Genomic DNA, 72,089 nt, shown 5'->3' with positions numbered 1-72,089 from the left:
AATATTTAAAAAATAACAAACAATCAAAATTAAATATCCAAAACAAAAATGCGTCACGTCTGTCACACGATTTCTAGGGTAGTATCTATCCTGAATGGGAGATAGGAATTCCACTCCGTATTCTCTTATCTTGATACCTATCTCTTCGTCGGAAACGTGTGCAGGTAGGCGACGTATTTATACAATAATAGTGTCAGAATATGAGGAAGTACAGTCATAGTTATCACTGCCAATTCCACTTTAGATTATACTCTTTATTTGGCAACGTAACCTCATACAAATTTGAAACTTTCGGCACAACTACATAGAAAGACATTTTGTTTTTTCGTTGACTGATTGGATCGTGAAAGTTGTTATGTCCTAAGCATAGGTAGGGCGTATTTCTAAAGCTAGTCACATGATCACATCTATTCATTCCGCGCTGACGTAGATTTCTTGTGACCAGAGATTCATACTCCAAAACTCTCTTCAGTCAGTTTGTCTTTCGATGTCAATGCGTCTCACAAATAACTGAATGTCCAATTTGCCGTAATTATAGACAGGGTAGCTTGAATCGAACAACACATTGCAGATAGCTCTCGATCGGATTATGCAAAGTCACATATTGTTTCATTGAGAAAGACACATTTCCTTGTTTAAAATAATCCGATATCGAGTAGTAGAAAATAATTGATACATCTTATTTATGACAATGATATATGGGCGTGTTTGGGATTTAAGGCAGTCATAAAGTCTAGTACACCCCGGTAAAACATTTTATGGAAACAACAACACTAACCTCTTAGCTGCATTAGTTGACTACCTAATCAATTGTTTATAATGAACGTTCTAGTTCCATTAGTTGCCTCCCTTGGTTCGACAAAAGAAAAACGATTGACCCCCTCCTGCAACAATTGAATAAATGGCGAATCCGAAAGGAGGATTGCGTTTTACTAAGGAGCATATATCAGATGGGACTTTCACAACCAAATGTGCCATTCTTCTTAATTTATTATTATTATTATTATTATTATTATTATTATTATTCTTATACCCTTGATAACTGTTTATCTACTGTTCTAAATATGAAGTTGAAAGGGACTTATTTTTCATGTCCTTAAATAAGCAGCACTTAAATGTCCTCCATATGTTTCACAGACAAATGTTTTTGTGCATGGGAACACATTTGATATAATGTCAACATGAATATCGATGTTTCTGGCTGTATTTGAACAACCTCTCATTTTAAATTCTGATAATTCATGTGGTTGGAAAATATTCATGTTCACATAACTTATAAAGGCAGGAATTGTTTGTGTTTAGGACGTTGTTTGTGAATCAAATCCTGAGATCAAAGCGAAAAATACAGAAAACTTACAATTGTATAATAGAAAGTATACCTTTAGAATGACACAAAAGAATCAAACCCCACCGTGACCAATTGAAGAAATACTATGTATCCCAAAATTGATAGCAAATTGTATGACCTCTATTCATATACACCACAATTATTTTACAGGCTCATCTAAAGTTTAATTTTCGAGAACCAGCCTCCGTTTCCTTCCGGAGCAGGATATCAAGTTTGGAAACATGTAATCACTGGAAATGTGTAAATTTGCCTTTTAAGAGCACATATTGTACGGATTAACGAAAAATTGAAACAAAATAAATTCCATTTTTAATATGGCAATGTCATGTCAGAGGTCAAAACTTTTCGGCACTTTTGGGTGGGATCGCAGGGGTGGTTCAGTATGTATTTTTCACAGGGAGCGCAAAGAAGACCGCAAGCTGACTGTGGGATTTAGCAGCTAGTGAGGGCCAGGGAGACAAACACTCATTTTTGTCTGGGGGTGGGGAAGGGTGATGCCGGCGGTGGGGTGGGAAACACGGGGAGGCTTGTCCACCTGATCACTGTCGAACGTTCCAATGCTATATCATTACATGCCACATTGTTTTTCTTTTGCTTGTATCATGTCCTTGACAAATTGTTTTCTGTACCTTTAAATTCTCTACAATAATTGATACAGTGCCAAAGAAAAGAACTTAATATTTTACATGCATGTATCAACTTCTATATAGGATCTCAACAAAATACATGGCTTAAGGGTGAAAGTAATGTTACCTTGACCTTTTGTTATATTTCACTTTAGCTGCATGTACATTTGACATTTTATTATTGCTAGAACGGTGTAGAAGGTCCAAATTCGCACCAAAAAAGCCGTCATTGAAGCGTGAAAAGTAAATTACATTGACCCACATTTTATATATGAAATCAGATACATATTTACTGAATGTGCCTTTTATTTATATTTTTGTGCCTGAAGATAAATGATAATTTGATGTTATGAATTTAAAATTAAAAACAAAAAACAAAAACCAAATAAAAGTGATTAGCAGAGCGTGGTTTCGATCCACGGACCTCTGGGTTATGGGCCCAGCACGCTTCCACTGCGCCACTCTGCTGTTAGTTGTTATTGTTGTTGTTATAGGGTTTAACGCCATTTTTCAGCACAAGATAGGCTATACATGGCGGCCAGTATTAATGGTGGAGGAAGAACCCGGGAAAACCCCGGAAAGAACCACCGACCCACGAGAAGCTACCGGCAAGCTTTCTCACATGTCCACATTGGCCGAGCCCGAGACTCGAACCCACGCAGACAGAGGTGAGATGGCAGTGATCCGTGACGGAGAGCGCTTTAGACCACTCGGCCACTCGGCTCTGCTGTTAGAAAACATTGATTTTTATAACTTTAAAAAAAAATGGAACTGATATTCACTTATCTGATGTAATACTTACCGAAGTGATGAATACAACGAATGTTCGTACGAGTTTTTTCCCTTGCCTAACAATCCATTGATATGAACATGCTTGCTCACTAAGGGACCGACCATGTATTTGTTTCTGTTTATTGGGTGGGTAGGTGGGTAATGTTGAGTTTTCTCCCAGCCAGGAGAATTGTTTTAATTTACCTGAAGATATATATTTCTTCTTTTAAAGAATATCATGCACTAGGTTCTTTATGTGCACATCAGTTAGAGCTAGGATGGTTCGACGGTTAGAATTTTTTTCTGTCTGAAAAAGACATATATTGAATCGTGAATATCAGACAAAAGTTGTGTGTGGTTTAGGCCAGGTAGCTATAGATCACTCCCTACATAAATAGTGTACTCATCAAAATACACCGGACGAGGTGGCCGAGTGGTTAAGGCGATGGACTGCTAATCCATTGGGGTCTCCCCGCGTGGGTTCGAATCCCATCTTCGTCGATATACATTTTATCTGATGTGTAGAACTTTTAGTTATGACTACAAACCGTATTCATCAATATTGTAATGTGATATCGTCACGTCAGAAAGAAAACACGCCTAATGATGTCTCCATGATTTTTTTTGGTGGTTTGTGTCTTGAATGGACTGACGTTTTGTGCATGTTTGTGACAGGTTTGTGTATTGACCTGTTCCGGCTGCATCTTTATAATCGAGTTGTACTTTTTGTGCGTGTGGAACATTTTATCTCCCACAGGAGAAAAAAAAAACAACAACATTTCTTGGCATTGAAATAAAGTCCCAGTAGTGCTAACATGCATGCGGGAAGTGTAGCCAAATATCAATGCCGCGAATCGGCCGATTAGCAGAAACATTTAGGGTTGCGAGCAAGGCAAAAGGGATCAAGTTAAGGTTTGGGAGGGTAAGGGGTGAGTTGTTTCCAAAATTCCAAAACGGCACCAAAGCACACGCGTATGTGTCTGTTTACTAGAAGTGTGTGTAATACCCATTAAAACGATGGTCAAATTTTAAGTAACAGGAGACTGTACGTTTGTATACTCGGATAGTCTTGGACAACAATCTACAATTGCGGTTAATGTTAAGAAGGTCAAAGAAACTGATGTTATCAGAAGTGTAGAAGAAATGACGGGGAAAATGTTCGTTTATGTAGCTGTCCTTTCACCTGTTCATACTTTAAGTACCTGTGTACCAAACTGATTAAAATCAGATCTCCGCTGTTACCAAATGAAGATCTGACAGCGATCGCTTAGAAGGCATATTCTGGTACCTATGCTATTACCATAATTGCTAATTTTATCAACCAGTCAGATGAGGTCTAATATCTTTGCGTTTTGAGAAAGAGCACCGTGGGTGAAAAGGATGAATGTGTATCGAACGATTTGATTCACTTTCAGATTTTTTGAAAGTTGCATTTCCATTGGCTAATTTAATGGTCACCTGAATGTCATTCTTCAGTGGTCGTCGTCACATCTTCACGTAGGACAGCGGAGATCTGATTTTATCAGATTGGTGTCTATGTTGACCGGGGTATAGATATTCCTCTTCATATTCTTTCTAATTTCTACTTATTTCTTCTTCTAAAAGGTACACAGGTACATAAAGTATGAACATGTGAACGTAATACCTTCCAGATGTATAGCGCACAAGCAATGGACTCTCTCCAGTTCACTTATATTCTGAGGGCTAGGGTTAAATTAAGTTTCACAATAATACAACGTTCATGGAATCGCGGTAGTTTCATGGAAAATATAATTTGTGAGCCGACTAATTCCATACCTGTGTACTCCAATATTAATAAAACCAATAACGTACTTGCAAGTTTATCTTTAACCTCTTTAAGTTTTGTATATAATCTGCTATACTTAGACACGTTAACACCAAAATGTCTACATAACTGTTGTTTCTGGAGCACTCTCAAAATCCAAGAACCATTTTCACTTGTTTCGTTTGTAGTCAGACGACTTTTCGGTGAACACAACGATCTTAGGTTTCTAGAAGTTATATCCAAATGCCGACTTTATGGAGTGCACGTTGCATATAAAACAGTATCTGATCCACTAATACCGTGTGCAACAATTGTGGAGACCAATACGAGTTATAGCACTACCTTGGTAGGTAGTTACAATAGCTGCAATTGATCAACATAACAAACACATACGTATCGATGATATTGCTATTCGAGAGCTTCATAATTACAGTTGATAGCAATATTTACGATCTTTGGAGATCAAGAGAGAATGGTACTATGCGAACTATGGCAGTGCAGGATGGATTATATCTTAAATTCCTCCAAATTATATATTGGTATGCAAAATATTTTGTTATGCATGTACATCATTATGAGATCGATCCTAAAATAACTACATGCAACGAAGAAATTAGGCACTTACTTAAATTAGATAATGTTTGTAATGATGAATAGGTATGTAGAGTGAAATCTATTATTATTGAGGGAAAGAGTAAAATATTTTAGTGAACAACTCACTTAGTGGATAATGCAAAATATAAAAGTAAGAATTCTCGCTCCTATACAGTACGAAGAGAAAGAAAGAAAGTTTCCAAGAATTGTATAGATGTCAAGACAAAATGATTCTATTTTCTGTAAAATTTACCGCTAAAGATTCATTTGATATCAATACATAGGAAGAACTCGAACAACAATGAAGTGACTAAGAAATAAAATTGTTTTGAGGTGTTATACCGAGATTTTAATCCAGTTTGGTGATTGAAAGTGACGCAAATAGCAAATACTTTCCAAATCCTGAAAAATATCAACAAAAGCGAAATGTTATTAATGAATCCATTGATGACTTTGGCTCACTTGTTTCAAATGAAAATCAAATATTAAAATGCATTTATAAGTTTTATTGTATTTTGTAATTATCGAACACAGTTGATGAGAGTTGTAAAGAATCAGTTTTAATCTTGGTAAATTCATCCGTACCTGCTGATGATACGTATTTGAGTAGGGTCATACAAGGGTTGATAAAATACATGCAGCTATAAATATAATGTCTAAAATTAGATATTTTGGTCTGGTTAAATCGATAAAGTAGTTGTATTTTACAACGTTTTAAATTATGAATATGATAACCTGTTAGAGATTTTTCCTTCTTCAGATCGTTAACAAGGAATCAATTACGTCATGGGCAGTGAGATTTGATACAATATCATTTTTTACAACACCAAGAGCGACTAAAGAAGCTGGAAATATTGGCGACCTATGAGACTATTTAATGTAGATGATACTATTTTGACGAGGGTTATGGCTCATGGTTTGAAATGGGTATTACCCAAAATTATGCCTCTAATTCAGACATGCTCTATAATTTGAAGGGATATTGCTGATACAGCATTCACTGTAGGAGATGTCATTGCTATGACCTAGAGGGACAACATCGAGGGATATACCTTAAAAATTGATAAAAGCAACGTTTTTGACAGAGTCAAAAGTTTGTCTCATTCACATAAATTTTGGATTTGGTCAAATTTTTATTCAGCCGATATTAAAGACAGTGTTAAATGCAGTGTGCATCTAACACCATTCTTTCCGATTAAAACTTCTCTCTGATAAGGCTGTTCTCTATCGGTAATGCTATATATAATACCAGTTGAACGTTAAGGGTGATACTAGAGTGGCAAATGTATTTTTTCTAGTGAGTAAATGTTTCCAAAACAAAATACCCTACTCCAAAAGGAAACAGCGGCTGGTTTACGGACAATCAAGCTACTTAAAAGCGAGTAAAACATTTGTGCTATACATGAACAGAAGTCATACAATTTAGTATCACCTCTGTGTAATAAGTTTTAATTTTAGACAAAGTGTTATTCTAACTGAGCTCCAGCACTAGTTCCCAAAATTAAGATAACGTGATCACAATGTTGAAATTGGAGCTGTCTGCAGAATTCAACAGAGACTGCCTGATGAATTAAATAAAAGTTCCGTTTGTTTTCTTTATTCCCTTTTGAACCAGATCCTTTACAATATAAACCAAGTACAATAAATGATTGATTAATAGATTCTTTCTTTGCTAATGTCATGGTTGTACCATCGGCATGTTGAAAGACTTTACTTGTACTGCTAGACAATAGAAATAGAGCAACATTGACATAATAATTTATAATTATAGCGAGCCCTAAATGTTCCGCTTCAAATAAATATAGTATAGTTAGTATAGGGCAACTTTGGAGGACTGAATGTTTAATTGAAAAGGCTTTCATTAAATGCATTTAACACTGTTTCTAATTTCAATATAAAATATTTGTATCCATTAAATAAAACTGTCACCAAACCCGAATTGTCGTAAAAGAGATACCAGTATGAATGGTTGACTCTGTGAAAAGCTTTTTCTTGATCAGTTTCATCACCTCTTTCTTCACCATCTGCACCCTGTATTACTTCATCAACCTCGTGTTCATCATCTTCTACAACTTGAATCCCCAATCTATCTTCCTTTGTGGCAACGTCAGCAATTCGGTAATTAATTTCTTCAATTTAATCATTTAGCATGTAACATCTTTAGGCAGTTGTATTTCTTAAGTCATATTTCCCACATGAACACAAATAAAGAAAATTTCCACAATTGTCAGAGCTTGGCCTTTTGTACTTCCTAGGAACATGACGCTGTTTCCAACACTTGTGGCACACGAAATCTGTGCAATCTGTCATCATGCGACCCGGGTCAAGACAAAAAGAGCGCACCTTTACTTGATTATCATGCAATAACTTAACGAACTAATGGTCACTTACAGTTTGATGCTTCCGACTGTAGGGCTAAGATTTTATCTCTTTTGGAAAACTGTATTTTACATAATATTACAAATCTATGTTCTTAACCTAAGTAATAGAAAAGATGTAAAACCAGCAAGTATTGTAAAATGTAACAAATAATTTCTCTAGAATACGAAATAAAACATGAAATAACAAATAATAAATATTTAAAAAATAACAAACAATCAAAATTAAATATCCAAAACAAAAATGCGTCACGTCTGTCACACGATTTCTAGGGTAGTATCTATCCTGAATGGGAGATAGGAATTCCACTCCGTATTCTCTTATCTTGATACCTATCTCTTCGTCGGAAACGTGTGCAGGTAGGCGACGTATTTATACAATAATAGTGTCAGAATATGAGGAAGTACAGTCATAGTTATCACTGCCAATTCCACTTTAGATTATACTCTTTATTTGGCAACGTAACCTCATACAAATTTGAAACTTTCGGCACAACTACATAGAAAGACATTTTGTTTTTTCGTTGACTGATTGGATCGTGAAAGTTGTTATGTCCTAAGCATAGGTAGGGCGTATTTCTAAAGCTAGTCACATGATCACATCTATTCATTCCGCGCTGACGTAGATTTCTTGTGACCAGAGATTCATACTCCAAAACTCTCTTCAGTCAGTTTGTCTTTCGATGTCAATGCGTCTCACAAATAACTGAATGTCCAATTTGCCGTAATTATAGACAGGGTAGCTTGAATCGAACAACACATTGCAGATAGCTCTCGATCGGATTATGCAAAGTCACATATTGTTTCATTGAGAAAGACACATTTCCTTGTTTAAAATAATCCGATATCGAGTAGTAGAAAATAATTGATACATCTTATTTATGACAATGATATATGGGCGTGTTTGGGATTTAAGGCAGTCATAAAGTCTAGTACACCCCGGTAAAACATTTTATGGAAACAACAACACTAACCTCTTAGCTGCATTAGTTGACTACCTAATCAATTGTTTATAATGAACGTTCTAGTTCCATTAGTTGCCTCCCTTGGTTCGACAAAAGAAAAACGATTGACCCCCTCCTGCAACAATTGAATAAATGGCGAATCCGAAAGGAGGATTGCGTTTTACTAAGGAGCATATATCAGATGGGACTTTCACAACCAAATGTGCCATTCTTCTTAATTTATTATTATTATTATTATTATTATTATTATTATTATACCCTTGATAACTGTTTATCTACTGTTCTAAATATGAAGTTGAAAGGGACTTATTTTTCATGTCCTTAAATAAGCAGCACTTAAATGTCCTCCATATGTTTCACAGACAAATGTTTTTGTGCATGGGAACACATTTGATATAATGTCAACATGAATATCGATGTTTCTGGCTGTATTTGAACAACCTCTCATTTTAAATTCTGATAATTCATGTGGTTGGAAAATATTCATGTTCACATAACTTATAAAGGCAGGAATTGTTTGTGTTTAGGACGTTGTTTGTGAATCAAATCCTGAGATCAAAGCGAAAAATACAGAAAACTTACAATTGTATAATAGAAAGTATACCTTTAGAATGACACAAAAGAATCAAACCCCACCGTGACCAATTGAAGAAATACTATGTATCCCAAAATTGATAGCAAATTGTATGACCTCTATTCATATACACCACAATTATTTTACAGGCTCATCTAAAGTTTAATTTTCGAGAACCAGCCTCCGTTTCCTTCCGGAGCAGGATATCAAGTTTGGAAACATGTAATCACTGGAAATGTGTAAATTTGCCTTTTAAGAGCACATATTGTACGGATTAACGAAAAATTGAAACAAAATAAATTCCATTTTTAATATGGCAATGTCATGTCAGAGGTCAAAACTTTTCGGCACTTTTGGGTGGGATCGCAGGGGTGGTTCAGTATGTATTTTTCACAGGGAGCGCAAAGAAGACCGCAAGCTGACTGTGGGATTTAGCAGCTAGTGAGGGCCAGGGAGACAAACACTCATTTTTGTCTGGGGGTGGGGAAGGGTGATGCCGGCGGTGGGGTGGGAAACACGGGGAGGCTTGTCCACCTGATCACTGTCGAACGTTCCAATGCTATATCATTACATGCCACATTGTTTTTCTTTTGCTTGTATCATGTCCTTGACAAATTGTTTTCTGTACCTTTAAATTCTCTACAATAATTGATACAGTGCCAAAGAAAAGAACTTAATATTTTACATGCATGTATCAACTTCTATATAGGATCTCAACAAAATACATGGCTTAAGGGTGAAAGTAATGTTACCTTGACCTTTTGTTATATTTCACTTTAGCTGCATGTACATTTGACATTTTATTATTGCTAGAACGGTGTAGAAGGTCCAAATTCGCACCAAAAAAGCCGTCATTGAAGCGTGAAAAGTAAATTACATTGACCCACATTTTATATATGAAATCAGATACATATTTACTGAATGTGCCTTTTATTTATATTTTTGTGCCTGAAGATAAATGATAATTTGATGTTATGAATTTAAAATTAAAAACAAAAAACAAAAACCAAATAAAAGTGATTAGCAGAGCGTGGTTTCGATCCACGGACCTCTGGGTTATGGGCCCAGCACGCTTCCACTGCGCCACTCTGCTGTTAGTTGTTATTGTTGTTGTTATAGGGTTTAACGCCATTTTTCAGCACAAGATAGGCTATACATGGCGGCCAGTATTAATGGTGGAGGAAGAACCCGGGAAAACCCCGGAAAGAACCACCGACCCACGAGAAGCTACCGGCAAGCTTTCTCACATGTCCACATTGGCCGAGCCCGAGACTCGAACCCACGCAGACAGAGGTGAGATGGCAGTGATCCGTGACGGAGAGCGCTTTAGACCACTCGGCCACTCGGCTCTGCTGTTAGAAAACATTGATTTTTATAACTTTAAAAAAAAATGGAACTGATATTCACTTATCTGATGTAATACTTACCGAAGTGATGAATACAACGAATGTTCGTACGAGTTTTTTCCCTTGCCTAACAATCCATTGATATGAACATGCTTGCTCACTAAGGGACCGACCATGTATTTGTTTCTGTTTATTGGGTGGGTAGGTGGGTAATGTTGAGTTTTCTCCCAGCCAGGAGAATTGTTTTAATTTACCTGAAGATATATATTTCTTCTTTTAAAGAATATCATGCACTAGGTTCTTTATGTGCACATCAGTTAGAGCTAGGATGGTTCGATGGTTAGAATTTTTTTCTGTCTGAAAAAGACATATATTGAATCGTGAATATCAGACAAAAGTTGTGTGTGGTTTAGGCCAGGTAGCTATAGATCACTCCCTACATAAATAGTGTACTCATCAAAATACACCGGACGAGGTGGCCGAGTGGTTAAGGCGATGGACTGCTAATCCATTGGGGTCTCCCCGCGTGGGTTCGAATCCCATCTTCGTCGATATACATTTTATCTGATGTGTAGAACTTTTAGTTATGACTACAAACCGTATTCATCAATATTGTAATGTGATATCGTCACGTCAGAAAGAAAACACGCCTAATGATGTCTCCATGATTTTTTTTGGTGGTTTGTGTCTTGAATGGACTGACGTTTTGTGCATGTTTGTGACAGGTTTGTGTATTGACCTGTTCCGGCTGCATCTTTATAATCGAGTTGTACTTTTTGTGCGTGTGGAACATTTTATCTCCCACAGGAGAAAAAAAAAAACAACAACATTTCTTGGCATTGAAATAAAGTCCCAGTAGTGCTAACATGCATGCGGGAAGTGTAGCCAAATATCAATGCCGCGAATCGGCCGATTAGCAGAAACATTTAGGGTTGCGAGCAAGGCAAAAGGGATCAAGTTAAGGTTTGGGAGGGTAAGGGGTGAGTTGTTTCCAAAATTCCAAAACGGCACCAAAGCACACGCGTATGTGTCTGTTTACTAGAAGTGTGTGCAATATCCATTAAAACGATGGTCAAATTTTAAGTAACAGGAGACTGTACGTTTGTATACTCGGATAGTCTTGGACAACAATCTACAATTGCGGTTAATGTTAAGAAGGTCAAAGAAACTGATGTTATCAGAAGTGTAGAAGAAATGACGGGGAAAATGTTCGTTTATGTAGCTGTCCTTTCACCTGTTCATACTTTAAGTACCTGTGTACCAAACTGATTAAAATCAGATCTCCGCTGTTACCAAATGAAGATCTGACAGCGATCGCTTAGAAGGCATATTCTGGTACCTATGCTATTACCATAATTGCTAATTTTATCAACCAGTCAGATGAGGTCTAATATCTTTGCGTTTTGAGAAAGAGCACCGTGGGTGAAAAGGATGAATGTGTATCGAACGATTTGATTCACTTTCAGATTTTTTGAAAGTTGCATTTCCATTGGCTAATTTAATGGTCACCTGAATGTCATTCTTCAGTGGTCGTCGTCACATCTTCACGTAGGACAGCGGAGATCTGATTTTATCAGATTGGTGTCTATGTTGACCGGGGTATAGATATTCCTCTTCATATTCTTTCTAATTTCTACTTATTTCTTCTTCTAAAAGGTACACAGGTACATAAAGTATGAACATGTGAACGTAATACCTTCCAGATGTATAGCGCACAAGCAATGGACTCTCTCCAGTTCACTTATATTCTGAGGGCTAGGGTTAAATTAAGTTTCACAATAATACAACGTTCATGGAATCGCGGTAGTTTCATGGAAAATATAATTTGTGAGCCGACTAATTCCATACCTGTGTACTCCAATATTAATAAAACCAATAACGTACTTGCAAGTTTATCTTTAACCTCTTTAAGTTTTGTATATAATCTGCTATACTTAGACACGTTAACACCAAAATGTCTACATAACTGCTGTTTCTGGAGCACTCTCAAAATCCAAGAACCATTTTCACTTGTTTCGTTTGTAGTCAGACGACTTTTCGGTGAACACAACGATCTTAGGTTTCTAGAAGTTATATCCAAATGCCGACTTTATGGAGTGCACGTTGCATATAAAACAGTATCTGATCCACTAATACCGTGTGCAACAATTGTGGAGACCAATACGAGTTATAGCACTACCTTGGTAGGTGGTTACAATAGCTGCAATTGATCAACATAACAAACACATACGTATCGATGATATTGCTATTCGAGAGCTTCATAATTACAGTTGATAGCAATATTTACGATCTTTGGAGATCAAGAGAGAATGGTACTATGCGAACTATGGCAGTGCAGGATGGATTATATCTTAAATTCCTCCAAATTATATATTGGTATGCAAAATATTTTGTTATGCATGTACATCATTATGAGATCGATCCTAAAATAACTACATGCAACGAAGAAATTAGGCACTTACTTAAATTAGATAATGTTTGTAATGATGAATAGGTATGTAGAGTGAAATCTATTATTATTGAGGGAAAGAGTAAAATATTTTAGTGAACAACTCACTTAGTGGATAATGCAAAATATAAAAGTAAGAATTCTCGCTCCTATACAGTACGAAGAGAAAGAAAGAAAGTTTCCAAGAATTGTATAGATGTCAAGACAAAATGATTCTATTTTCTGTAAAATTTACCGCTAAAGATTCATTTGATATCAATACATAGGAAGAACTCGAACAACAATGAAGTGACTAAGAAATAAAATTGTTTTGAGGTGTTATACCGAGATTTTAATCCAGTTTGGTGATTGAAAGTGACGCAAATAGCAAATACTTTCCAAATCCTGAAAAATATCAACAAAAGCGAAATGTTATTAATGAATCCATTGATGACTTTGGCTCACTTGTTTCAAATGAAAATCAAATATTAAAATGCATTTATAAGTTTTATTGTATTTTGTAATTATCGAACACAGTTGATGAGAGTTGTAAAGAATCAGTTTTAATCTTGGTAAATTCATCCGTACCTGCTGATGATACGTATTTGAGTAGGGTCATACAAGGGTTGATAAAATACATGCAGCTATAAATATAATGTCTAAAATTAGATATTTTGGTCTGGTTAAATCGATAAAGTAGTTGTATTTTACAACGTTTTAAATTATGAATATGATAACCTGTTAGAGATTTTTTCTTCTTCAGATCGTTAACAAGGAATCAATTACGTCATGGACAGTGAGATTTGATACAATATCATTTTTTACAACACCAAGAGCGACTAAAGAAGCTGGAAATATTGGCGACCTATGAGACTATTTAATGTAGATGATACTATTTTGACGAGGGTTATGGCTCATGGTTTGAAATGGGTATTACCCAAAATTATGCCTCTAATTCAGACATGCTCTATAATTTGAAGGGATATTGCTGATACAGCATTCACTGTAGGAGATGTCATTGCTATGACCTAGAGGGACAACATCGAGGGATATACCTTAAAAATTGATAAAAGCAACGTTTTTGACAGAGTCAAAAGTTTGTCTCATTCACATAAATTTTGGATTTGGTCAAATTTTTATTCAGCCGATATTAAAGACAGTGTTAAATGCAGTGTGCATCTAACACCATTCTTTCCGATTAAAACTTCTCTCTGATAAGGCTGTTCTCTATCGGTAATGCTATATATAATACCAGTTGAACGTTAAGGGTGATACTAGAGTGGCAAATGTATTTTTTCTAGTGAGTAAATGTTTCCAAAACAAAATACCCTACTCCAAAAGGAAACAGCGGCTGGTTTACGGACAATCAAGCTACTTAAAAGCGAGTAAAACATTTGTGCTATACATGAACAGAAGTCATACAATTTAGTATCACCTCTGTGTAATAAGTTTTAATTTTAGACAAAGTGTTATTCTAACTGAGCTCCAGCACTAGTTCCCAAAATTAAGATAACGTGATCACAATGTTGAAATTGGAGCTGTCTGCAGAATTCAACAGAGACTGCCTGATGAATTAAATAAAAGTTCCGTTTGTTTTCTTTATTCCCTTTTGAACCAGATCCTTTACAATATAAACCAAGTACAATAAATGATTGATTAATAGATTCTTTCTTTGCTAATGTCATGGTTGTACCATCGGCATGTTGAAAGACTTTACTTGTACTGCTAGACAATAGAAATAGAGCAACATTGACATAATAATTTATAATTATAGCGAGCCCTAAATGTTCCGCTTCAAATAAATATAGTATAGTTAGTATAGGGCAACTTTGGAGGACTGAATGTTTAATTGAAAAGGCTTTCATTAAATGCATTTAACACTGTTTCTAATTTCAATATAAAATATTTGTATCCATTAAATAAAACTGTCACCAAACCCGAATTGTCGTAAAAGAGATACCAGTATGAATGGTTGACTCTGTGAAAAGCTTTTTCTTGATCAGTTTCATCACCTCTTTCTTCACCATCTGCACCCTGTATTACTTCATCAACCTCGTGTTCATCATCTTCTACAACTTGAATCCCCAATCTATCTTCCTTTGTGGCAACGTCAGCAATTCGGTAATTAATTTCTTCAATTTAATCATTTAGCATGTAACATCTTTAGGCAGTTGTATTTCTTAAGTCATATTTCCCACATGAACACAAATAAAGAAAATTTCCACAATTGTCAGAGCTTGGCCTTTTGTACTTCCTAGGAACATGACGCTGTTTCCAACACTTGTGGCACACGAAATCTGTGCAATCTGTCATCATGCGACCCGGGTCAAGACAAAAAGAGCGCACCTTTACTTGATTATCATGCAATAACTTAACGAACTAATGGTCACTTACAGTTTGATGCTTCCGACTGTAGGGCTAAGATTTTATCTCTTTTGGAAAACTGTATTTTACATAATATTACAAATCTATGTTCTTAACCTAAGTAATAGAAAAGATGTAAAACCAGCAAGTATTGTAAAATGTAACAAATAATTTCTCTAGAATACGAAATAAAACATGAAATAACAAATAATAAATATTTAAAAAATAACAAACAATCAAAATTAAATATCCAAAACAAAAATGCGTCACGTCTGTCACACGATTTCTAGGGTAGTATCTATCCTGAATGGGAGATAGGAATTCCACTCCGTATTCTCTTATCTTGATACCTATCTCTTCGTCGGAAACGTGTGCAGGTAGGCGACGTATTTATACAATAATAGTGTCAGAATATGAGGAAGTACAGTCATAGTTATCACTGCCAATTCCACTTTAGATTATACTCTTTATTTGGCAACGTAACCTCATACAAATTTGAAACTTTCGGCACAACTACATAGAAAGACATTTTGTTTTTTCGTTGACTGATTGGATCGTGAAAGTTGTTATGTCCTAAGCATAGGTAGGGCGTATTTCTAAAGCTAGTCACATGATCACATCTATTCATTCCGCGCTGACGTAGATTTCTTGTGACCAGAGATTCATACTCCAAAACTCTCTTCAGTCAGTTTGTCTTTCGATGTCAATGCGTCTCACAAATAACTGAATGTCCAATTTGCCGTAATTATAGACAGGGTAGCTTGAATCGAACAACACATTGCAGATAGCTCTCGATCGGATTATGCAAAGTCACATATTGTTTCATTGAGAAAGACACATTTCCTTGTTTAAAATAATCCGATATCGAGTAGTAGAAAATAATTGATACATCTTATTTATGACAATGATATATGGGCGTGTTTGGGATTTAAGGCAGTCATAAAGTCTAGTACACCCCGGTAAAACATTTTATGGAAACAACAACACTAACCTCTTAGCTGCATTAGTTGACTACCTAATCAATTGTTTATAATGAACGTTCTAGTTCCATTAGTTGCCTCCCTTGGTTCGACAAAAGAAAAACGATTGACCCCCTCCTGCAACAATTGAATAAATGGCGAATCCGAAAGGAGGATTGCGTTTTACTAAGGAGCATATATCAGATGGGACTTTCACAACCAAATGTGCCATTCTTCTTAATTTATTATTATTATTATTATTATTATTATTATTATACCCTTGATAACTGTTTATCTACTGTTCTAAATATGAAGTTGAAAGGGACTTATTTTTCATGTCCTTAAATAAGCAGCACTTAAATGTCCTCCATATGTTTCACAGACAAATGTTTTTGTGCATGGGAACACATTTGATATAATGTCAACATGAATATCGATGTTTCTGGCTGTATTTGAACAACCTCTCATTTTAAATTCTGATAATTCATGTGGTTGGAAAATATTCATGTTCACATAACTTATAAAGGCAGGAATTGTTTGTGTTTAGGACGTTGTTTGTGAATCAAATCCTGAGATCAAAGCGAAAAATACAGAAAACTTACAATTGTATAATAGAAAGTATACCTTTAGAATGACACAAAAGAATCAAACCCCACCGTGACCAATTGAAGAAATACTATGTATCCCAAAATTGATAGCAAATTGTATGACCTCTATTCATATACACCACAATTATTTTACAGGCTCATCTAAAGTTTAATTTTCGAGAACCAGCCTCCGTTTCCTTCCGGAGCAGGATATCAAGTTTGGAAACATGTAATCACTGGAAATGTGTAAATTTGCCTTTTAAGAGCACATATTGTACGGATTAACGAAAAATTGAAACAAAATAAATTCCATTTTTAATATGGCAATGTCATGTCAGAGGTCAAAACTTTTCGGCACTTTTGGGTGGGATCGCAGGGGTGGTTCAGTATGTATTTTTCACAGGGAGCGCAAAGAAGACCGCAAGCTGACTGTGGGATTTAGCAGCTAGTGAGGGCCAGGGAGACAAACACTCATTTTTGTCTGGGGGTGGGGAAGGGTGATGCCGGCGGTGGGGTGGGAAACACGGGGAGGCTTGTCCACCTGATCACTGTCGAACGTTCCAATGCTATATCATTACATGCCACATTGTTTTTCTTTTGCTTGTATCATGTCCTTGACAAATTGTTTTCTGTACCTTTAAATTCTCTACAATAATTGATACAGTGCCAAAGAAAAGAACTTAATATTTTACATGCATGTATCAACTTCTATATAGGATCTCAACAAAATACATGGCTTAAGGGTGAAAGTAATGTTACCTTGACCTTTTGTTATATTTCACTTTAGCTGCATGTACATTTGACATTTTATTATTGCTAGAACGGTGTAGAAGGTCCAAATTCGCACCAAAAAAGCCGTCATTGAAGCGTGAAAAGTAAATTACATTGACCCACATTTTATATATGAAATCAGATACATATTTACTGAATGTGCCTTTTATTTATATTTTTGTGCCTGAAGATAAATGATAATTTGATGTTATGAATTTAAAATTAAAAACAAAAAACAAAAACCAAATAAAAGTGATTAGCAGAGCGTGGTTTCGATCCACGGACCTCTGGGTTATGGGCCCAGCACGCTTCCACTGCGCCACTCTGCTGTTAGTTGTTATTGTTGTTGTTATATGGTTTAACGCCATTTTTCAGCACAAGATAGGCTATACATGGCGGCCAGTATTAATGGTGGAGGAAGAACCCGGGAAAACCCCGGAAAGAACCACCGACCCACGAGAAGCTACCGGCAAGCTTTCTCACATGTCCACATTGGCCGAGCCCGAGACTCGAACCCACGCAGACAGAGGTGAGATGGCAGTGATCCGTGACGGAGAGCGCTTTAGACCACTCGGCCACTCGGCTCTGCTGTTAGAAAACATTGATTTTTATAACTTTAAAAAAAAATGGAACTGATATTCACTTATCTGATGTAATACTTACCGAAGTGATGAATACAACGAATGTTCGTACGAGTTTTTTCCCTTGCCTAACAATCCATTGATATGAACATGCTTGCTCACTAAGGGACCGACCATGTATTTGTTTCTGTTTATTGGGTGGGTAGGTGGGTAATGTTGAGTTTTCTCCCAGCCAGGAGAATTGTTTTAATTTACCTGAAGATATATATTTCTTCTTTTAAAGAATATCATGCACTAGGTTCTTTATGTGCACATCAGTTAGAGCTAGGATGGTTCGATGGTTAGAATTTTTTTCTGTCTGAAAAAGACATATATTGAATCGTGAATATCAGACAAAAGTTGTGTGTGGTTTAGGCCAGGTAGCTATAGATCACTCCCTACATAAATAGTGTACTCATCAAAATACACCGGACGAGGTGGCCGAGTGGTTAAGGCGATGGACTGCTAATCCATTGGGGTCTCCCCGCGTGGGTTCGAATCCCATCTTCGTCGATATACATTTTATCTGATGTGTAGAACTTTTAGTTATGACTACAAACCGTATTCATCAATATTGTAATGTGATATCGTCACGTCAGAAAGAAAACACGCCTAATGATGTCTCCATGATTTTTTTTGGTGGTTTGTGTCTTGAATGGACTGACGTTTTGTGCATGTTTGTGACAGGTTTGTGTATTGACCTGTTCCGGCTGCATCTTTATAATCGAGTTGTACTTTTTGTGCGTGTGGAACATTTTATCTCCCACAGGAGAAAAAAAAAAACAACAACATTTCTTGGCATTGAAATAAAGTCCCAGTAGTGCTAACATGCATGCGGGAAGTGTAGCCAAATATCAATGCCGCGAATCGGCCGATTAGCAGAAACATTTAGGGTTGCGAGCAAGGCAAAAGGGATCAAGTTAAGGTTTGGGAGGGTAAGGGGTGAGTTGTTTCCAAAATTCCAAAACGGCACCAAAGCACACGCGTATGTGTCTGTTTACTAGAAGTGTGTGCAATATCCATTAAAACGATGGTCAAATTTTAAGTAACAGGAGACTGTACGTTTGTATACTCGGATAGTCTTGGACAACAATCTACAATTGCGGTTAATGTTAAGAAGGTCAAAGAAACTGATGTTATCAGAAGTGTAGAAGAAATGACGGGGAAAATGTTCGTTTATGTAGCTGTCCTTTCACCTGTTCATACTTTAAGTACCTGTGTACCAAACTGATTAAAATCAAATCTCCGCTGTTACCAAATGAAGATCTGACAGCCATCGCTTAGAAGGCATATTCTGGTACCTATGCTATTACCATAATTGCTAATTTTATCAACCAGTCAGATGAGGTCTAATATCTTTGCGTTTTGAGAAAGAGCACCGTGGGTGAAAAGGATGAATGTGTATCGAACGATTTGATTCACTTTCAGATTTTTTGAAAGTTGCATTTCCATTGGCTAATTTAATGGTCACCTGAATGTCATTCTTCAGTGGTCGTCGTCACATCTTCACGTAGGACAGCGGAGATCTGATTTTATCAGATTGGTGTCTATGTTGACCGGGGTATAGATATTCCTCTTCATATTCTTTCTAATTTCTACTTATTTCTTCTTCTAAAAGGTACACAGGTACATAAAGTATGAACATGTGAACGTAATACCTTCCAGATGTATAGCGCACAAGCAATGGACTCTCTCCAGTTCACTTATATTCTGAGGGCTAGGGTTAAATTAAGTTTCACAATAATACAACGTTCATGGAATCGCGGTAGTTTCATGGAAAATATAATTTGTGAGCCGACTAATTCCATACCTGTGTACTCCAATATTAATAAAACCAATAACGTACTTGCAAGTTTATCTTTAACCTCTTTAAGTTTTGTATATAATCTGCTATACTTAGACACGTTAACACCAAAATGTCTACATAACTGCTGTTTCTGGAGCACTCTCAAAATCCAAGAACCATTTTCACTTGTTTCGTTTGTAGTCAGACGACTTTTCGGTGAACACAACGATCTTAGGTTTCTAGAAGTTATATCCAAATGCCGACTTTATGGAGTGCACGTTGCATATAAAACAGTATCTGATCCACTAATACCGTGTGCAACAATTGTGGAGACCAATACGAGTTATAGCACTACCTTGGTAGGTGGTTACAATAGCTGCAATTGATCAACATAACAAACACATACGTATCGATGATATTGCTATTCGAGAGCTTCATAATTACAGTTGATAGCAATATTTACGATCTTTGGAGATCAAGAGAGAATGGTACTATGCGAACTATGGCAGTGCAGGATGGATTATATCTTAAATTCCTCCAAATTATATATTGGTATGCAAAATATTTTGTTATGCATGTACATCATTATGAGATCGATCCTAAAATAACTACATGCAACGAAGAAATTAGGCACTTACTTAAATTAGATAATGTTTGTAATGATGAATAGGTATGTAGAGTGAAATCTATTATTATTGAGGGAAAGAGTAAAATATTTTAGTGAACAACTCACTTAGTGGATAATGCAAAATATAAAAGTAAGAATTCTCGCTCCTATACAGTACGAAGAGAAAGAAAGAAAGTTTCCAAGAATTGTATAGATGTCAAGACAAAATGATTCTATTTTCTGTAAAATTTACCGCTAAAGATTCATTTGATATCAATACATAGGAAGAACTCGAACAACAATGAAGTGACTAAGAAATAAAATTGTTTTGAGGTGTTATACCGAGATTTTAATCCAGTTTGGTGATTGAAAATGACGCAAATAGCAAATACTTTCCAAATCCTGAAAAATATCAACAAAAGCGAAATGTTATTAATGAATCCATTGATGACTTTGGCTCACTTGTTTCAAATGAAAATCAAATATTAAAATGCATTTATAAGTTTTATTGTATTTTGTAATTATCGAACACAGTTGATGAGAGTTGTAAAGAATCAGTTTTAATCTTGGTAAATTCATCCGTACCTGCTGATGATACGTATTTGAGTAGGGTCATACAAGGGTTGATAAAATACATGCAGCTATAAATATAATGTCTAAAATTAGATATTTTGGTCTGGTTAAATCGATAAAGTAGTTGTATTTTACAACGTTTTAAATTATGAATATGATAACCTGTTAGAGATTTTTTCTTCTTCAGATCGTTAACAAGGAATCAATTACGTCATGGACAGTGAGATTTGATACAATATCATTTTTTACAACACCAAGAGCGACTAAAGAAGCTGGAAATATTGGCGACCTATGAGACTATTTAATGTAGATGATACTATTTTGACGAGGGTTATGGCTCATGGTTTGAAATGGGTATTACCCAAAATTATGCCTCTAATTCAGACATGCTCTATAATTTGAAGGGATATTGCTGATACAGCATTCACTGTAGGAGATGTCATTGCTATGACCTAGAGGGACAACATCGAGGGATATACCTTAAAAATTGATAAAAGCAACGTTTTTGACAGAGTCAAAAGTTTGTCTCATTCACATAAATTTTGGATTTGGTCAAATTTTTATTCAGCCGATATTAAAGACAGTGTTAAATGCAGTGTGCATCTAACACCATTCTTTCCGATTAAAACTTCTCTCTGATAAGGCTGTTCTCTATCGGTAATGCTATATATAATACCAGTTGAACGTTAAGGGTGATACTAGAGTGGCAAATGTATTTTTTCTAGTGAGTAAATGTTTCCAAAACAAAATACCCTACTCCAAAAGGAAACAGCGGCTGGTTTACGGACAATCAAGCTACTTAAAAGCGAGTAAAACATTTGTGCTATACATGAACAGAAGTCATACAATTTAGTATCACCTCTGTGTAATAAGTTTTAATTTTAGACAAAGTGTTATTCTAACTGAGCTCCAGCACTAGTTCCCAAAATTAAGATAACGTGATCACAATGTTGAAATTGGAGCTGTCTGCAGAATTCAACAGAGACTGCCTGATGAATTAAATAAAAGTTCCGTTTGTTTTCTTTATTCCCTTTTGAACCAGATCCTTTACAATATAAACCAAGTACAATAAATGATTGATTAATAGATTCTTTCTTTGCTAATGTCATGGTTGTACCATCGGCATGTTGAAAGACTTTACTTGTACTGCTAGACAATAGAAATAGAGCAACATTGACATAATAATTTATAATTATAGCGAGCCCTAAATGTTCCGCTTCAAATAAATATAGTATAGTTAGTATAGGGCAACTTTGGAGGACTGAATGTTTAATTGAAAAGGCTTTCATTAAATGCATTTAACACTGTTTCTAATTTCAATATAAAATATTTGTATCCATTAAATAAAACTGTCACCAAACCCGAATTGTCGTAAAAGAGATACCAGTATGAATGGTTGACTCTGTGAAAAGCTTTTTCTTGATCAGTTTCATCACCTCTTTCTTCACCATCTGCACCCTGTATTACTTCATCAACCTCGTGTTCATCATCTTCTACAACTTGAATCCCCAATCTATCTTCCTTTGTGGCAACGTCAGCAATTCGGTAATTAATTTCTTCAATTTAATCATTTAGCATGTAACATCTTTAGGCAGTTGTATTTCTTAAGTCATATTTCCCACATGAACACAAATAAAGAAAATTTCCACAATTGTCAGAGCTTGGCCTTTTGTACTTCCTAGGAACATGACGCTGTTTCCAACACTTGTGGCACACGAAATCTGTGCAATCTGTCATCATGCGACCCGGGTCAAGACAAAAAGAGCGCACCTTTACTTGATTATCATGCAATAACTTAACGAACTAATGGTCACTTACAGTTTGATGCTTCCGACTGTAGGGCTAAGATTTTATCTCTTTTGGAAAACTGTATTTTACATAATATTACAAATCTATGTTCTTAACCTAAGTAATAGAAAAGATGTAAAACCAGCAAGTATTGTAAAATGTAACAAATAATTTCTCTAGAATACGAAATAAAACATGAAATAACAAATAATAAATATTTAAAAAATAACAAACAATCAAAATTAAATATCCAAAACAAAAATGCGTCACGTCTGTCACACGATTTCTAGGGTAGTATCTATCCTGAATGGGAGATAGGAATTCCACTCCGTATTCTCTTATCTTGATACCTATCTCTTCGTCGGAAACGTGTGCAGGTAGGCGACGTATTTATACAATAATAGTGTCAGAATATGAGGAAGTACAGTCATAGTTATCACTGCCAATTCCACTTTAGATTATACTCTTTATTTGGCAACGTAACCTCATACAAATTTGAAACTTTCGGCACAACTACATAGAAAGACATTTTGTTTTTTCGTTGACTGATTGGATCGTGAAAGTTGTTATGTCCTAAGCATAGGTAGGGCGTATTTCTAAAGCTAGTCACATGATCACATCTATTCATTCCGCGCTGACGTAGATTTCTTGTGACCAGAGATTCATACTCCAAAACTCTCTTCAGTCAGTTTGTCTTTCGATGTCAATGCGTCTCACAAATAACTGAATGTCCAATTTGCCGTAATTATAGACAGGGTAGCTTGAATCGAACAACACATTGCAGATAGCTCTCGATCGGATTATGCAAAGTCACATATTGTTTCATTGAGAAAGACACATTTCCTTGTTTAAAATAATCCGATATCGAGTAGTAGAAAATAATTGATACATCTTATTTATGACAATGATATATGGGCGTGTTTGGGATTTAAGGCAGTCATAAAGTCTAGTACACCCCGGTAAAACATTTTATGGAAACAACAACACTAACCTCTTAGCTGCATTAGTTGACTACCTAATCAATTGTTTATAATGAACGTTCTAGTTCCATTAGTTGCCTCCCTTGGTTCGACAAAAGAAAAACGATTGACCCCCTCCTGCAACAATTGAATAAATGGCGAATCCGAAAGGAGGATTGCGTTTTACTAAGGAGCATATATCAGATGGGACTTTCACAACCAAATGTGCCATTCTTCTTAATTTATTATTATTATTATTATTATTATTATTATTATTATTATTATTATTCTTATACCCTTGATAACTGTTTATCTACTGTTCTAAATATGAAGTTGAAAGGGACTTATTTTTCATGTCCTTAAATAAGCAGCACTTAAATGTCCTCCATATGTTTCACAGACAAATGTTTTTGTGCATGGGAACACATTTGATATAATGTCAACATGAATATCGATGTTTCTGGCTGTATTTGAACAACCTCTCATTTTAAATTCTGATAATTCATGTGGTTGGAAAATATTCATGTTCACATAACTTATAAAGGCAGGAATTGTTTGTGTTTAGGACGTTGTTTGTGAATCAAATCCTGAGATCAAAGCGAAAAATACAGAAAACTTACAATTGTATAATAGAAAGTATACCTTTAGAATGACACAAAAGAATCAAACCCCACCGTGACCAATTGAAGAAATACTATGTATCCCAAAATTGATAGCAAATTGTATGACCTCTATTCATATACACCACAATTATTTTACAGGCTCATCTAAAGTTTAATTTTCGAGAACCAGCCTCCGTTTCCTTCCGGAGCAGGATATCAAGTTTGGAAACATGTAATCACTGGAAATGTGTAAATTTGCCTTTTAAGAGCACATATTGTACGGATTAACGAAAAATTGAAACAAAATAAATTCCATTTTTAATATGGCAATGTCATGTCAGAGGTCAAAACTTTTCGGCACTTTTGGGTGGGATCGCAGGGGTGGTTCAGTATGTATTTTTCACAGGGAGCGCAAAGAAGACCGCAAGCTGACTGTGGGATTTAGCAGCTAGTGAGGGCCAGGGAGACAAACACTCATTTTTGTCTGGGGGTGGGGAAGGGTGATGCCGGCGGTGGGGTGGGAAACACGGGGAGGCTTGTCCACCTGATCACTGTCGAACGTTCCAATGCTATATCATTACATGCCACATTGTTTTTCTTTTGCTTGTATCATGTCCTTGACAAATTGTTTTCTGTACCTTTAAATTCTCTACAATAATTGATACAGTGCCAAAGAAAAGAACTTAATATTTTACATGCATGTATCAACTTCTATATAGGATCTCAACAAAATACATGGCTTAAGGGTGAAAGTAATGTTACCTTGACCTTTTGTTATATTTCACTTTAGCTGCATGTACATTTGACATTTTATTATTGCTAGAACGGTGTAGAAGGTCCAAATTCGCACCAAAAAAGCCGTCATTGAAGCGTGAAAAGTAAATTACATTGACCCACATTTTATATATGAAATCAGATACATATTTACTGAATGTGCCTTTTATTTATATTTTTGTGCCTGAAGATAAATGATAATTTGATGTTATGAATTTAAAATTAAAAACAAAAAACAAAAACCAAATAAAAGTGATTAGCAGAGCGTGGTTTCGATCCACGGACCTCTGGGTTATGGGCCCAGCACGCTTCCACTGCGCCACTCTGCTGTTAGTTGTTATTGTTGTTGTTATAGGGTTTAACGCCATTTTTCAGCACAAGATAGGCTATACATGGCGGCCAGTATTAATGGTGGAGGAAGAACCCGGGAAAACCCCGGAAAGAACCACCGACCCACGAGAAGCTACCGGCAAGCTTTCTCACATGTCCACATTGGCCGAGCCCGAGACTCGAACCCACGCAGACAGAGGTGAGATGGCAGTGATCCGTGACGGAGAGCGCTTTAGACCACTCGGCCACTCGGCTCTGCTGTTAGAAAACATTGATTTTTATAACTTTAAAAAAAAAATGGAACTGATATTCACTTATCTGATGTAATACTTACCGAAGTGATGAATACAACGAATGTTCGTACGAGTTTTTTCCCTTGCCTAACAATCCATTGATATGAACATGCTTGCTCACTAAGGGACCGACCATGTATTTGTTTCTGTTTATTGGGTGGGTAGGTGGGTAATGTTGAGTTTTCTCCCAGCCAGGAGAATTGTTTTAATTTACCTGAAGATATATATTTCTTCTTTTAAAGAATATCATGCACTAGGTTCTTTATGTGCACATCAGTTAGAGCTAGGATGGTTCGATGGTTAGAATTTTTTTCTGTCTGAAAAAGACATATATTGAATCGTGAATATCAGACAAAAGTTGTGTGTGGTTTAGGCCAGGTAGCTATAGATCACTCCCTACATAAATAGTGTACTCATCAAAATACACCGGACGAGGTGGCCGAGTGGTTAAGGCGATGGACTGCTAATCCATTGGGGTCTCCCCGCGTGGGTTCGAATCCCATCTTCGTCGATATACATTTTATCTGATGTGTAGAACTTTTAGTTATGACTACAAACCGTATTCATCAATATTGTAATGTGATATCGTCACGTCAGAAAGAAAACACGCCTAATGATGTCTCCATGATTTTTTTTGGTGGTTTGTGTCTTGAATGGACTGACGTTTTGTGCATGTTTGTGACAGGTTTGTGTATTGACCTGTTCCGGCTGCATCTTTATAATCGAGTTGTACTTTTTGTGCGTGTGGAACATTTTATCTCCCACAGGAGAAAAAAAAAAAACAACAACATTTCTTGGCATTGAAATAAAGTCCCAGTAGTGCTAACATGCATGCGGGAAGTGTAGCCAAATATCAATGCCGCGAATCGGCCGATTAGCAGAAACATTTAGGGTTGCGAGCAAGGCAAAAGGGATCAAGTTAAGGTTTGGGAGGGTAAGGGGTGAGTTGTTTCCAAAATTCCAAAACGGCACCAAAGCACACGCGTATGTGTCTGTTTACTAGAAGTGTGTGTAATACCCATTAAAACGATGGTCAAATTTTAAGTAACAGGAGACTGTACGTTTGTATACTCGGATAGTCTTGGACAACAATCTACAATTGCGGTTAATGTTAAGAAGGTCAAAGAAACTGATGTTATCAGAAGTGTAGAAGAAATGACGGGGAAAATGTTCGTTTATGTAGCTGTCCTTTCACCTGTTCATACTTTAAGTACCTGTGTACCAAACTGATTAAAATCAGATCTCCGCTGTTACCAAATGAAGATCTGACAGCGATCGCTTAGAAGGCATATTCTGGTACCTATGCTATTACCATAATTGCTAATTTTATCAACCAGTCAGATGAGGTCTAATATCTTTGCGTTTTGAGAAAGAGCACCGTGGGTGAAAAGGATGAATGTGTATCGAACGATTTGATTCACTTTCAGATTTTTTGAAAGTTGCATTTCCATTGGCTAATTTAATGGTCACCTGAATGTCATTCTTCAGTGGTCGTCGTCACATCTTCACGTAGGACAGCGGAGATCTGATTTTATCAGATTGGTGTCTATGTTGACCGGGGTATAGATATTCCTCTTCATATTCTTTCTAATTTCTACTTATTTCTTCTTCTAAAAGGTACACAGGTACATAAAGTATGAACATGTGAACGTAATACCTTCCAGATGTATAGCGCACAAGCAATGGACTCTCTCCAGTTCACTTATATTCTGAGGGCTAGGGTTAAATTAAGTTTCACAATAATACAACGTTCATGGAATCGCGGTAGTTTCATGGAAAATATAATTTGTGAGCCGACTAATTCCATACCTGTGTACTCCAATATTAATAAAACCAATAACGTACTTGCAAGTTTATCTTTAACCTCTTTAAGTTTTGTATATAATCTGCTATACTTAGACACGTTAACACCAAAATGTCTACATAACTGCTGTTTCTGGAGCACTCTCAAAATCCAAGAACCATTTTCACTTGTTTCGTTTGTAGTCAGACGACTTTTCGGTGAACACAACGATCTTAGGTTTCTAGAAGTTATATCCAAATGCCGACTTTATGGAGTGCACGTTGCATATAAAACAGTATCTGATCCACTAATACCGTGTGCAACAATTGTGGAGACCAATACGAGTTATAGCACTACCTTGGTAGGTGGTTACAATAGCTGCAATTGATCAACATAACAAACACATACGTATCGATGATATTGCTATTCGAGAGCTTCATAATTACAGTTGATAGCAATATTTACGATCTTTGGAGATCAAGAGAGAATGGTACTATGCGAACTATGGCAGTGCAGGATGGATTATATCTTAAATTCCTCCAAATTATATATTGGTATGCAAAATATTTTGTTATGCATGTACATCATTATGAGATCGATCCTAAAATAACTACATGCAACGAAGAAATTAGGCACTTACTTAAATTAGATAATGTTTGTAATGATGAATAGGTATGTAGAGTGAAATCTATTATTATTGAGGGAAAGAGTAAAATATTTTAGTGAACAACTCACTTAGTGGATAATGCAAAATATAAAAGTAAGAATTCTCGCTCCTATACAGTACGAAGAGAAAGAAAGAAAGTTTCCAAGAATTGTATAGATGTCAAGACAAAATGATTCTATTTTCTGTAAAATTTACCGCTAAAGATTCATTTGATATCAATACATAGGAAGAACTCGAACAACAATGAAGTGACTAAGAAATAAAATTGTTTTGAGGTGTTATACCGAGATTTTAATCCAGTTTGGTGATTGAAAGTGACGCAAATAGCAAATACTTTCCAAATCCTGAAAAATATCAACAAAAGCGAAATGTTATTAATGAATCCATTGATGACTTTGGCTCACTTGTTTCAAATGAAAATCAAATATTAAAATGCATTTATAAGTTTTATTGTATTTTGTAATTATCGAACACAGTTGATGAGAGTTGTAAAGAATCAGTTTTAATCTTGGTAAATTCATCCGTACCTGCTGATGATACGTATTTGAGTAGGGTCATACAAGGGTTGATAAAATACATGCAGCTATAAATATAATGTCTAAAATTAGATATTTTGGTCTGGTTAAATCGATAAAGTAGTTGTATTTTACAACGTTTTAAATTATGAATATGATAACCTGTTAGAGATTTTGTCTTCTTCAGATCGTTAACAAGGAATCAATTACGTCATGGACAGTGAGATTTGATACAATATCATTTTTTACAACACCAAGAGCGACTAAAGAAGCTGGAAATATTGGCGACCTATGAGACTATTTAATGTAGATGATACTATTTTGACGAGGGTTATGGCTCATGGTTTGAAATGGGTATTACCCAAAATTATGCCTCTAATTCAGACATGCTCTATAATTTGAAGGGATATTGCTGATACAGCATTCACTGTAGGAGATGTCATTGCTATGACCTAGAGGGACAACATCGAGGGATATACCTTAAAAATTGATAAAAGCAACGTTTTTGACAGAGTCAAAAGTTTGTCTCATTCACATAAATTTTGGATTTGGTCAAATTTTTATTCAGCCGATATTAAAGACAGTGTTAAATGCAGTGTGCATCTAACACCATTCTTTCCGATTAAAACTTCTCTCTGATAAGGCTGTTCTCTATCGGTAATGCTATATATAATACCAGTTGAACGTTAAGGGTGATACTAGAGTGGCAAATGTATTTTTTCTAGTGAGTAAATGTTTCCAAAACAAAATACCCTACTCCAAAAGGAAACAGCGGCTGGTTTACGGACAATCAAGCTACTTAAAAGCGAGTAAAACATTTGTGCTATACATGAACAGAAGTCATACAATTTAGTATCACCTCTGTGTAATAAGTTTTAATTTTAGACAAAGTGTTATTCTAACTGAGCTCCAGCACTAGTTCCCAAAATTAAGATAACGTGATCACAATGTTGAAATTGGAGCTGTCTGCAGAATTCAACAGAGACTGCCTGATGAATTAAATAAAAGTTCCGTTTGTTTTCTTTATTCCCTTTTGAACCAGATCCTTTACAATATAAACCAAGTACAATAAATGATTGATTAATAGATTCTTTCTTTGCTAATGTCATGGTTGTACCATCGGCATGTTGAAAGACTTTACTTGTACTGCTAGACAATAGAAATAGAGCAACATTGACATAATAATTTATAATTATAGCGAGCCCTAAATGTTCCGCTTCAAATAAATATAGTATAGTTAGTATAGGGCAACTTTGGAGGACTGAATGTTTAATTGAAAAGGCTTTCATTAAATGCATTTAACACTGTTTCTAATTTCAATATAAAATATTTGTATCCATTAAATAAAACTGTCACCAAACCCGAATTGTCGTAAAAGAGATACCAGTATGAATGGTTGACTCTGTGAAAAGCTTTTTCTTGATCAGTTTCATCACCTCTTTCTTCACCATCTGCACCCTGTATTACTTCATCAACCTCGTGTTCATCATCTTCTACAACTTGAATCCCCAATCTATCTTCCTTTGTGGCAACGTCAGCAATTCGGTAATTAATTTCTTCAATTTAATCATTTAGCATGTAACATCTTTAGGCAGTTGTATTTCTTAAGTCATATTTCCCACATGAACACAAAGAAAATTTCCACAATTGTCAGAGCTTTGCCTTTTGTACTTCCTAGGAACATGACGCTGTTTCCAACACTTGTGGCACACGAAATCTGTGCAATCTGTCATCATGCGACCCGGGTCAAGACAAAAAGAGCGCACCTTTACTTGATTATCATGCAATAACTTAACGAACTAATGGTCACTTACAGTTTGATGCTTCCGACTGTAGGGCTAAGATTTTATCTCTTTTGGAAAACTGTATTTTACATAATATTACAAATCTATGTTCTTAACCTAAGTAATAGAAAAGATGTAAAACCAGCAAGTATTGTAAAATGTAACAAATAATTTCTCTAGAATACGAAATAAAACATGAAATAACAAATAATAAATATTTAAAAAATAACAAACAATCAAAATTAAATATCCAAAACAAAAATGCGTCACGTCTGTCACACGATTTCTAGGGTAGTATCTATCCTGAATGGGAGATAGGAATTCCACTCCGTATTCTCTTATCTTGATACCTATCTCTTCGTCGGAAACGTGTGCAGGTAGGCGACGTATTTATACAATAATAGTGTCAGAATATGAGGAAGTACAGTCATAGTTATCACTGCCAATTCCACTTTAGATTATACTCTTTATTTGGCAACGTAACCTCATACAAATTTGAAACTTTCGGCACAACTACATAGAAAGACATTTTGTTTTTTCGTTGACTGATTGGATCGTGAAAGTTGTTATGTCCTAAGCATAGGTAGGGCGTATTTCTAAAGCTAGTCACATGATCACATCTATTCATTCCGCGCTGACGTAGATTTCTTGTGACCAGAGATTCATACTCCAAAACTCTCTTCAGTCAGTTTGTCTTTCGATGTCAATGCGTCTCACAAATAACTGAATGTCCAATTTGCCGTAATTATAGACAGGGTAGCTTGAATCGAACAACACATTGCAGATAGCTCTCGATCGGATTATGCAAAGTCACATATTGTTTCATTGAGAAAGACACATTTCCTTGTTTAAAATAATCCGATATCGAGTAGTAGAAAATAATTGATACATCTTATTTATGACAATGATATATGGGCGTGTTTGGGATTTAAGGCAGTCATAAAGTCTAGTACACCCCGGTAAAACATTTTATGGAAACAACAACACTAACCTCTTAGCTGCATTAGTTGACTACCTAATCAATTGTTTATAATGAACGTTCTAGTTCCATTAGTTGCCTCCCTTGGTTCGACAAAAGAAAAACGATTGACCCCCTCCTGCAACAATTGAATAAATGGCGAATCCGAAAGGAGGATTGCGTTTTACTAAGGAGCATATATCAGATGGGACTTTCACAACCAAATGTGCCATTCTTCTTAATTTATTATTATTATTATTATTATTATTATTATTATTATTATTATTATTATTATTATTATACCCTTGATAACTGTTTATCTACTGTTCTAAATATGAAGTTGAAAGGGACTTATTTTTCATGTCCTTAAATAAGCAGCACTTAAATGTCCTCCATATGTTTCACAGACAAATGTTTTTGTGCATGGGAACACATTTGATATAATGTCAACATGAATATCGATGTTTCTGGCTGTATTTGAACAACCTCTCATTTTAAATTCTGATAATTCATGTGGTTGGAAAATATTCATGTTCACATAACTTATAAAGGCAGGAATTGTTTGTGTTTAGGACGTTGTTTGTGAATCAAATCCTGAGATCAAAGCGAAAAATACAGAAAACTTACAATTGTATAATAGAAAGTATACCTTTAGAATGACACAAAAGAATCAAACCCCACCGTGACCAATTGAAGAAATACTATGTATCCCAAAATTGATAGCAAATTGTATGACCTCTATTCATATACACCACAATTATTTTACAGGCTCATCTAAAGTTTAATTTTCGAGAACCAGCCTCCGTTTCCTTCCGGAGCAGGATATCAAGTTTGGAAACATGTAATCACTGGAAATGTGTAAATTTGCCTTTTAAGAGCACATATTGTACGGATTAACGAAAAATTGAAACAAAATAAATTCCATTTTTAATATGGCAATGTCATGTCAGAGGTCAAAACTTTTCGGCACTTTTGGGTGGGATCGCAGGGGTGGTTCAGTATGTATTTTTCACAGGGAGCGCAAAGAAGACCGCAAGCTGACTGTGGGATTTAGCAGCTAGTGAGGGCCAGGGAGACAAACACTCATTTTTGTCTGGGGGTGGGGAAGGGTGATGCCGGCGGTGGGGTGGGAAACACGGGGAGGCTTGTCCACCTGATCACTGTCGAACGTTCCAATGCTATATCATTACATGCCACATTGTTTTTCTTTTGCTTGTATCATGTCCTTGACAAATTGTTTTCTGTACCTTTAAATTCTCTACAATAATTGATACAGTGCCAAAGAAAAGAACTTAATATTTTACATGCATGTATCAACTTCTATATAGGATCTCAACAAAATACATGGCTTAAGGGTGAAAGTAATGTTACCTTGACCTTTTGTTATATTTCACTTTAGCTGCATGTACATTTGACATTTTATTATTGCTAGAACGGTGTAGAAGGTCCAAATTCGCACCAAAAAAGCCGTCATTGAAGCGTGAAAAGTAAATTACATTGACCCACATTTTATATATGAAATCAGATACATATTTACTGAATGTGCCTTTTATTTATATTTTTGTGCCTGAAGATAAATGATAATTTGATGTTATGAATTTAAAATTAAAAACAAAAAACAAAAACCAAATAAAAGTGATTAGCAGAGCGTGGTTTCGATCCACGGACCTCTGGGTTATGGGCCCAGCACGCTTCCACTGCGCCACTCTGCTGTTAGTTGTTATTGTTGTTGTTATAGGGTTTAACGCCATTTTTCAGCACAAGATAGGCTATACATGGCGGCCAGTATTAATGGTGGAGGAAGAACCCGGGAAAACCCCGGAAAGAACCACCGACCCACGAGAAGCTACCGGCAAGCTTTCTCACATGTCCACATTGGCCGAGCCCGAGACTCGAACCCACGCAGACAGAGGTGAGATGGCAGTGATCCGTGACGGAGAGCGCTTTAGACCACTCGGCCACTCGGCTCTGCTGTTAGAAAACATTGATTTTTATAACTTTAAAAAAAAATGGAACTGATATTCACTTATCTGATGTAATACTTACCGAAGTGATGAATACAACGAATGTTCGTACGAGTTTTTTCCCTTGCCTAACAATCCATTGATATGAACATGCTTGCTCACTAAGGGACCGACCATGTATTTGTTTCTGTTTATTGGGTGGGTAGGTGGGTAATGTTGAGTTTTCTCCCAGCCAGGAGAATTGTTTTAATTTACCTGAAGATATATATTTCTTCTTTTAAAGAATATCATGCACTAGGTTCTTTATGTGCACATCAGTTAGAGCTAGGATGGTTCGATGGTTAGAATTTTTTTCTGTCTGAAAAAGACATATATTGAATCGTGAATATCAGACAAAAGTTGTGTGTGGTTTAGGCCAGGTAGCTATAGATCACTCCCTACATAAATAGTGTACTCATCAAAATACACCGGACGAGGTGGCCGAGTGGTTAAGGCGATGGACTGCTAATCCATTGGGGTCTCCCCGCGTGGGTTCGAATCCCATCTTCGTCGATATACATTTTATCTGATGTGTAGAACTTTTAGTTATGACTACAAACCGTATTCATCAATATTGTAATGTGATATCGTCACGTCAGAAAGAAAACACGCCTAATGATGTCTCCATGATTTTTTTTGGTGGTTTGTGTCTTGAATGGACTGACGTTTTGTGCATGTTTGTGACAGGTTTGTGTATTGACCTGTTCCGGCTGCATCTTTATAATCGAGTTGTACTTTTTGTGCGTGTGGAACATTTTATCTCCCACAGGAGAAAAAAAAAAACAACAACATTTCTTGGCATTGAAATAAAGTCCCAGTAGTGCTAACATGCATGCGGGAAGTGTAGCCAAATATCAATGCCGCGAATCGGCCGATTAGCAGAAACATTTAGGGTTGCGAGCAAGGCAAAAGGGATCAAGTTAAGGTTTGGGAGGGTAAGGGGTGAGTTGTTTCCAAAATTCCAAAACGGCACCAAAGCACACGCGTATGTGTCTGTTTACTAGAAGTGTGTGTAATACCCATTAAAACGATGGTCAAATTTTAAGTAACAGGAGACTGTACGTTTGTATACTCGGATAGTCTTGGACAACAATCTACAATTGCGGTTAATGTTAAGAAGGTCAAAGAAACTGATGTTATCAGAAGTGTAGAAGAAATGACGGGGAAAATGTTCGTTTATGTAGCTGTCCTTTCACCTGTTCATACTTTAAGTACCTGTGTACCAAACTGATTAAAATCAGATCTCCGCTGTTACCAAATGAAGATCTGACAGCGATCGCTTAGAAGGCATATTCTGGTACCTATGCTATTACCATAATTGCTAATTTTATCAACCAGTCAGATGAGGTCTAATATCTTTGCGTTTTGAGAAAGAGCACCGTGGGTGAAAAGGATGAATGTGTATCGAACGATTTGATTCACTTTCAGATTTTTTGAAAGTTGCATTTCCATTGGCTAATTTAATGGTCACCTGAATGTCATTCTTCAGTGGTCGTCGTCACATCTTCACGTAGGACAGCGGAGATCTGATTTTATCAGATTGGTGTCTATGTTGACCGGGGTATAGATATTCCTCTTCATATTCTTTCTAATTTCTACTTATTTCTTCTTCTAAAAGGTACACAGGTACATAAAGTATGAACATGTGAACGTAATACCTTCCAGATGTATAGCGCACAAGCAATGGACTCTCTCCAGTTCACTTATATTCTGAGGGCTAGGGTTAAATTAAGTTTCACAATAATACAACGTTCATGGAATCGCGGTAGTTTCATGGAAAATATAATTTGTGAGCCGACTAATTCCATACCTGTGTACTCCAATATTAATAAAACCAATAACGTACTTGCAAGTTTATCTTTAACCTCTTTAAGTTTTGTATATAATCTGCTATACTTAGACACGTTAACACCAAAATGTCTACATAACTGCTGTTTCTGGAGCACTCTCAAAATCCAAGAACCATTTTCACTTGTTTCGTTTGTAGTCAGACGACTTTTCGGTGAACACAACGATCTTAGGTTTCTAGAAGTTATATCCAAATGCCGACTTTATGGAGTGCACGTTGCATATAAAACAGTATCTGATCCACTAATACCGTGTGCAACAATTGTGGAGACCAATACGAGTTATAGCACTACCTTGGTAGGTGGTTACAATAGCTGCAATTGATCAACATAACAAACACATACGTATCGATGATATTGCTATTCGAGAGCTTCATAATTACAGTTGATAGCAATATTTACGATCTTTGGAGATCAAGAGAGAATGGTACTATGCGAACTATGGCAGTGCAGGATGGATTATATCTTAAATTCCTCCAAATTATATATTGGTATGCAAAATATTTTGTTATGCATGTACATCATTATGAGATCGATCCTAAAATAACTACATGCAACGAAGAAATTAGGCACTTACTTAAATTAGATAATGTTTGTAATGATGAATAGGTATGTAGAGTGAAATCTATTATTATTGAGGGAAAGAGTAAAATATTTTAGTGAACAACTCACTTAGTGGATAATGCAAAATATAAAAGTAAGAATTCTCGCTCCTATACAGTACGAAGAGAAAGAAAGAAAGTTTCCAAGAATTGTATAGATGTCAAGACAAAATGATTCTATTTTCTGTAAAATTTACCGCTAAAGATTCATTTGATATCAATACATAGGAAGAACTCGAACAACAATGAAGTGACTAAGAAATAAAATTGTTTTGAGGTGTTATACCGAGATTTTAATCCAGTTTGGTGATTGAAAGTGACGCAAATAGCAAATACTTTCCAAATCCTGAAAAATATCAACAAAAGCGAAATGTTATTAATGAATCCATTGATGACTTTGGCTCACTTGTTTCAAATGAAAATCAAATATTAAAATGCATTTATAAGTTTTATTGTATTTTGTAATTATCGAACACAGTTGATGAGAGTTGTAAAGAATCAGTTTTAATCTTGGTAAATTCATCCGTACCTGCTGATGATACGTATTTGAGTAGGGTCATACAAGGGTTGATAAAATACATGCAGCTATAAATATAATGTCTAAAATTAGATATTTTGGTCTGGTTAAATCGATAAAGTAGTTGTATTTTACAACGTTTTAAATTATGAATATGATAACCTGTTAGAGATTTTGTCTTCTTCAGATCGTTAACAAGGAATCAATTACGTCATGGACAGTGAGATTTGATACAATATCATTTTTTACAACACCAAGAGCGACTAAAGAAGCTGGAAATATTGGCGACCTATGAGACTATTTAATGTAGATGATACTATTTTGACGAGGGTTATGGCTCATGGTTTGAAATGGGTATTACCCAAAATTATGCCTCTAATTCAGACATGCTCTATAATTTGAAGGGATATTGCTGATACAGCATTCACTGTAGGAGATGTCATTGCTATGACCTAGAGGGACAACATCGAGGGATATACCTTAAAAATTGATAAAAGCAACGTTTTTGACAGAGTCAAAAGTTTGTCTCATTCACATAAATTTTGGATTTGGTCAAATTTTTATTCAGCCGATATTAAAGACAGTGTTAAATGCAGTGTGCATCTAACACCATTCTTTCCGATTAAAACTTCTCTCTGATAAGGCTGTTCTCTATCGGTAATGCTATATATAATACCAGTTGAACGTTAAGGGTGATACTAGAGTGGCAAATGTATTTTTTCTAGTGAGTAAATGTTTCCAAAACAAAATACCCTACTCCAAAAGGAAACAGCGGCTGGTTTACGGACAATCAAGCTACTTAAAAGCGAGTAAAACATTTGTGCTATACATGAACAGAAGTCATACAATTTAGTATCACCTCTGTGTAATAAGTTTTAATTTTAGACAAAGTGTTATTCTAACTGAGCTCCAGCACTAGTTCCCAAAATTAAGATAACGTGATCACAATGTTGAAATTGGAGCTGTCTGCAGAATTCAACAGAGACTGCCTGATGAATTAAATAAAAGTTCCGTTTGTTTTCTTTATTCCCTTTTGAACCAGATCCTTTACAATATAAACCAAGTACAATAAATGATTGATTAATAGATTCTTTCTTTGCTAATGTCATGGTTGTACCATCGGCATGTTGAAAGACTTTACTTGTACTGCTAGACAATAGAAATAGAGCAACATTGACATAATAATTTATAATTATAGCGAGCCCTAAATGTTCCGCTTCAAATAAATATAGTATAGTTAGTATAGGGCAACTTTGGAGGACTGAATGTTTAATTGAAAAGGCTTTCATTAAATGCATTTAACACTGTTTCTAATTTCAATATAAAATATTTGTATCCATTAAATAAAACTGTCACCAAACCCGAATTGTCGTAAAAGAGATACCAGTATGAATGGTTGACTCTGTGAAAAGCTTTTTCTTGATCAGTTTCATCACCTCTTTCTTCACCATCTGCACCCTGTATTACTTCATCAACCTCGTGTTCATCATCTTCTACAACTTGAATCCCCAATCTATCTTCCTTTGTGGCAACGTCAGCAATTCGGTAATTAATTTCTTCAATTTAATCATTTAGCATGTAACATCTTTAGGCAGTTGTATTTCTTAAGTCATATTTCCCACATGAACACAAATAAAGAAAATTTCCACAATTGTCAGAGCTTTGCCTTTTGTACTTCCTAGGAACATGACGCTGTTTCCAACACTTGTGGCACACGAAATCTGTGCAATCTGTCATCATGCGACCCGGGTCAAGACAAAAAGAGCGCACCTTTACTTGATTATCATGCAATAACTTAACGAACTAATGGTCACTTACAGTTTGATGCTTCCGACTGTAGGGCTAAGATTTTATCTCTTTTGGAAAACTGTATTTTACATAATATTACAAATCTATGTTCTTAACCTAAGTAATAGAAAAGATGTAAAACCAGCAAGTATTGTAAAATGTAACAAATAATTTCTCTAGAATACGAAATAAAACATGAAATAACAAATAATAAATATTTAAAAAATAACAAACAATCAAAATTAAATATCCAAAACAAAAATGCGTCACGTCTGTCACACGATTTCTAGGGTAGTATCTATCCTGAATGGGAGATAGGAATTCCACTCCGTATTCTCTTATCTTGATACCTATCTCTTCGTCGGAAACGTGTGCAGGTAGGCGACGTATTTATACAATAATAGTGTCAGAATATGAGGAAGTACAGTCATAGTTATCACTGCCAATTCCACTTTAGATTATACTCTTTATTTGGCAACGTAACCTCATACAAATTTGAAACTTTCGGCACAACTACATAGAAAGACATTTTGTTTTTTCGTTGACTGATTGGATCGTGAAAGTTGTTATGTCCTAAGCATAGGTAGGGCGTATTTCTAAAGCTAGTCACATGATCACATCTATTCATTCCGCGCTGACGTAGATTTCTTGTGACCAGAGATTCATACTCCAAAACTCTCTTCAGTCAGTTTGTCTTTCGATGTCAATGCGTCTCACAAATAACTGAATGTCCAATTTGCCGTAATTATAGACAGGGTAGCTTGAATCGAACAACACATTGCAGATAGCTCTCGATCGGATTATGCAAAGTCACATATTGTTTCATTGAGAAAGACACATTTCCTTGTTTAAAATAATCCGATATCGAGTAGTAGAAAATAATTGATACATCTTATTTATGACAATGATATATGGGCGTGTTTGGGATTTAAGGCAGTCATAAAGTCTAGTACACCCCGGTAAAACATTTTATGGAAACAACAACACTAACCTCTTAGCTGCATTAGTTGACTACCTAATCAATTGTTTATAATGAACGTTCTAGTTCCATTAGTTGCCTCCCTTGGTTCGACAAAAGAAAAACGATTGACCCCCTCCTGCAACAATTGAATAAATGGCGAATCCGAAAGGAGGATTGCGTTTTACTAAGGAGCATATATCAGATGGGACTTTCACAACCAAATGTGCCATTCTTCTTAATTTATTATTATTATTATTATTATTATTATTATTATTATTATTATTATTATTATACCCTTGATAACTGTTTATCTACTGTTCTAAATATGAAGTTGAAAGGGACTTATTTTTCATGTCCTTAAATAAGCAGCACTTAAATGTCCTCCATATGTTTCACAGACAAATGTTTTTGTGCATGGGAACACATTTGATATAATGTCAACATGAATATCGATGTTTCTGGCTGTATTTGAACAACCTCTCATTTTAAATTCTGATAATTCATGTGGTTGGAAAATATTCATGTTCACATAACTTATAAAGGCAGGAATTGTTTGTGTTTAGGACGTTGTTTGTGAATCAAATCCTGAGATCAAAGCGAAAAATACAGAAAACTTACAATTGTATAATAGAAAGTATACCTTTAGAATGACACAAAAGAATCAAACCCCACCGTGACCAATTGAAGAAATACTATGTATCCCAAAATTGATAGCAAATTGTATGACCTCTATTCATATACACCACAATTATTTTACAGGCTCATCTAAAGTTTAATTTTCGAGAACCAGCCTCCGTTTCCTTCCGGAGCAGGATATCAAGTTTGGAAACATGTAATCACTGGAAATGTGTAAATTTGCCTTTTAAGAGCACATATTGTACGGATTAACGAAAAATTGAAACAAAATAAATTCCATTTTTAATATGGCAATGTCATGTCAGAGGTCAAAACTTTTCGGCACTTTTGGGTGGGATCGCAGGGGTGGTTCAGTATGTATTTTTCACAGGGAGCGCAAAGAAGACCGCAAGCTGACTGTGGGATTTAGCAGCTAGTGAGGGCCAGGGAGACAAACACTCATTTTTGTCTGGGGGTGGGGAAGGGTGATGCCGGCGGTGGGGTGGGAAACACGGGGAGGCTTGTCCACCTGATCACTGTCGAACGTTCCAATGCTATATCATTACATGCCACATTGTTTTTCTTTTGCTTGTATCATGTCCTTGACAAATTGTTTTCTGTACCTTTAAATTCTCTACAATAATTGATACAGTGCCAAAGAAAAGAACTTAATATTTTACATGCATGTATCAACTTCTATATAGGATCTCAACAAAATACATGGCTTAAGGGTGAAAGTAATGTTACCTTGACCTTTTGTTATATTTCACTTTAGCTGCATGTACATTTGACATTTTATTATTGCTAGAACGGTGTAGAAGGTCCAAATTCGCACCAAAAAAGCCGTCATTGAAGCGTGAAAAGTAAATTACATTGACCCACATTTTATATATGAAATCAGATACATATTTACTGAATGTGCCTTTTATTTATATTTTTGTGCCTGAAGATAAATGATAATTTGATGTTATGAATTTAAAATTAAAAACAAAAAACAAAAACCAAATAAAAGTGATTAGCAGAGCGTGGTTTCGATCCACGGACCTCTGGGTTATGGGCCCAGCACGCTTCCACTGCGCCACTCTGCTGTTAGTTGTTATTGTTGTTGTTATAGGGTTTAACGCCATTTTTCAGCACAAGATAGGCTATACATGGCGGCCAGTATTAATGGTGGAGGAAGAACCCGGGAAAACCCCGGAAAGAACCACCGACCCACGAGAAGCTACCGGCAAGCTTTCTCACATGTCCACATTGGCCGAGCCCGAGACTCGAACCCACGCAGACAGAGGTGAGATGGCAGTGATCCGTGACGGAGAGCGCTTTAGACCACTCGGCCACTCGGCTCTGCTGTTAGAAAACATTGATTTTTATAACTTTAAAAAAAAATGGAACTGATATTCACTTATCTGATGTAATACTTACCGAAGTGATGAATACAACGAATGTTCGTACGAGTTTTTTCCCTTGCCTAACAATCCATTGATATGAACATGCTTGCTCACTAAGGGACCGACCATGTATTTGTTTCTGTTTATTGGGTGGGTAGGTGGGTAATGTTGAGTTTTCTCCCAGCCAGGAGAATTGTTTTAATTTACCTGAAGATATATATTTCTTCTTTTAAAGAATATCATGCACTAGGTTCTTTATGTGCACATCAGTTAGAGCTAGGATGGTTCGATGGTTAGAATTTTTTTCTGTCTGAAAAAGACATATATTGAATCGTGAATATCAGACAAAAGTTGTGTGTGGTTTAGGCCAGGTAGCTATAGATCACTCCCTACATAAATAGTGTACTCATCAAAATACACCGGACGAGGTGGCCGAGTGGTTAAGGCGATGGACTGCTAATCCATTGGGGTCTCCCCGCGTGGGTTCGAATCCCATCTTCGTCGATATACATTTTATCTGATGTGTAGAACTTTTAGTTATGACTACAAACCGTATTCATCAATATTGTAATGTGATATCGTCACGTCAGAAAGAAAACACGCCTAATGATGTCTCCATGATTTTTTTTGGTGGTTTGTGTCTTGAATGGACTGACGTTTTGTGCATGTTTGTGACAGGTTTGTGTATTGACCTGTTCCGGCTGCATCTTTATAATCGAGTTGTACTTTTTGTGCGTGTGGAACATTTTATCTCCCACAGGAGAAAAAAAAAAACAACAACATTTCTTGGCATTGAAATAAAGTCCCAGTAGTGCTAACATGCATGCGGGAAGTGTAGCCAAATATCAATGCCGCGAATCGGCCGATTAGCAGAAACATTTAGGGTTGCGAGCAAGGCAAAAGGGATCAAGTTAAGGTTTGGGAGGGTAAGGGGTGAGTTGTTTCCAAAATTCCAAAACGGCACCAAAGCACACGCGTATGTGTCTGTTTACTAGAAGTGTGTGTAATACCCATTAAAACGATGGTCAAATTTTAAGTAACAGGAGACTGTACGTTTGTATACTCGGATAGTCTTGGACAACAATCTACAATTGCGGTTAATGTTAAGAAGGTCAAAGAAACTGATGTTATCAGAAGTGTAGAAGAAATGACGGGGAAAATGTTCGTTTATGTAGCTGTCCTTTCACCTGTTCATACTTTAAGTACCTGTGTACCAAACTGATTAAAATCAGATCTCCGCTGTTACCAAATGAAGATCTGACAGCGATCGCTTAGAAGGCATATTCTGGTACCTATGCTATTACCATAATTGCTAATTTTATCAACCAGTCAGATGAGGTCTAATATCTTTGCGTTTTGAGAAAGAGCACCGTGGGTGAAAAGGATGAATGTGTATCGAACGATTTGATTCACTTTCAGATTTTTTGAAAGTTGCATTTCCATTGGCTAATTTAATGGTCACCTGAATGTCATTCTTCAGTGGTCGTCGTCACATCTTCACGTAGGACAGCGGAGATCTGATTTTATCAGATTGGTGTCTATGTTGACCGGGGTATAGATATTCCTCTTCATATTCTTTCTAATTTCTACTTATTTCTTCTTCTAAAAGGTACACAGGTACATAAAGTATGAACATGTGAACGTAATACCTTCCAGATGTATAGCGCACAAGCAATGGACTCTCTCCAGTTCACTTATATTCTGAGGGCTAGGGTTAAATTAAGTTTCACAATAATACAACGTTCATGGAATCGCGGTAGTTTCATGGAAAATATAATTTGTGAGCCGACTAATTCCATACCTGTGTACTCCAATATTAATAAAACCAATAACGTACTTGCAAGTTTATCTTTAACCTCTTTAAGTTTTGTATATAATCTGCTATACTTAGACACGTTAACACCAAAATGTCTACATAACTGCTGTTTCTGGAGCACTCTCAAAATCCAAGAACCATTTTCACTTGTTTCGTTTGTAGTCAGACGACTTTTCGGTGAACACAACGATCTTAGGTTTCTAGAAGTTATATCCAAATGCCGACTTTATGGAGTGCACGTTGCATATAAAACAGTATCTGATCCACTAATACCGTGTGCAACAATTGTGGAGACCAATACGAGTTATAGCACTACCTTGGTAGGTGGTTACAATAGCTGCAATTGATCAACATAACAAACACATACGTATCGATGATATTGCTATTCGAGAGCTTCATAATTACAGTTGATAGCAATATTTACGATCTTTGGAGATCAAGAGAGAATGGTACTATGCGAACTATGGCAGTGCAGGATGGATTATATCTTAAATTCCTCCAAATTATATATTGGTATGCAAAATATTTTGTTATGCATGTACATCATTATGAGATCGATCCTAAAATAACTACATGCAACGAAGAAATTAGGCACTTACTTAAATTAGATAATGTTTGTAATGATGAATAGGTATGTAGAGTGAAATCTATTATTATTGAGGGAAAGAGTAAAATATTTTAGTGAACAACTCACTTAGTGGATAATGCAAAATATAAAAGTAAGAATTCTCGCTCCTATACAGTACGAAGAGAAAGAAAGAAAGTTTCCAAGAATTGTATAGATGTCAAGACAAAATGATTCTATTTTCTGTAAAATTTACCGCTAAAGATTCATTTGATATCAATACATAGGAAGAACTCGAACAACAATGAAGTGACTAAGAAATAAAATTGTTTTGAGGTGTTATACCGAGATTTTAATCCAGTTTGGTGATTGAAAGTGACGCAAATAGCAAATACTTTCCAAATCCTGAAAAATATCAACAAAAGCGAAATGTTATTAATGAATCCATTGATGACTTTGGCTCACTTGTTTCAAATGAAAATCAAATATTAAAATGCATTTATAAGTTTTATTGTATTTTGTAATTATCGAACACAGTTGATGAGAGTTGTAAAGAATCAGTTTTAATCTTGGTAAATTCATCCGTACCTGCTGATGATACGTATTTGAGTAGGGTCATACAAGGGTTGATAAAATACATGCAGCTATAAATATAATGTCTAAAATTAGATATTTTGGTCTGGTTAAATCGATAAAGTAGTTGTATTTTACAACGTTTTAAATTATGAATATGATAACCTGTTAGAGATTTTGTCTTCTTCAGATCGTTAACAAGGAATCAACTACGTCATGGACAGTGAGATTTGATACAATATCATTTTTTACAACACCAAGAGCGACTAAAGAAGCTGGAAATATTGGCGACCTATGAGACTATTTAATGTAGATGATACTATTTTGACGAGGGTTATGGCTCATGGTTTGAAATGGGTATTACCCAAAATTATGCCTCTAATTCAGACATGCTCTATAATTTGAAGGGATATTGCTGATACAGCATTCACTGTAGGAGATGTCATTGCTATGACCTAGAGGGACAACATCGAGGGATATACCTTAAAAATTGATAAAAGCAACGTTTTTGACAGAGTCAAAAGTTTGTCTCATTCACATAAATTTTGGATTTGGTCAAATTTTTATTCAGCCGATATTAAAGACAGTGTTAAATGCAGTGTGCATCTAACACCATTCTTTCCGATTAAAACTTCTCTCTGATAAGGCTGTTCTCTATCGGTAATGCTATATATAATACCAGTTGAACGTTAAGGGTGATACTAGAGTGGCAAATGTATTTTTTCTAGTGAGTAAATGTTTCCAAAACAAAATACCCTACTCCAAAAGGAAACAGCGGCTGGTTTACGGACAATCAAGCTACTTAAAAGCGAGTAAAACATTTGTGCTATACATGAACAGAAGTCATACAATTTAGTATCACCTCTGTGTAATAAGTTTTAATTTTAGACAAAGTGTTATTCTAACTGAGCTCCAGCACTAGTTCCCAAAATTAAGATAACGTGATCACAATGTTGAAATTGGAGCTGTCTGCAGAATTCAACAGAGACTGCCTGATGAATTAAATAAAAGTTCCGTTTGTTTTCTTTATTCCCTTTTGAACCAGATCCTTTACAATATAAACCAAGTACAATAAATGATTGATTAATAGATTCTTTCTTTGCTAATGTCATGGTTGTACCATCGGCATGTTGAAAGACTTTACTTGTACTGCTAGACAATAGAAATAGAGCAACATTGACATAATAATTTATAATTATAGCGAGCCCTAAATGTTCCGCTTCAAATAAATATAGTATAGTTAGTATAGGGCAACTTTGGAGGACTGAATGTTTAATTGAAAAGGCTTTCATTAAATGCATTTAACACTGTTTCTAATTTCAATATAAAATATTTGTATCCATTAAATAAAACTGTCACCAAACCCGAATTGTCGTAAAAGAGATACCAGTATGAATGGTTGACTCTGTGAAAAGCTTTTTCTTGATCAGTTTCATCACCTCTTTCTTCACCATCTGCACCCTGTATTACTTCATCAACCTCGTGTTCATCATCTTCTACAACTTGAATCCCCAATCTATCTTCCTTTGTGGCAACGTCAGCAATTCGGTAATTAATTTCTTCAATTTAATCATTTAGCATGTAACATCTTTAGGCAGTTGTATTTCTTAAGTCATATTTCCCACATGAACACAAATAAAGAAAATTTCCACAATTGTCAGAGCTTGGCCTTTTGTACTTCCTAGGAACATGACGCTGTTTCCAACACTTGTGGCACACGAAATCTGTGCAATCTGTCATCATGCGACCCGGGTCAAGACAAAAAGAGCGCACCTTTACTTGATTATCATGCAATAACTTAACGAACTAATGGTCACTTACAGTTTGATGCTTCCGACTGTAGGGCTAAGATTTTATCTCTTTTGGAAAACTGTATTTTACATAATATTACAAATCTATGTTCTTAACCTAAGTAATAGAAAAGATGTAAAACCAGCAAGTATTGTAAAATGTAACAAATAATTTCTCTAGAATACGAAATAAAACATGAAATAACAAATAATAAATATTTAAAAAATAACAAACAATCAAAATTAAATATCCAAAACAAAAATGCGTCACGTCTGTCACACGATTTCTAGGGTAGTATCTATCCTGAATGGGAGATAGGAATTCCACTCCGTATTCTCTTATCTTGATACCTATCTCTTCGTCGGAAACGTGTGCAGGTAGGCGACGTATTTATACAATAATAGTGTCAGAATATGAGGAAGTACAGTCATAGTTATCACTGCCAATTCCACTTTAGATTATACTCTTTATTTGGCAACGTAACCTCATACAAATTTGAAACTTTCGGCACAACTACATAGAAAGACATTTTGTTTTTTCGTTGACTGATTGGATCGTGAAAGTTGTTATGTCCTAAGCATAGGTAGGGCGTATTTCTAAAGCTAGTCACATGATCACATCTATTCATTCCGCGCTGACGTAGATTTCTTGTGACCAGAGATTCATACTCCAAAACTCTCTTCAGTCAGTTTGTCTTTCGATGTCAATGCGTCTCACAAATAACTGAATGTCCAATTTGCCGTAATTATAGACAGGGTAGCTTGAATCGAACAACACATTGCAGATAGCTCTCGATCGGATTATGCAAAGTCACATATTGTTTCATTGAGAAAGACACATTTCCTTGTTTAAAATAATCCGATATCGAGTAGTAGAAAATAATTGATACATCTTATTTATGACAATGATATATGGGCGTGTTTGGGATTTAAGGCAGTCATAAAGTCTAGTACACCCCGGTAAAACATTTTATGGAAACAACAACACTAACCTCTTAGCTGCATTAGTTGACTACCTAATCAATTGTTTATAATGAACGTTCTAGTTCCATTAGTTGCCTCCCTTGGTTCGACAAAAGAAAAACGATTGACCCCCTCCTGCAACAATTGAATAAATGGCGAATCCGAAAGGAGGATTGCGTTTTACTAAGGAGCATATATCAGATGGGACTTTCACAACCAAATGTGCCATTCTTCTTAATTTATTATTATTATTATTATTATTATTATTATTATTATACCCTTGATAACTGTTTATCTACTGTTCTAAATATGAAGTTGAAAGGGACTTATTTTTCATGTCCTTAAATAAGCAGCACTTAAATGTCCTCCATATGTTTCACAGACAAATGTTTTTGTGCATGGGAACACATTTGATATAATGTCAACATGAATATCGATGTTTCTGGCTGTATTTGAACAACCTCTCATTTTAAATTCTGATAATTCATGTGGTTGGAAAATATTCATGTTCACATAACTTATAAAGGCAGGAATTGTTTGTGTTTAGGACGTTGTTTGTGAATCAAATCCTGAGATCAAAGCGAAAAATACAGAAAACTTACAATTGTATAATAGAAAGTATACCTTTAGAATGACACAAAAGAATCAAACCCCACCGTGACCAATTGAAGAAATACTATGTATCCCAAAATTGATAGCAAATTGTATGACCTCTATTCATATACACCACAATTATTTTACAGGCTCATCTAAAGTTTAATTTTCGAGAACCAGCCTCCGTTTCCTTCCGGAGCAGGATATCAAGTTTGGAAACATGTAATCACTGGAAATGTGTAAATTTGCCTTTTAAGAGCACATATTGTACGGATTAACGAAAAATTGAAACAAAATAAATTCCATTTTTAATATGGCAATGTCATGTCAGAGGTCAAAACTTTTCGGCACTTTTGGGTGGGATCGCAGGGGTGGTTCAGTATGTATTTTTCACAGGGAGCGCAAAGAAGACCGCAAGCTGACTGTGGGATTTAGCAGCTAGTGAGGGCCAGGGAGACAAACACTCATTTTTGTCTGGGGGTGGGGAAGGGTGATGCCGGCGGTGGGGTGGGAAACACGGGGAGGCTTGTCCACCTGATCACTGTCGAACGTTCCAATGCTATATCATTACATGCCACATTGTTTTTCTTTTGCTTGTATCATGTCCTTGACAAATTGTTTTCTGTACCTTTAAATTCTCTACAATAATTGATACAGTGCCAAAGAAAAGAACTTAATATTTTACATGCATGTATCAACTTCTATATAGGATCTCAACAAAATACATGGCTTAAGGGTGAAAGTAATGTTACCTTGACCTTTTGTTATATTTCACTTTAGCTGCATGTACATTTGACATTTTATTATTGCTAGAACGGTGTAGAAGGTCCAAATTCGCACCAAAAAAGCCGTCATTGAAGCGTGAAAAGTAAATTACATTGACCCACATTTTATATATGAAATCAGATACATATTTACTGAATGTGCCTTTTATTTATATTTTTGTGCCTGAAGATAAATGATAATTTGATGTTATGAATTTAAAATTAAAAACAAAAAACAAAAACCAAATAAAAGTGATTAGCAGAGCGTGGTTTCGATCCACGGACCTCTGGGTTATGGGCCCAGCACGCTTCCACTGCGCCACTCTGCTGTTAGTTGTTATTGTTGTTGTTATAGGGTTTAACGCCATTTTTCAGCACAAGATAGGCTATACATGGCGGCCAGTATTAATGGTGGAGGAAGAACCCGGGAAAACCCCGGAAAGAACCACCGACCCACGAGAAGCTACCGGCAAGCTTTCTCACATGTCCACATTGGCCGAGCCCGAGACTCGAACCCACGCAGACAGAGGTGAGATGGCAGTGATCCGTGACGGAGAGCGCTTTAGACCACTCGGCCACTCGGCTCTGCTGTTAGAAAACATTGATTTTTATAACTTTAAAAAAAAATGGAACTGATATTCACTTATCTGATGTAATACTTACCGAAGTGATGAATACAACGAATGTTCGTACGAGTTTTTTCCCTTGCCTAACAATCCATTGATATGAACATGCTTGCTCACTAAGGGACCGACCATGTATTTGTTTCTGTTTATTGGGTGGGTAGGTGGGTAATGTTGAGTTTTCTCCCAGCCAGGAGAATTGTTTTAATTTACCTGAAGATATATATTTCTTCTTTTAAAGAATATCATGCACTAGGTTCTTTATGTGCACATCAGTTAGAGCTAGGATGGTTCGATGGTTAGAATTTTTTTCTGTCTGAAAAAGACATATATTGAATCGTGAATATCAGACAAAAGTTGTGTGTGGTTTAGGCCAGGTAGCTATAGATCACTCCCTACATAAATAGTGTACTCATCAAAATACACCGGACGAGGTGGCCGAGTGGTTAAGGCGATGGACTGCTAATCCATTGGGGTCTCCCCGCGTGGGTTCGAATCCCATCTTCGTCGATATACATTTTATCTGATGTGTAGAACTTTTAGTTATGACTACAAACCGTATTCATCAATATTGTAATGTGATATCGTCACGTCAGAAAGAAAACACGCCTAATGATGTCTCCATGATTTTTTTTGGTGGTTTGTGTCTTGAATAGACTGACGTTTTGTGCATGTTTGTGACAGGTTTGTGTATTGACCTGTTCCGGCTGCATCTTTATAATCGAGTTGTACTTTTTGTGCGTGTGGAACATTTTATCTCCCACAGGAGAAAAAAAAAAACAACAACATTTCTTGGCATTGAAATAAAGTCCCAGTAGTGCTAACATGCATGCGGGAAGTGTAGCCAAATATCAATGCCGCGAATCGGCCGATTAGCAGAAACATTTAGGGTTGCGAGCAAGGCAAAAGGGATCAAGTTAAGGTTTGAGAGGGTAAGGGGTGAGTTGTTTCCAAAATTCCAAAACGGCACCAAAGCACACGCGTATGTGTCTGTTTACTAGAAGTGTGTGTAATACCCATTAAAACGATGGTCAAATTTTAAGTAACAGGAGACTGTACGTTTGTATACTCGGATAGTCTTGGACAACAATCTACAATTGCGGTTAATGTTAAGAAGGTCAAAGAAACTGATGTTATCAGAAGTGTAGAAGAAATGACGGGGAAAATGTTCGTTTATGTAGCTGTCCTTTCACCTGTTCATACTTTAAGTACCTGTGTACCAAACTGATTAAAATCAGATCTCCGCTGTTACCAAATGAAGATCTGACAGCGATCGCTTAGAAGGCATATTCTGGTACCTATGCTATTACCATAATTGCTAATTTTATCAACCAGTCAGATGAGGTCTAATATCTTTGCGTTTTGAGAAAGAGCACCGTGGGTGAAAAGGATGAATGTGTATCGAACGATTTGATTCACTTTCAGATTTTTTGAAAGTTGCATTTCCATTGGCTAATTTAATGGTCACCTGAATGTCATTCTTCAGTGGTCGTCGTCACATCTTCACGTAGGACAGCGGAGATCTGATTTTATCAGATTGGTGTCTATGTTGACCGGGGTATAGATATTCCTCTTCATATTCTTTCTAATTTCTACTTATTTCTTCTTCTAAAAGGTACACAGGTACATAAAGTATGAACATGTGAACGTAATACCTTCCAGATGTATAGCGCACAAGCAATGGACTCTCTCCAGTTCACTTATATTCTGAGGGCTAGGGTTAAATTAAGTTTCACAATAATACAACGTTCATGGAATCGCGGTAGTTTCATGGAAAATATAATTTGTGAGCCGACTAATTCCATACCTGTGTACTCCAATATTAATAAAACCAATAACGTACTTGCAAGTTTATCTTTAACCTCTTTAAGTTTTGTATATAATCTGCTATACTTAGACACGTTAACACCAAAATGTCTACATAACTGCTGTTTCTGGAGCACTCTCAAAATCCAAGAACCATTTTCACTTGTTTCGTTTGTAGTCAGACGACTTTTCGGTGAACACAACGATCTTAGGTTTCTAGAAGTTATATCCAAATGCCGACTTTATGGAGTGCACGTTGCATATAAAACAGTATCTGATCCACTAATACCGTGTGCAACAATTGTGGAGACCAATACGAGTTATAGCACTACCTTGGTAGGTGGTTACAATAGCTGCAATTGATCAACATAACAAACACATACGTATCGATGATATTGCTATTCGAGAGCTTCATAATTACAGTTGATAGCAATATTTACGATCTTTGGAGATCAAGAGAGAATGGTACTATGCGAACTATGGCAGTGCAGGATGGATTATATCTTAAATTCCTCCAAATTATATATTGGTATGCAAAATATTTTGTTATGCATGTACATCATTATGAGATCGATCCTAAAATAACTACATGCAACGAAGAAATTAGGCACTTACTTAAATTAGATAATGTTTGTAATGATGAATAGGTATGTAGAGTGAAATCTATTATTATTGAGGGAAAGAGTAAAATATTTTAGTGAACAACTCACTTAGTGGATAATGCAAAATATAAAAGTAAGAATTCTCGCTCCTATACAGTACGAAGAGAAAGAAAGAAAGTTTCCAAGAATTGTATAGATGTCAAGACAAAATGATTCTATTTTCTGTAAAATTTACCGCTAAAGATTCATTTGATATCAATACATAGGAAGAACTCGAACAACAATGAAGTGACTAAGAAATAAAATTGTTTTGAGGTGTTATACCGAGATTTTAATCCAGTTTGGTGATTGAAAGTGACGCAAATAGCAAATACTTTCCAAATCCTGAAAAATATCAACAAAAGCGAAATGTTATTAATGAATCCATTGATGACTTTGGCTCACTTGTTTCAAATGAAAATCAAATATTAAAATGCATTTATAAGTTTTATTGTATTTTGTAATTATCGAACACAGTTGATGAGAGTTGTAAAGAATCAGTTTTAATCTTGGTAAATTCATCCGTACCTGCTGATGATACGTATTTGAGTAGGGTCATACAAGGGTTGATAAAATACATGCAGCTATAAATATAATGTCTAAAATTAGATATTTTGGTCTGGTTAAATCGATAAAGTAGTTGTATTTTACAACGTTTTAAATTATGAATATGATAACCTGTTAGAGATTTTGTCTTCTTCAGATCGTTAACAAGGAATCAATTACGTCATGGACAGTGAGATTTGATACAATATCATTTTTTACAACACCAAGAGCGACTAAAGAAGCTGGAAATATTGGCGACCTATGAGACTATTTAATGTAGATGATACTATTTTGACGAGGGTTATGGCTCATGGTTTGAAATGGGTATTACCCAAAATTATGCCTCTAATTCAGACATGCTCTATAATTTGAAGGGATATTGCTGATACAGCATTCACTGTAGGAGATGTCATTGCTATGACCTAGAGGGACAACATCGAGGGATATACCTTAAAAATTGATAAAAGCAACGTTTTTGACAGAGTCAAAAGTTTGTCTCATTCACATAAATTTTGGATTTGGTCAAATTTTTATTCAGCCGATATTAAAGACAGTGTTAAATGCAGTGTGCATCTAACACCATTCTTTCCGATTAAAACTTCTCTCTGATAAGGCTGTTCTCTATCGGTAATGCTATATATAATACCAGTTGAACGTTAAGGGTGATACTAGAGTGGCAAATGTATTTTTTCTAGTGAGTAAATGTTTCCAAAACAAAATACCCTACTCCAAAAGGAAACAGCGGCTGGTTTACGGACAATCAAGCTACTTAAAAGCGAGTAAAACATTTGTGCTATACATGAACAGAAGTCATACAATTTAGTATCACCTCTGTGTAATAAGTTTTAATTTTAGACAAAGTGTTATTCTAACTGAGCTCCAGCACTAGTTCCCAAAATTAAGATAACGTGATCACAATGTTGAAATTGGAGCTGTCTGCAGAATTCAACAGAGACTGCCTGATGAATTAAATAAAAGTTCCGTTTGTTTTCTTTATTCCCTTTTGAACCAGATCCTTTACAATATAAACCAAGTACAATAAATGATTGATTAATAGATTCTTTCTTTGCTAATGTCATGGTTGTACCATCGGCATGTTGAAAGACTTTACTTGTACTGCTAGACAATAGAAATAGAGCAACATTGACATAATAATTTATAATTATAGCGAGCCCTAAATGTTCCGCTTCAAATAAATATAGTATAGTTAGTATAGGGCAACTTTGGAGGACTGAATGTTTAATTGAAAAGGCTTTCATTAAATGCATTTAACACTGTTTCTAATTTCAATATAAAATATTTGTATCCATTAAATAAAACTGTCACCAAACCCGAATTGTCGTAAAAGAGATACCAGTATGAATGGTTGACTCTGTGAAAAGCTTTTTCTTGATCAGTTTCATCACCTCTTTCTTCACCATCTGCACCCTGTATTACTTCATCAACCTCGTGTTCATCATCTTCTACAACTTGAATCCCCAATCTATCTTCCTTTGTGGCAACGTCAGCAATTCGGTAATTAATTTCTTCAATTTAATCATTTAGCATGTAACATCTTTAGGCAGTTGTATTTCTTAAGTCATATTTCCCACATGAACACAAATAAAGAAAATTTCCACAATTGTCAGAGCTTGGCCTTTTGTACTTCCTAGGAACATGACGCTGTTTCCAACACTTGTGGCACACGAAATCTGTGCAATCTGTCATCATGCGACCCGGGTCAAGACAAAAAGAGCGCACCTTTACTTGATTATCATGCAATAACTTAACGAACTAATGGTCACTTACAGTTTGATGCTTCCGACTGTAGGGCTAAGATTTTATCTCTTTTGGAAAACTGTATTTTACATAATATTACAAATCTATGTTCTTAACCTAAGTAATAGAAAAGATGTAAAACCAGCAAGTATTGTAAAATGTAACAAATAATTTCTCTAGAATACGAAATAAAACATGAAATAACAAATAATAAATATTTAAAAAATAACAAACAATCAAAATTAAATATCCAAAACAAAAATGCGTCACGTCTGTCACACGATTTCTAGGGTAGTATCTATCCTGAATGGGAGATAGGAATTCCACTCCGTATTCTCTTATCTTGATACCTATCTCTTCGTCGGAAACGTGTGCAGGTAGGCGACGTATTTATACAATAATAGTGTCAGAATATGAGGAAGTACAGTCATAGTTATCACTGCCAATTCCACTTTAGATTATACTCTTTATTTGGCAACGTAACCTCATACAAATTTGAAACTTTCGGCACAACTACATAGAAAGACATTTTGTTTTTTCGTTGACTGATTGGATCGTGAAAGTTGTTATGTCCTAAGCATAGGTAGGGCGTATTTCTAAAGCTAGTCACATGATCACATCTATTCATTCCGCGCTGACGTAGATTTCTTGTGACCAGAGATTCATACTCCAAAACTCTCTTCAGTCAGTTTGTCTTTCGATGTCAATGCGTCTCACAAATAACTGAATGTCCAATTTGCCGTAATTATAGACAGGGTAGCTTGAATCGAACAACACATTGCAGATAGCTCTCGATCGGATTATGCAAAGTCACATATTGTTTCATTGAGAAAGACACATTTCCTTGTTTAAAATAATCCGATATCGAGTAGTAGAAAATAATTGATACATCTTATTTATGACAATGATATATGGGCGTGTTTGGGATTTAAGGCAGTCATAAAGTCTAGTACACCCCGGTAAAACATTTTATGGAAACAACAACACTAACCTCTTAGCTGCATTAGTTGACTACCTAATCAATTGTTTATAATGAACGTTCTAGTTCCATTAGTTGCCTCCCTTGGTTCGACAAAAGAAAAACGATTGACCCCCTCCTGCAACAATTGAATAAATGGCGAATCCGAAAGGAGGATTGCGTTTTACTAAGGAGCATATATCAGATGGGACTTTCACAACCAAATGTGCCATTCTTCTTAATTTATTATTATTATTATTATTATTATTATTATACCCTTGATAACTGTTTATCTACTGTTCTAAATATGAAGTTGAAAGGGACTTATTTTTCATGTCCTTAAATAAGCAGCACTTAAATGTCCTCCATATGTTTCACAGACAAATGTTTTTGTGCATGGGAACACATTTGATATAATGTCAACATGAATATCGATGTTTCTGGCTGTATTTGAACAACCTCTCATTTTAAATTCTGATAATTCATGTGGTTGGAAAATATTCATGTTCACATAACTTATAAAGGCAGGAATTGTTTGTGTTTAGGACGTTGTTTGTGAATCAAATCCTGAGATCAAAGCGAAAAATACAGAAAACTTACAATTGTATAATAGAAAGTATACCTTTAGAATGACACAAAAGAATCAAACCCCACGGTGACCAATTGAAGAAATACTATGTATCCCAAAATTGATAGCAAATTGTATGACCTCTATTCATATACACCACAATTATTTTACAGGCTCATCTAAAGTTTAATTTTCGAGAACCAGCCTCCGTTTCCTTCCGGAGCAGGATATCAAGTTTGGAAACATGTAATCACTGGAAATGTGTAAATTTGCCTTTTAAGAGCACATATTGTACGGATTAACGAAAAATTGAAACAAAATAAATTCCATTTTTAATATGGCAATGTCATGTCAGAGGTCAAAACTTTTCGGCACTTTTGGGTGGGATCGCAGGGGTGGTTCAGTATGTATTTTTCACAGGGAGCGCAAAGAAGACCGCAAGCTGACTGTGGGATTTAGCAGCTAGTGAGGGCCAGGGAGACAAACACTCATTTTTGTCTGGGGGTGGGGAAGGGTGATGCCGGCGGTGGGGTGGGAAACACGGGGAGGCTTGTCCACCTGATCACTGTCGAACGTTCCAATGCTATATCATTACATGCCACATTGTTTTTCTTTTGCTTGTATCATGTCCTTGACAAATTGTTTTCTGTACCTTTAAATTCTCTACAATAATTGATACAGTGCCAAAGAAAAGAACTTAATATTTTACATGCATGTATCAACTTCTATATAGGATCTCAACAAAATACATGGCTTAAGGGTGAAAGTAATGTTACCTTGACCTTTTGTTATATTTCACTTTAGCTGCATGTACATTTGACATTTTATTATTGCTAGAACGGTGTAGAAGGTCCAAATTCGCACCAAAAAAGCCGTCATTGAAGCGTGAAAAGTAAATTACATTGACCCACATTTTATATATGAAATCAGATACATATTTACTGAATGTGCCTTTTATTTATATTTTTGTGCCTGAAGATAAATGATAATTTGATGTTATGAATTTAAAATTAAAAACAAAAAACAAAAACCAAATAAAAGTGATTAGCAGAGCGTGGTTTCGATCCACGGACCTCTGGGTTATGGGCCCAGCACGCTTCCACTGCGCCACTCTGCTGTTAGTTGTTATTGTTGTTGTTATAGGGTTTAACGCCATTTTTCAGCACAAGATAGGCTATACATGGCGGCCAGTATTAATGGTGGAGGAAGAACCCGGGAAAACCCCGGAAAGAACCACCGACCCACGAGAAGCTACCGGCAAGCTTTCTCACATGTCCACATTGGCCGAGCCCGAGACTCGAACCCACGCAGACAGAGGTGAGATGGCAGTGATCCGTGACGGAGAGCGCTTTAGACCACTCGGCCACTCGGCTCTGCTGTTAGAAAACATTGATTTTTATAACTTTAAAAAAAAATGGAACTGATATTCACTTATCTGATGTAATACTTACCGAAGTGATGAATACAACGAATGTTCGTACGAGTTTTTTCCCTTGCCTAACAATCCATTGATATGAACATGCTTGCTCACTAAGGGACCGACCATGTATTTGTTTCTGTTTATTGGGTGGGTAGGTGGGTAATGTTGAGTTTTCTCCCAGCCAGGAGAATTGTTTTAATTTACCTGAAGATATATATTTCTTCTTTTAAAGAATATCATGCACTAGGTTCTTTATGTGCACATCAGTTAGAGCTAGGATGGTTCGATGGTTAGAATTTTTTTCTGTCTGAAAAAGACATATATTGAATCGTGAATATCAGACAAAAGTTGTGTGTGGTTTAGGCCAGGTAGCTATAGATCACTCCCTACATAAATAGTGTACTCATCAAAATACACCGGACGAGGTGGCCGAGTGGTTAAGGCGATGGACTGCTAATCCATTGGGGTCTCCCCGCGTGGGTTCGAATCCCATCTTCGTCGATATACATTTTATCTGATGTGTAGAACTTTTAGTTATGACTACAAACCGTATTCATCAATATTGTAATGTGATATCGTCACGTCAGAAAGAAAACACGCCTAATGATGTCTCCATGATTTTTTTTGGTGGTTTGTGTCTTGAATGGACTGACGTTTTGTGCATGTTTGTGACAGGTTTGTGTATTGACCTGTTCCGGCTGCATCTTTATAATCGAGTTGTACTTTTTGTGCGTGTGGAACATTTTATCTCCCACAGGAGAAAAAAAAAACAACAACATTTCTTGGCATTGAAATAAAGTCCCAGTAGTGCTAACATGCATGCGTTAAGTGTAGCCAAATATCAATGCCGCGAATCGGCCGATTAGCAGAAACATTTAGGGTTGCGAGCAAGGCAAAAGGGATCAAGTTAAGGTTTGGGAGGGTAAGGGGTGAGTTGTTTCCAAAATTCCAAAACGGCACCAAAGCACACGCGTATGTGTCTGTTTACTAGAAGTGTGTGTAATACCCATTAAAACGATGGTCAAATTTTAAGTAACAGGAGACTGTACGTTTGTATACTCGGATAGTCTTGGACAACAATCTACAATTGCGGTTAATGTTAAGAAGGTCAAAGAAACTGATGTTATCAGAAGTGTAGAAGAAATGACGGGGAAAATGTTCGTTTATGTAGCTGTCCTTTCACCTGTTCATACTTTAAGTACCTGTGTACCAAACTGATTAAAATCAGATCTCCGCTGTTACCAAATGAAGATCTGACAGCGATCGCTTAGAAGGCATATTCTGGTACCTATGCTATTACCATAATTGCTAATTTTATCAACCAGTCAGATGAGGTCTAATATCTTTGCGTTTTGAGAAAGAGCACCGTGGGTGAAAAGGATGAATGTGTATCGAACGATTTGATTCACTTTCAGATTTTTTGAAAGTTGCATTTCCATTGGCTAATTTAATGGTCACCTGAATGTCATTCTTCAGTGGTCGTCGTCACATCTTCACGTAGGACAGCGGAGATCTGATTTTATCAGATTGGTGTCTATGTTGACCGGGGTATAGATATTCCTCTTCATATTCTTTCTAATTTCTACTTATTTCTTCTTCTAAAAGGTACACAGGTACATAAAGTATGAACATGTGAACGTAATACCTTCCAGATGTATAGCGCACAAGCAATGGACTCTCTCCAGTTCACTTATATTCTGAGGGCTAGGGTTAAATTAAGTTTCACAATAATACAACGTTCATGGAATCGCGGTAGTTTCATGGAAAATATAATTTGTGAGCCGACTAATTCCATACCTGTGTACTCCAATATTAATAAAACCAATAACGTACTTGCAAGTTTATCTTTAACCTCTTTAAGTTTTGTATATAATCTGCTATACTTAGACACGTTAACACCAAAATGTCTACATAACTGCTGTTTCTGGAGCACTCTCAAAATCCAAGAACCATTTTCACTTGTTTCGTTTGTAGTCAGACGACTTTTCGGTGAACACAACGATCTTAGGTTTCTAGAAGTTATATCCAAATGCCGACTTTATGGAGTGCACGTTGCATATAAAACAGTATCTGATCCACTAATACCGTGTGCAACAATTGTGGAGACCAATACGAGTTATAGCACTACCTTGGTAGGTGGTTACAATAGCTGCAATTGATCAACATAACAAACACATACGTATCGATGATATTGCTATTCGAGAGCTTCATAATTACAGTTGATAGCAATATTTACGATCTTTGGAGATCAAGAGAGAATGGTACTATGCGAACTATGGCAGTGCAGGATGGATTATATCTTAAATTCCTCCAAATTATATATTGGTATGCAAAATATTTTGTTATGCATGTACATCATTATGAGATCGATCCTAAAATAACTACATGCAACGAAGAAATTAGGCACTTACTTAAATTAGATAATGTTTGTAATGATGAATAGGTATGTAGAGTGAAATCTATTATTATTGAGGGAAAGAGTAAAATATTTTAGTGAACAACTCACTTAGTGGATAATGCAAAATATAAAAGTAAGAATTCTCGCTCCTATACAGTACGAAGAGAAAGAAAGAAAGTTTCCAAGAATTGTATAGATGTCAAGACAAAATGATTCTATTTTCTGTAAAATTTACCGCTAAAGATTCATTTGATATCAATACATAGGAAGAACTCGAACAACAATGAAGTGACTAAGAAATAAAATTGTTTTGAGGTGTTATACCGAGATTTTAATCCAGTTTGGTGATTGAAAGTGACGCAAATAGCAAATACTTTCCAAATCCTGAAAAATATCAACAAAAGCGAAATGTTATTAATGAATCCATTGATGACTTTGGCTCACTTGTTTCAAATGAAAATCAAATATTAAAATGCATTTATAAGTTTTATTGTATTTTGTAATTATCGAACACAGTTGATGAGAGTTGTAAAGAATCAGTTTTAATCTTGGTAAATTCATCCGTACCTGCTGATGATACGTATTTGAGTAGGGTCATACAAGGGTTGATAAAATACATGCAGCTATAAATATAATGTCTAAAATTAGATATTTTGGTCTGGTTAAATCGATAAAGTAGTTGTATTTTACAACGTTTTAAATTATGAATATGATAACCTGTTAGAGATTTTGTCTTCTTCAGATCGTTAACAAGGAATCAATTACGTCATGGACAGTGAGATTTGATACAATATCATTTTTTACAACACCAAGAGCGACTAAAGAAGCTGGAAATATTGGCGACCTATGAGACTATTTAATGTAGATGATACTATTTTGACGAGGGTTATGGCTCATGGTTTGAAATGGGTATTACCCAAAATTATGCCTCTAATTCAGACATGCTCTATAATTTGAAGGGATATTGCTGATACAGCATTCACTGTAGGAGATGTCATTGCTATGACCTAGAGGGACAACATCGAGGGATATACCTTAAAAATTGATAAAAGCAACGTTTTTGACAGAGTCAAAAGTTTGTCTCATTCACATAAATTTTGGATTTGGTCAAATTTTTATTCAGCCGATATTAAAGACAGTGTTAAATGCAGTGTGCATCTAACACCATTCTTTCCGATTAAAACTTCTCTCTGATAAGGCTGTTCTCTATCGGTAATGCTATATATAATACCAGTTGAACGTTAAGGGTGATACTAGAGTGGCAAATGTATTTTTTCTAGTGAGTAAATGTTTCCAAAACAAAATACCCTACTCCAAAAGGAAACAGCGGCTGGTTTACGGAAAATCAAGCTACTTAAAAGCGAGTAAAACATTTGTGCTATACATGAACAGAAGTCATACAATTTAGTATCACCTCTGTGTAATAAGTTTTAATTTTAGACAAAGTGTTATTCTAACTGAGCTCCAGCACTAGTTCCCAAAATTAAGATAACGTGATCACAATGTTGAAATTGGAGCTGTCTGCAGAATTCAACAGAGACTGCCTGATGAATTAAATAAAAGTTCCGTTTGTTTTCTTTATTCCCTTTTGAACCAGATCCTTTACAATATAAACCAAGTACAATAAATGATTGATTAATAGATTCTTTCTTTGCTAATGTCATGGTTGTACCATCGGCATGTTGAAAGACTTTACTTGTACTGCTAGACAATAGAAATAGAGCAACATTGACATAATAATTTATAATTATAGCGAGCCCTAAATGTTCCGCTTCAAATAAATATAGTATAGTTAGTATAGGGCAACTTTGGAGGACTGAATGTTTAATTGAAAAGGCTTTCATTAAATGCATTTAACACTGTTTCTAATTTCAATATAAAATATTTGTATCCATTAAATAAAACTGTCACCAAACCCGAATTGTCGTAAAAGAGATACCAGTATGAATGGTTGACTCTGTGAAAAGCTTTTTCTTGATCAGTTTCATCACCTCTTTCTTCACCATCTGCACCCTGTATTACTTCATCAACCTCGTGTTCATCATCTTCTACAACTTGAATCCCCAATCTATCTTCCTTTGTGGCAACGTCAGCAATTCGGTAATTAATTTCTTCAATGTAATCATTTAGCATGTAACATCTTTAGGCAGTTGTATTTCTTAAGTCATATTTCCCACATGAACACAAATAAAGAAAATTTCCACAATTGTCAGAGCTTGGCCTTTTGTACTTCCTAGGAACATGACGCTGTTTCCAACACTTGTGGCACACGAAATCTGTGCAATCTGTCATCATGCGACCCGGGTCAAGACAAAAAGAGCGCACCTTTACTTGATTATCATGCAATAACTTAACGAACTAATGGTCACTTACAGTTTGATGCTTCCGACTGTAGGGCTAAGATTTTATCTCTTTTGGAAAACTGTATTTTACATAATATTACAAATCTATGTTCTTAACCTAAGTACTAGAAAAGATGTAAAACCAGCAAGTATTGTAAAATGTAACAAATAATTTCTCTAGAATACGAAATAAAACATGAAATAACAAATAATAAATATTTAAAAAATAACAAACAATCAAAATTAAATATCCAAAACAAAAATGCGTCACGTCTGTCACACGATTTCTAGGGTAGTATCTATCCTGAATGGGAGATAGGAATTCCACTCCGTATTCTCTTATCTTGATACCTATCTCTTCGTCGGAAACGTGTGCAGGTAGGCGACGTATTTATACAATAATAGTGTCAGAATATGAGGAAGTACAGTCATAGTTATCACTGCCAATTCCACTTTAGATTATACTCTTTATTTGGCAACGTAACCTCATACAAATTTGAAACTTTCGGCACAACTACATAGAAAGACATTTTGTTTTTTCGTTGACTGATTGGATCGTGAAAGTTGTTATGTCCTAAGCATAGGTAGGGCGTATTTCTAAAGCTAGTCACATGATCACATCTATTCATTCCGCGCTGACGTAGATTTCTTGTGACCAGAGATTCATACTCCAAAACTCTCTTCAGTCAGTTTGTCTTTCGATGTCAATGCGTCTCACAAATAACTGAATGTCCAATTTGCCGTAATTATAGACAGGGTAGCTTGAATCGAACAACACATTGCAGATAGCTCTCGATCGGATTATGCAAAGTCACATATTGTTTCATTGAGAAAGACACATTTCCTTGTTTAAAATAATCCGATATCGAGTAGTAGAAAATAATTGATACATCTTATTTATGACAATAATATATGGGCGTGTTTGGGATTTAAGGCAGTCATAAAGTCTAGTACACCCCGGTAAAACATTTTATGGAAACAACAACACTAACCTCTTAGCTGCATTAGTTGACTACCTAATCAATTGTTTATAATGAACGTTCTAGTTCCATTAGTTGCCTCCCTTGGTTCGACAAAAGAAAAACGATTGACCCCCTCCTGCAACAATTGAATAAATGGCGAATCCGAAAGGAGGATTGCGTTTTACTAAGGAGCATATATCAGATGGGACTTTCACAACCAAATGTGCCATTCTTCTTAATTTATTATTATTATTATTATTATTATTATTATTATACCCTTGATAACTGTTTATCTACTGTTCTAAATATGAAGTTGAAAGGGACTTATTTTTCATGTCCTTAAATAAGCAGCACTTAAATGTCCTCCATATGTTTCACAGACAAATGTTTTTGTGCATGGGAACACATTTGATATAATGTCAACATGAATATCGATGTTTCTGGCTGTATTTGAACAACCTCTCATTTTAAATTCTGATAATTCATGTGGTTGGAAAATATTCATGTTCACATAACTTATAAAGGCAGGAATTGTTTGTGTTTAGGACGTTGTTTGTGAATCAAATCCTGAGATCAAAGCGAAAAATACAGAAAACTTACAATTGTATAATAGAAAGTATACCTTTAGAATGACACAAAAGAATCAAACCCCACCGTGACCAATTGAAGAAATACTATGTATCCCAAAATTGATAGCAAATTGTATGACCTCTATTCATATACACCACAATTATTTTACAGGCTCATCTAAAGTTTAATTTTCGAGAACCAGCCTCCGTTTCCTTCCGGAGCAGGATATCAAGTTTGGAAACATGTAATCACTGGAAATGTGTAAATTTGCCTTTTAAGAGCACATATTGTACGGATTAACGAAAAATTGAAACAAAATAAATTCCATTTTTAATATGGCAATGTCATGTCAGAGGTCAAAACTTTTCGGCACTTTTGGGTGGGATCGCAGGGGTGGTTCAGTATGTATTTTTCACAGGGAGCGCAAAGAAGACCGCAAGCTGACTGTGGGATTTAGCAGCTAGTGAGGGCCAGGGAGACAAACACTCATTTTTGTCTGGGGGTGGGGAAGGGTGATGCCGGCGGTGGGGTGGGAAACACGGGGAGGCTTGTCCACGTGATCACTGTCGAACGTTCCAATGCTATATCATTACATGCCACATTGTTTTTCTTTTGCTTGTATCATGTCCTTGACAAATTGTTTTCTGTACCTTTAAATTCTCTACAATAATTGATACAGTGCCAAAGAAAAGAACTTAATATTTTACATGCATGTATCAACTTCTATATAGGATCTCAACAAAATACATGGCTTAAGGGTGAAAGTAATGTTACCTTGACCTTTTGTTATATTTCACTTTAGCTGCATGTACATTTGACATTTTATTATTGCTAGAACGGTGTAGAAGGTCCAAATTCGCACCAAAAAAGCCGTCATTGAAGCGTGAAAAGTAAATTACATTGACCCACATTTTATATATGAAATCAGATACATATTTACTGAATGTGCCTTTTATTTATATTTTTGTGCCTGAAGATAAATGATAATTTGATGTTATGAATTTAAAATTAAAAACAAAAAACAAAAACCAAATAAAAGTGATTAGCAGAGCGTGGTTTCGATCCACGGACCTCTGGGTTATGGGCCCAGCACGCTTCCACTGCGCCACTCTGCTGTTAGTTGTTATTGTTGTTGTTATAGGGTTTAACGCCATTTTTCAGCACAAGATAGGCTATACATGGCGGCCAGTATTAATGGTGGAGGAAGAACCCGGGAAAACCCCGGAAAGAACCACCGACCCACGAGAAGCTACCGGCAAGCTTTCTCACATGTCCACATTGGCCGAGCCCGAGACTCGAACCCACGCAGACAGAGGTGAGATGGCAGTGATCCGTGACGGAGAGCGCTTTAGACCACTCGGCCACTCGGCTCTGCTGTTAGAAAACATTGATTTTTATAACTTTAAAAAAAAATGGAACTGATATTCACTTATCTGATGTAATACTTACCGAAGTGATGAATACAACGAATGTTCGTACGAGTTTTTTCCCTTGCCTAACAATCCATTGATATGAACATGCTTGCTCACTAAGGGACCGACCATGTATTTGTTTCTGTTTATTGGGTGGGTAGGTGGGTAATGTTGAGTTTTCTCCCAGCCAGGAGAATTGTTTTAATTTACCTGAAGATATATATTTCTTCTTTTAAAGAATATCATGCACTAGGTTCTTTATGTGCACATCAGTTAGAGCTAGGATGGTTCGATGGTTAGAATTTTTTTCTGTCTGAAAAAGACATATATTGAATCGTGAATATCAGACAAAAGTTGTGTGTGGTTTAGGCCAGGTAGCTATAGATCACTCCCTACATAAATAGTGTACTCATCAAAATACACCGGACGAGGTGGCCGAGTGGTTAAGGCGATGGACTGCTAATCCATTGGGGTCTCCCCGCGTGGGTTCGAATCCCATCTTCGTCGATATACATTTTATCTGATGTGTAGAACTTTTAGTTATGACTACAAACCGTATTCATCAATATTGTAATGTGATATCGTCACGTCAGAAAGAAAACACGCCTAATGATGTCTCCATGATTTTTTTTGGTGGTTTGTGTCTTGAATGGACTGACGTTTTGTGCATGTTTGTGACAGGTTTGTGTATTGACCTGTTCCGGCTGCATCTTTATAATCGAGTTGTACTTTTTGTGCGTGTGGAACATTTTATCTCCCACAGGAGAAAAAAAAAACAACAACATTTCTTGGCATTGAAATAAAGTCCCAGTAGTGCTAACATGCATGCGTTAAGTGTAGCCAAATATCAATGCCGCGAATCGGCCGATTAGCAGAAACATTTAGGGTTGCGAGCAAGGCAAAAGGGATCAAGTTAAGGTTTGGGAGGGTAAGGGGTGAGTTGTTTCCAAAATTCCAAAACGGCACCAAAGCACACGCGTATGTGTCTGTTTACTAGAAGTGTGTGTAATACCCATTAAAACGATGGTCAAATTTTAAGTAACAGGAGACTGTACGTTTGTATACTCGGATAGTCTTGGACAACAATCTACAATTGCGGTTAATGTTAAGAAGGTCAAAGAAACTGATGTTATCAGAAGTGTAGAAGAAATGACGGGGAAAATGTTCGTTTATGTAGCTGTCCTTTCACCTGTTCATACTTTAAGTACCTGTGTACCAAACTGATTAAAATCAGATCTCCGCTGTTACCAAATGAAGATCTGACAGCGATCGCTTAGAAGGCATATTCTGGTACCTATGCTATTACCATAATTGCTAATTTTATCAACCAGTCAGATGAGGTCTAATATCTTTGCGTTTTGAGAAAGAGCACCGTGGGTGAAAAGGATGAATGTGTATCGAACGATTTGATTCACTTTCAGATTTTTTGAAAGTTGCATTTCCATTGGCTAATTTAATGGTCACCTGAATGTCATTCTTCAGTGGTCGTCGTCACATCTTCACGTAGGACAGCGGAGATCTGATTTTATCAGATTGGTGTCTATATTGACCGGGGTATAGATATTCCTCTTCATATTCTTTCTAATTTCTACTTATTTCTTCTTCTAAAAGGTACACAGGTACATAAAGTATGAACATGTGAACGTAATACCTTCCAGATGTATAGCGCACAAGCAATGGACTCTCTCCAGTTCACTTATATTCTGAGGGCTAGGGTTAAATTAAGTTTCACAATAATACAACGTTCATGGAATCGCGGTAGTTTCATGGAAAATATAATTTGTGAGCCGACTAATTCCATACCTGTGTACTCCAATATTAATAAAACCAATTACGTACTTGCAAGTTTATCTTTAACCTCTTTAAGTTTTGTATATAATCTGCTATACTTAGACACGTTAACACCAAAATGTCTACATAACTGCTGTTTCTGGAGCACTCTCAAAATCCAAGAACCATTTTCACTTGTTTCGTTTGTAGTCAGACGACTTTTCGGTGAACACAACGATCTTAGGTTTCTAGAAGTTATATCCAAATGCCGACTTTATGGAGTGCACGTTGCATATAAAACAGTATCTGATCCACTAATACCGTGTGCAACAATTGTGGAGACCAATACGAGTTATAGCACTACCTTGGTAGGTGGTTACAATAGCTGCAATTGATCAACATAACAAACACATACGTATCGATGATATTGCTATTCGAGAGCTTCATAATTACAGTTGATAGCAATATTTACGATCTTTGGAGATCAAGAGAGAATGGTACTATGCGAACTATGGCAGTGCAGGATGGATTATATCTTAAATTCCTCCAAATTATATATTGGTATGCAAAATATTTTGTTATGCATGTACATCATTATGAGATCGATCCTAAAATAACTACATGCAACGAAGAAATTAGGCACTTACTTAAATTAGATAATGTTTGTAATGATGAATAGGTATGTAGAGTGAAATCTATTATTATTGAGGGAAAGAGTAAAATATTTTAGTGAACAACTCACTTAGTGGATAATGCAAAATATAAAAGTAAGAATTCTCGCTCCTATACAGTACGAAGAGAAAGAAAGAAAGTTTCCAAGAATTGTATAGATGTCAAGACAAAATGATTCTATTTTCTGTAAAATTTACCGCTAAAGATTCATTTGATATCAATACATAGGAAGAACTCGAACAACAATGAAGTGACTAAGAAATAAGATTGTTTTGAGGTGTTATACCGAGATTTTAATCCAGTTTGGTGATTGAAAGTGACGCAAATAGCAAATACTTTATAAAAAAATCCTGAAAAATATCAACAAAAGCGAAATGTTATTAATGAATCCATTGATGACTTTGGCTCACTTGTTTCAAATGAAAATCAAATATTAAAATGCATTTATAAGTTTTATTGTATTTTGTAATTATCGAACACAGTTGATGAGAGTTGTAAAGAATCAGTTTTAATCTTGGTAAATTCATCCGTACCTGCTGATGATACGTATTTGAGTAGGGTCATACAAGGGTTGATAAAATACATGCAGCTATAAATATAATGTCTAAAATTAGATATTTTGGTCTGGTTAAATCGATAAAGTAGTTGTATTTTACAACGTTTTAAATTATGAATATGATAACCTGTTAGAGATTTTGTCTTCTTCAGATCGTTAACAAGGAATCAATTACGTCATGGACAGTGAGATTTGATACAATATCATTTTTTACAACACCAAGAGCGACTAAAGAAGCTGGAAATATTGGCGACCTATGAGACTATTTAATGTAGATGATACTATTTTGACGAGGGTTATGGCTCATGGTTTGAAATGGGTATTACCCAAAATTATGCCTCTAATTCAGACATGCTCTATAATTTGAAGGGATATTGCTGATACAGCATTCACTGTAGGAGATGTCATTGCTATGACCTAGAGGGACAACATCGAGGGATATACCTTAAAAATTGATAAAAGCAACGTTTTTGACAGAGTCAAAAGTTTGTCTCATTCACATAAATTTTGGATTTGGTCAAATTTTTATTCAGCCGATATTAAAGACAGTGTTAAATGCAGTGTGCATCTAACACCATTCTTTCCGATTAAAACTTCTCTCTGATAAGGCTGTTCTCTATCGGTAATGCTATATATAATACCAGTTGAACGTTAAGGGTGATACTAGAGTGGCAAATGTATTTTTTCTAGTGAGTAAATGTTTCCAAAACAAAATACCCTACTCCAAAAGGAAACAGCGGCTGGTTTACGGACAATCAAGCTACTTAAAAGCGAGTAAAACATTTGTGCTATACATGAACAGAAGTCATACAATTTAGTATCACCTCTGTGTAATAAGTTTTAATTTTAGACAAAGTGTTATTCTAACTGAGCTCCAGCACTAGTTCCCAAAATTAAGATAACGTGATCACAATGTTGAAATTGGAGCTGTCTGCAGAATTCAACAGAGACTGCCTGATGAATTAAATAAAAGTTCCGTTTGTTTTCTTTATTCCCTTTTGAACCAGATCCTTTACAATATAAACCAAGTACAATAAATGATTGATTAATAGATTCTTTCTTTGCTAATGTCATGGTTGTACCATCGGCATGTTGAAAGACTTTACTTGTACTGCTAGACAATAGAAATAGAGCAACATTGACATAATAATTTATAATTATAGCGAGCCCTAAATGTTCCGCTTCAAATAAATATAGTATAGTTAGTATAGGGCAACTTTGGAGGACTGAATGTTTAATTGAAAAGGCTTTCATTAAATGCATTTAACACTGTTTCTAATTTCAATATAAAATATTTGTATCCATTAAATAAAACTGTCACCAAACCCGAATTGTCGTAAAAGAGATACCAGTATGAATGGTTGACTCTGTGAAAAGCTTTTTCTTGATCAGTTTCATCACCTCTTTCTTCACCATCTGCACCCTGTATTACTTCATCAACCTCGTGTTCATCATCTTCTACAACTTGAATCCCCAATCTATCTTCCTTTGTGGCAACGTCAGCAATTCGGTAATTAATTTCTTCAATTTAATCATTTAGCATGTAACATCTTTAGGCAGTTGTATTTCTTAAGTCATATTTCCCACATGAACACAAATAAAGAAAATTTCCACAATTGTCAGAGCTTGGCCTTTTGTACTTCCTAGGAACATGACGCTGTTTCCAACACTTGTGGCACACGAAATCTGTGCAATCTGTCATCATGCGACCCGGGTCAAGACAAAAAGAGCGCACCTTTACTTGATTATCATGCAATAACTTAACGAACTAATGGTCACTTACAGTTTGATGCTTCCGACTGTAGGGCTAAGATTTTATCTCTTTTGGAAAACTGTATTTTACATAATATTACAAATCTATGTTCTTAACCTAAGTACTAGAAAAGATGTAAAACCAGCAAGTATTGTAAAATGTAACAAATAATTTCTCTAGAATACGAAATAAAACATGAAATAACAAATAATAAATATTTAAAAAATAACAAACAATCAAAATTAAATATCCAAAACAAAAATGCGTCACGTCTGTCACACGATTTCTAGGGTAGTATCTATCCTGAATGGGAGATAGGAATTCCACTCCGTATTCTCTTATCTTGATACCTATCTCTTCGTCGGAAACGTGTGCAGGTAGGCGACGTATTTATACAATAATAGTGTCAGAATATGAGGAAGTACAGTCATAGTTATCACTGCCAATTCCACTTTAGATTATACTCTTTATTTGGCAACGTAACCTCATACAAATTTGAAACTTTCGGCACAACTACATAGAAAGACATTTTGTTTTTTCGTTGACTGATTGGATCGTGAAAGTTGTTATGTCCTAAGCATAGGTAGGGCGTATTTCTAAAGCTAGTCACATGATCACATCTATTCATTCCGCGCTGACGTAGATTTCTTGTGACCAGAGATTCATACTCCAAAACTCTCTTCAGTCAGTTTGTCTTTCGATGTCAATGCGTCTCACAAATAACTGAATGTCCAATTTGCCGTAATTATAGACAGGGTAGCTTGAATCGAACAACACATTGCAGATAGCTCTCGATCGGATTATGCAAAGTCACATATTGTTTCATTGAGAAAGACACATTTCCTTGTTTAAAATAATCCGATATCGAGTAGTAGAAAATAATTGATACATCTTATTTATGACAATAATATATGGGCGTGTTTGGGATTTAAGGCAGTCATAAAGTCTAGTACACCCCGGTAAAACATTTTATGGAAACAACAACACTAACCTCTTAGCTGCATTAGTTGACTACCTAATCAATTGTTTATAATGAACGTTCTAGTTCCATTAGTTGCCTCCCTTGGTTCGACAAAAGAAAAACGATTGACCCCCTCCTGCAACAATTGAATAAATGGCGAATCCGAAAGGAGGATTGCGTTTTACTAAGGAGCATATATCAGATGGGACTTTCACAACCAAATGTGCCATTCTTCTTAATTTATTATTATTATTATTATTATTATTATTATTATTATTATTATTATTATTATTATTATTATACCCTTGATAACTGTTTATCTACTGTTCTAAATATGAAGTTGAAAGGGACTTATTTTTCATGTCCTTAAATAAGCAGCATTTAAATGTCCTCCATATGTTTCACAGACAAATGTTTTTGTGCATGGGAACACATTTGATATAATGTCAACATGAATATCGATGTTTCTGGCTGTATTTGAACAACCTCTCATTTTAAATTCTGATAATTCATGTGGTTGGAAAATATTCATGTTCACATAACTTATAAAGGCAGGAATTGTTTGTGTTTAGGACGTTGTTTGTGAATCAAATCCTGAGATCAAAGCGAAAAATACAGAAAACTTACAATTGTATAATAGAAAGTATACCTTTAGAATGACACAAAAGAATCAAACCCCACCGTGACCAATTGAAGAAATACTATGTATCCCAAAATTGATAGCAAATTGTATGACCTCTATTCATATACACCACAATTATTTTACAGGCTCATCTAAAGTTTAATTTTCGAGAACCAGCCTCCGTTTCCTTCCGGAGCAGGATATCAAGTTTGGAAACATGTAATCACTGGAAATGTGTAAATTTGCCTTTTAAGAGCACATATTGTACGGATTAACGAAAAATTGAAACAAAATAAATTCCATTTTTAATATGGCAATGTCATGTCAGAGGTCAAAACTTTTCGGCACTTTTGGGTGGGATCGCAGGGGTGGTTCAGTATGTATTTTTCACAGGGAGCGCAAAGAAGACCGCAAGCTGACTGTGGGATTTAGCAGCTAGTGAGGGCCAGGGAGACAAACACTCATTTTTGTCTGGGGGTGGGGAAGGGTGATGCCGGCGGTGGGGTGGGAAACACGGGGAGGCTTGTCCACCTGATCACTGTCGAACGTTCCAATGCTATATCATTACATGCCACATTGTTTTTCTTTTGCTTGTATCATGTCCTTGACAAATTGTTTTCTGTACCTTTAAATTCTCTACAATAATTGATACAGTGCCAAAGAAAAGAACTTAATATTTTACATGCATGTATCAACTTCTATATAGGATCTCAACAAAATACATGGCTTAAGGGTGAAAGTAATGTTACCTTGACCTTTTGTTATATTTCACTTTAGCTGCATGTACATTTGACATTTTATTATTGCTAGAACGGTGTAGAAGGTCCAAATTCGCACCAAAAAAGCCGTCATTGAAGCGTGAAAAGTAAATTACATTGACCCACATTTTATATATGAAATCAGATACATATTTACTGAATGTGCCTTTTATTTATATTTTTGTGCCTGAAGATAAATGATAATTTGATGTTATGAATTTAAAATTAAAAACAAAAAACAAAAACCAAATAAAAGTGATTAGCAGAGCGTGGTTTCGATCCACGGACCTCTGGGTTATGGGCCCAGCACGCTTCCACTGCGCCACTCTGCTGTTAGTTGTTATTGTTGTTGTTATAGGGTTTAACGCCATTTTTCAGCACAAGATAGGCTATACATGGCGGCCAGTATTAATGGTGGAGGAAGAACCCGGGAAAACCCCGGAAAGAACCACCGACCCACGAGAAGCTACCGGCAAGCTTTCTCACATGTCCACATTGGCCGAGCCCGAGACTCGAACCCACGCAGACAGAGGTGAGATGGCAGTGATCCGTGACGGAGAGCGCTTTAGACCACTCGGCCACTCGGCTCTGCTGTTAGAAAACATTGATTTTTATAACTTTAAAAAAAATGGAACTGATCTGATGTAATACTTACCGAAGTGATGAATACA

General features: G+C 35.8%; 16 non-coding genes across 16 annotated transcripts; 9 read left to right on the top strand and 7 right to left on the bottom strand.

The window, feature by feature from the left end:
- Positions 1–2,370: 2,370 nt before the first annotated feature.
- Positions 2,371–2,442, bottom strand: Trnam-cau (transfer RNA methionine (anticodon CAU)). The gene has a single exon. It is a non-coding gene; the product is annotated as a tRNA-Met (tRNA).
- A 722-nt stretch (positions 2,443–3,164) lies between these two features.
- Trnas-gcu (transfer RNA serine (anticodon GCU)) lies at positions 3,165–3,246 on the top strand. The gene has a single exon. It is a non-coding gene; the product is annotated as a tRNA-Ser (tRNA).
- Positions 3,247–10,063: 6,817 nt separating this feature from the next.
- Positions 10,064–10,135, bottom strand: Trnam-cau (transfer RNA methionine (anticodon CAU)). Its single transcript has one exon. It is a non-coding gene; the product is annotated as a tRNA-Met (tRNA).
- A 722-nt stretch (positions 10,136–10,857) lies between these two features.
- Trnas-gcu (transfer RNA serine (anticodon GCU)) lies at positions 10,858–10,939 on the top strand. The gene has a single exon. It is a non-coding gene; the product is annotated as a tRNA-Ser (tRNA).
- A 6,815-nt stretch (positions 10,940–17,754) lies between these two features.
- Positions 17,755–17,826, bottom strand: Trnam-cau (transfer RNA methionine (anticodon CAU)). The gene has a single exon. It is a non-coding gene; the product is annotated as a tRNA-Met (tRNA).
- A 722-nt stretch (positions 17,827–18,548) lies between these two features.
- Trnas-gcu (transfer RNA serine (anticodon GCU)) lies at positions 18,549–18,630 on the top strand. Its single transcript has one exon. It is a non-coding gene; the product is annotated as a tRNA-Ser (tRNA).
- A 6,833-nt stretch (positions 18,631–25,463) lies between these two features.
- Trnam-cau (transfer RNA methionine (anticodon CAU)) lies at positions 25,464–25,535 on the bottom strand. Its single transcript has one exon. It is a non-coding gene; the product is annotated as a tRNA-Met (tRNA).
- A 723-nt stretch (positions 25,536–26,258) lies between these two features.
- On the top strand, positions 26,259–26,340 carry Trnas-gcu (transfer RNA serine (anticodon GCU)). Its single transcript has one exon. It is a non-coding gene; the product is annotated as a tRNA-Ser (tRNA).
- Positions 26,341–33,176: 6,836 nt separating this feature from the next.
- Positions 33,177–33,248, bottom strand: Trnam-cau (transfer RNA methionine (anticodon CAU)). The gene has a single exon. It is a non-coding gene; the product is annotated as a tRNA-Met (tRNA).
- Positions 33,249–33,970: 722 nt separating this feature from the next.
- Trnas-gcu (transfer RNA serine (anticodon GCU)) lies at positions 33,971–34,052 on the top strand. Its single transcript has one exon. It is a non-coding gene; the product is annotated as a tRNA-Ser (tRNA).
- A 6,833-nt stretch (positions 34,053–40,885) lies between these two features.
- On the bottom strand, positions 40,886–40,957 carry Trnam-cau (transfer RNA methionine (anticodon CAU)). Its single transcript has one exon. It is a non-coding gene; the product is annotated as a tRNA-Met (tRNA).
- Positions 40,958–41,679: 722 nt separating this feature from the next.
- Trnas-gcu (transfer RNA serine (anticodon GCU)) lies at positions 41,680–41,761 on the top strand. Its single transcript has one exon. It is a non-coding gene; the product is annotated as a tRNA-Ser (tRNA).
- Positions 41,762–48,579: 6,818 nt separating this feature from the next.
- Positions 48,580–48,651, bottom strand: Trnam-cau (transfer RNA methionine (anticodon CAU)). Its single transcript has one exon. It is a non-coding gene; the product is annotated as a tRNA-Met (tRNA).
- Positions 48,652–49,373: 722 nt separating this feature from the next.
- Positions 49,374–49,455, top strand: Trnas-gcu (transfer RNA serine (anticodon GCU)). Its single transcript has one exon. It is a non-coding gene; the product is annotated as a tRNA-Ser (tRNA).
- Positions 49,456–57,061: 7,606 nt separating this feature from the next.
- On the top strand, positions 57,062–57,143 carry Trnas-gcu (transfer RNA serine (anticodon GCU)). The gene has a single exon. It is a non-coding gene; the product is annotated as a tRNA-Ser (tRNA).
- A 7,608-nt stretch (positions 57,144–64,751) lies between these two features.
- On the top strand, positions 64,752–64,833 carry Trnas-gcu (transfer RNA serine (anticodon GCU)). Its single transcript has one exon. It is a non-coding gene; the product is annotated as a tRNA-Ser (tRNA).
- Positions 64,834–72,089: the final 7,256 nt, after the last annotated feature.

Source organism: Sinohyriopsis cumingii, unplaced genomic scaffold (assembly GCF_028554795.1).
Source record: "Sinohyriopsis cumingii isolate HCF-2022 unplaced genomic scaffold, ASM2855479v2 utg000646l, whole genome shotgun sequence".
Lineage (NCBI taxonomy): Eukaryota > Metazoa > Mollusca > Bivalvia > Unionida > Unionidae > Sinohyriopsis > Sinohyriopsis cumingii.
This window is presented reverse-complemented; position numbering and strand designations above follow the sequence as displayed.